The sequence below is a fragment of the Bos taurus genome, chromosome 14, assembly GCF_002263795.3.
Source record: "Bos taurus isolate L1 Dominette 01449 registration number 42190680 breed Hereford chromosome 14, ARS-UCD2.0, whole genome shotgun sequence".
Taxonomy (NCBI): domain Eukaryota; kingdom Metazoa; phylum Chordata; class Mammalia; order Artiodactyla; family Bovidae; genus Bos; species Bos taurus.
In genome coordinates, this window is record NC_037341.1 from 18,948,357 (window position 1) to 19,020,445 (window position 72,089).

Genomic DNA, 72,089 nt, shown 5'->3' on the forward strand with positions numbered 1-72,089 from the left:
TTTGACTTCAGAGATATGTTTTAACATGAGGTCCCTTAAAGAGTTGGATATAACCTAAAGCTTTGGGTCAGTTAGTCTAAGGAATGCTGTAGCATGACAATACAGACAATTAATGGAATAAAATTGGTTATGAACATACTGTTAGGGAGAATAATTGACCTTCTGGTAATAAAGATTTAAGTTTCATGCAATTACTGGTCTCTGCCACCCTAACAATTCCTGTTCTTTGTCAGGAAAAACATAAAAGTTAGTTAAAGATTGTATCATCTGTTAGGTTGAAGGCACTTTTGTAAATGAGGTCGTATTTCTCTTGCCTTTTCCTACTGGAAGAAATGTAGAATCAATAGAAAGTGATCTGGATTGCTTTGGTCTAAACTCAAATCATGCAGAACTCTAATCATTGTACAAACAAACCATTAACAGTGTCTGTACCATTGAGATGCCCTGATTTAACTTCAAGGTTATAAACTCTTTTATTTAAATAAACTCTACGGGGGATTGAACTGTAATCTCTAGGGCAGCTTTATTTTGGATCAATATGTGACTAACTGGTGTAGATTTTAAACACTTAGAGATTATTTTATTCTTCAGTCACTCCAATCAAAATTATTAGCCCATTTAAAGTTTTGTTATCCCTTGATTTGGTTGCTGTTTGTTGTTTTTGGACTAATTAACTAAAACTCCTCAGAGTCTTCTCATCATATTTGATCGTTCCTGCCTATTCACAGGCGAGTCAATGTCACTGATTAAAAGTGAGAGACAGTAAAACCTCAGGAGGCCATTCAAACAAGTCCTTTTCATGCTGCCCTTGCATGGTCAGGATACCACAGCTGTTAGCCAGACGTCAATTTCAGGCCATGCCATTAATATTAGAAATACCATTTCCTCTAAGATCAGGGATAAGATAAGGCTACCCACTCTCACAACCATTTCAGTATAGTTTTGGAAGTCCTAGTCATGGCAATCAGAGAAGAAAAAGAATCCAGATTGGAAAAGAAGAAGTAAAACTCTCACTGCTTGCAGATGATATGATACTACACATAGAAAGTCACAAATATGACACCAAAAACCTTCTAGAGCTAGTCCATGAATTTAGTAAAGTTGCAGGGTATAAAATTAATATGCAGAAATCACTTGCATTCCTATACACTAATAATGAAAAATCAGAAAGTTAAATAAAGGAAAAAATCCCATTCACCATTGCAACAAAAAGAATAACATACCTAGGGATCAGTTCAGTTCAGTTCAGTCGCCCAGTCATGTCTGACTCTTTGCGACCCCATGAATTGCAGCATGCCAGGCCTTCCTATCCATCACCAACTCCCGAAGTTCACTCAAACTCACATCTATCAAGTTGGTGATGCCATCCAGCCATCTCATCTTCTGTCGTCCCCTTTTCCTCCTGCCCCCAATCCTTCCCAGCATCAGAGTCTTTTCCAATGAGTCAACTCTTTGCATGAGGTGGCCAAAGTACTGGAGTTTCAGCTTTAGCATCAGTCCTTCCAATGAACACCCAGGACTGCTCTCCTTTAGAATGGACTGGTTGGATCTCCTTACAGTCCAAGGGACTCTCAAGAGTCTTCTCCAACACCACAGTTCAAAAGTATCAATTCTTTGGTGCTTAGCTTTATTCACAGCCCAACTCTCACATCCATATGACGACTGGAAAAACCATAGCATTGACTAGATAGACCTTTGTTGGCAAAGTAATGTCTCTGCTTTTGAATATGCTGTCTAGGTTGGTCATAACTTTCCTTCCAAGGAGTAAGCGTCTTTTAATTTTATGGCTGCAATCACCATCTGCAGTGATTTGGGAGCCCCCAAAAGTAAAGTCTGACACTGTTTCCTCATCTATTTGCCATGAAGTGATGGGATCAGATGCCATGATCTTAGTTTTCTGAATGTTGAGCTATAAGCCAACTTTTTCACTCTCCTTAAGTGACAAAACACTGGTAAACAGAAAACTATAAGAAACTGATGAAAGAAATCAAAGATGTCACAAACAGATGGAGAGATATACCATGTTCTTGGACTAGAAGAATCAATATTGTGAAAATGACTGTACTACCCAAAGTAATCTACAAACTCAATGCAATTCCTATTAAATTTCAAACTGCATTTTTCACAGAACTTGAACAAAAAAATTTGCCACTTTTATGAAAAACTAAAAGACCCTGAATAGAAAAACAATCTTGAGAAAGAAAAATGGAGCTAGAGGAATCAACCTCCCTGACTTCAGGCTATACTACAAAGTTACAGTCATCAAGACAACATGGTACAGGCATAAGAACAGAAATAAAGACCAAGATAACAAGATATAAAGCCCAGAGATAAGCCCACATATCTATGGGCACCTTATTTTTAACAAAGGATGCAAGAATATACACTGGAGAAAAGACAACCTCTTCAAAAAGTGATGCTGGGAAAACTGGATAGCTAGGTATAAAAGAATGAGATTAGAACACTCCCTAACACCATAAACACGCATCAAAAAAAAAAAAAAAAACTCAAAATGAATTAAAGATCTAAATGCAAAGCCAGAAACTATAAAGCTCTCAGAGGAAAACATAGGCAGTACCCTCATTCATATAAATCACAGCAAGATTCTCTCTGACCCACTTCCTAGATTAATGAAAATAAAAGCAAAAATAAATGAGATGTAATTAAACTTAGTTTTGCACAGCAAAGTAAACCATGAGCAAGATGAAAAGACAACCCTCAGAATGGGAGAAAATAATTGCAAATAAAGCAACTGACAAACTATATATTCAAAATATATGTTACTCATACAGCTCAATATTAGAAAAACAGACAAACCAGCCAAAAAGCAGGCAGAAGACCTAAACAGACATTTTGCCCAAGAAGACGTAAAGATGGCTTACAAACACATGAAAAGATGCTCAACGACACTCATTATTAGTGAAATGCAAATCAAAACTACAACGAGGCATTACTTCACTCCAATCAGGATGGCTATCATCAAAAAATTTACTAACAAATAATGCTGGAGAGAGTGGGGAGAAAAGCACACCCTCTTGCACTGTTGGTGGGAATGTAAATTGATACAGCCATTAGGGAAGACAATATGAAGATTCCTTTAAAAACTAGGAATAAAGACACCATATAACCCACAATCCCACTGCTAGGTATATACCCTGAGAAAACCAAAATTTAAAAATGTATGTACCCCAAAAAGACATGTACCCCAATCATTGCAGCAGTTTTTACAACAGCTAGGACGTGGAAACAACCTAGATGTCTTTCGACAGACGAAGGGATAAAGAAGTTGTGGTACATACATACAATGGAGTATTACTCGGCCATAAAAAGGAATGCATTTGAGTCAGTTCTAATGAAGCAACTAATGTATGTAGAGCTAATTATATACAGTGTAGAGCTAATTATATACAGTGAGGTAAGTCAGAAAGAGAAAAACAAGTAGCATGCATTTATATATATATATATATGGAATCTGGAAAAATAGTACTGAAGAACCTATTTGTAGGGCAGCAATGATGCTGGGAAAGATTGAGGGCAGAAGGAGAAGAGGGCATCACAGGATGAGATGGCTGGATGGCAACACCGATGCAATGGACATGAACTTGGGCAAACTCTGGGAGATGGTGAGGGACAGGGAGGCCTAGCATGCTGCAGTCCACGCGATCACAAAGAGTTGGACACGACTGGGCGACTGAACCACAAAATGGAAACACAGACATAGAGAACATACTTATGGACATGTGGAGGGGAGAGGAAGGACAGGGTGGGATGTATGGAGAGAGTAACATGGAAATATATACATTACCATGTGTAAAGTAGATAGCCTGTGGGAATTTGCTGTGTGACCCAGGGAACTCAAACCAGGGTTTCTTAACAACCTAGAAGGGTGGGATGAGGGTGGATGTGGGCAGGAGTTTCAAAAAGGAGGGGACATAGGTATACCAAAGGCTGATTCATGTAGATGTTTGGCAGAAACCAACACAATATTATAGAACAATTATCCTTCAATTAAAAGTAAACTTAATTATAAAAAATGAGTGAGCAATCTTAGGAGAGAGTGTCCTGAATTAAGAAGCACATGCCCCATAGAGTTCATTTTTAGCAACCCTCGTGTGCTATGGTATCAGAGTGAGAAGTGCCATCCGGCTGTGGGATCTTATTTCCCTGACCAGTGACTGAACCTGAGCCCTTTGAAGTGACAGCACAGAGTCCTAACCACTGGACAACCAGGGAATTCCTCAATGTTGGTTTCGTAAAGCTTGTTAATTAAGAAATGATTATGTGTTGTACTTATACTTTGGCTACCTGATGCAAAGAACTGATTCATTGGAAAAGACCCTGATGCTGGGAAAGATTGAAGGTGGGAGGAGGGGACAACAGAGGATGAGATGGCTGGATGGCATCACCAATTCAATGGATGTGAGTTTGGGTAAACTCCTGGAGTTGGTGATGGACAGGGAGGCCTGGCATACTGCAGTTCATGGGGTCACAAAGAGTCAGACATGACTGAGTGACTGAACTGAACTGAACTGAACTAAAGAACGTTGACTGGAAATGATCTGACTTAAGAGGGCATGTGCAATTATTATTCTATCTTATGTAATATTAAGTATATATGGTATACAATGGATATCTATGTGGTAAAGAATGGTATGTGTGATGAATTATATTATATATTGTGCAAATTAATAGTTTTGTGGATGTGCTTATATGCATGGGGTAAATAATGTGTGATTGTGTATCAGGTACAATAAAGCACATATGTGTACACTCAGTTCAGTTCAGTTCAGTCTCTCAATCATGTCTGACTCTGTGACCCCATGGACTGCAGCACGCCAGCCCTGTCCATCACCAACTCCCGGAGCTTGATCAAACTCATGTCCATCGAATTGGTGATGTCATCCAACCATCTCATCCTCTGTCGTCCCCTTCTCCCACTTTCAATCTTTCCCAGCATCAGGGTCTTTTCCAATGAGTCAGATCTTCACATCAGGTGGCCAAAGTATTATTAAAGAGCAGTTTTATGTTCACAGAAATATTGGCATGTTGGTTCAGAAATTTTCCATATATTCCCCCTCCCCCACATACATAGCCTCCCCCATTGTCAACATTTTCCACCAGAGACCTATATTTGTTACAATTAATGAACCTATACTGATAAGTCTTTATCACCCAGAGTATATAATTTACCCTACAGTTCACTCTTAGTTGTACATTCAATGGATTTTGACTTAGGAAAGTGCATTTATGTTTCCTCTGTCCTTTTTTTTTTTTTTTTGCCATTTTCTTATTTTTAATTAATTTTTTAAAATTAAAGGATAATTACTTTACAGAATTTTGTTATTTTCTGTCAAACCTCAACATGAATCAGCCATAGGTATACATATATCCCCTCCCTTTTGAACCTCCCTCCCATCTCCCTCCCCATCCCACCCCTCCATGTTGATACAGAGCCCCTGTTTGAGTTTCCTTAGCATACAGCAAGTTCCCATTGGCTATCTATTTTACATATGGTAGTATGTAAGTTTCCATGTTACTCTTTCCATATATTTCACCCTCTCCTCACTTCTCCCAATGTCCGCAAGTATATTCTCTATGTCTGTTTCTTCATTGCTGCCCTGTAAGTAAATTCTTCAGTACCATTTTTATAGATTCTGTATATTTATGCATTAGAATACCATATTTATCTTTCTGTTTCTGACTTACTTTTTCTTTACTTTTTCTCTTTATGACTCTGTATAATAGGTTCTAGGTTCATCCACTTCATCAGAACTGCCTCAAATGTGTTCCTTTTTATGGCTGAGTAATAATTCCATTGTGCGTATGTACAAAAACTTCTTTATCCATTCATCTGTTGATGGACATCTAGGTTGCTTCCATGTTCTAGCTATTGTGCTGAAATGAACAATGGGATACATGTGTCTTTTCCAATTTTGGTTTCCTCACGGTATATGCCTAGGAGTGGGATTTCTGGGTCATATGGTTGTTTAATTCCTAGTTTTTTAAAGAATCTCCTTACCGTCTTCCATAGTGGCTGTATTAATTCACATTCCCACCAACAGTGCAAGAGCGTTCCCTTTTTCCTACACCCTCCCCAGCATTTGTTTGTAGACTTTTTGATAATGGCCATTCTTACCAGTGTGAGCTGATATCTCACTGTAGTTTTGATTTGCATTTCTCTAATAATGAGTGATGTTGAGCATCTTTTCATGTGTTTGTTAGCCACCTGTATGTCTTATTTGGAGAAATGTCTGTTTAGACATTTTTCCCACTTTTTGATTAGGTTGTTTGTTTTTCTGGTATTGAGGTGTGTGAGCTGCCTGTATATTTTGGAAATTGATCTTTTGTCAGTTGTTTCATTGCTATTATTTTCTCCCATTTTCTCTGAGGGTTGTCTTTTCACCTTGTTTATAGTTTCCTTTGCTGTGCAAACAATTTTAAGTTTAATCAGGTCCCACTTGTTCACTTTTGTTTTTATTTCCATTACTCTAAGAGGTGGGTCATAGAGGATCTTGCTTTATGTCATTGAGTGTTCTGCCTATGTTTTCCTCTAAGAGTTTTATAGTCTTGCATTTAGGTCTTTAATCCATTTTGAGTTTATCTTTGTGTGTGGTGCTAAGTGTTCTGATTTCATTCTTTTACATGTAGCTGTCCAGTTTTCCCAGCACCATTTATTGAAAAGGTTCTCTTTGCCCCATTGTATATTTTTGCCTCCTTTGTCAAAAATGAAGTACCCATGGGAGCATGGGTTTATTTCTGGGCTTTCTATCTTACTCCATTGGTCTATATTTCTGTTTTTGTGTCAGTACCATACTGTCTTGATGACTGCAGCTTCATAGCATAATCTGAAGTCAGGAAGGTTGATTCCTCCAACTCCATTCTTCTTTATCAAGACTGCTTTGGCTATTCAGGGTCTTTTGTGTTTCCATGTAAACTGTGAAATTTTTTGTTCTAGTTTTGTGAAAAATGTCATTGGTAATTTGATAAGGATCGCATTGAATGTATAGATTGTGTTTGGTAGTATAGTCATTTCCACAATATTGATTCTTCCTACTCAGGAATATCTCTCCATCTGTTTATTTCCTCTTTTATTTCTTTCATTAGTGTCTTACAATTTTCTGTGTAAAGTTCTTTTGTCTCCTTAGGTAACTTTATTCCTAGATATTTAATTCTTTTTGTTGAAATGGTGAATGGGATTGATTCCTTACTTTTTCTGATTTTTCATTGTTAGTATATAGAAATACAAGTGATTTCTGTGTATTGGTTTTGTATACTGCAGCTTTGCTAAATTCACTGATTTAGTTTTCTGTAGTTTTCTAGTAGTTTTCTGATACTTTAGGGTTTTCTATGTAAAGTGTCATGTCATCTACAAACAGTGAGTTTTACTTCTTTTCTCATCTGGATTCCTTTTATTTCTTTTTCTTCTCTGATTGCTGTAGCTAGGACTTCCAGAACTATGTTGAAAAATAATGAGGAAAGTGGATACCCTTGTCTGTTCCTGATCTTAGAAGGAATGCTTTCAGTTTCTCACCATTGAGAATAATGTTTGCTGTAGGCTGAAGAGGACGACAGAGGATGAGATGGCTGGATGGCATCACTGACTCGATGGACGTGAGTCTGAGTGAACTCCAGGAGTTGGTGATGGACAGGGAGGCCTGGCGTGCTGTGATTCATGGGGTCGTGAAGAGTCAGACACGACTGAGCAACTGAACTGAACTGAACTATCATACATGACCTTTACTATGTTGAGGTAGGTTCCTTCTATGCCCATTTTTTGAAGAGTTTTAATCATAAATGGGTGCTGAATTTTGTCAAAGGCTTCTTCTGCATCTATTGAGATGATCATATGGTTTTTATCTTTCAATTTGTTAATATGGTATATCACATTGTTTGATTTGCATATATGGAAGAATCCTTGCGTTCCTGAAATAAACCCAACTAGATCATGGTGTATGAGCTTTTTGATGTGTTGCTGAAGTCTGCTTGCTAAAATTCTGTTGCGGATTTTTGCATCTATCAGTGATATTGGCCTGTAGTTTTCTTTTCCTGTGTTGTGTTTGTCTGATTTTGGTATCAGGGTGATGCTTGCCTCTTAGAATGAGTTTGGAAGTGTTCCTTCTTCTGCAATTTTTTGAAAGAGTTTTAGAAGGATAAGCATTGGCTCTTCTCTAAATGTTTGATAGAATTCTCTTGTGAAGCCATCTGGTCCTGGGCTTTTGTTTGGGAGGAGATTTTTTTATCACAGCTTCAATTTCAGTGTTTGTAATTGGGTTGTTCATAATTTCTATTTCTTCCTGGTTCAGTCTTGGAAGATTGAACTTTTCTAAGAATCTGTCCATTTCTTCCAGGTTATGCATTTTATTGTCGTATAGTTGTTCATAATAGTCTCTTATAATCCTTTGTATTTATGCACTGTCTGTTGTAACCTCTCCTTTTTCACTTCTAATTTTGTTTATTTGATTCTTCTGTCTTTTTTTCTTGATAAATCTGGCCAAAGGTTTGTCGATTTTGTTTATCTTCTGAAAGAACCAGCTTTTAGTTTTATTAATCTTTACTGTTGTTTCTTTCATTTCTTTTTTGTTTATTTTGCTCAGATCTATATGATTTCTTTCCTTCTACTAATTTGGGGGAGGGGGGTTGTTCTTCTTTTTCCAGTTGTTTTAGGTGTAAAGTTAGACTGTCTATTCAATGTTTTTCTCATTTCTTGAAGTAGGCTTGTATTGCTATAAATTTCCCTCTTAGGACTGCTTTCGCTGCATCCCATAGGTTTTGAGTTGTCATGTTTTCATTGTCATTTGTTTCTAGAAACTTTTTTATTTCCCTTTGATTTCTTCAGTAACCTGTTGGTTATTTAGAAATGTGTTGTTTAATCTCCAAGTGTTTGTATTTCTTACAGGTTTTTTCTCATAATTGATATCTAGTCAAATAGCATTGTGGTCAGAGAAGATGCTTGATATGATTTGAATTTTCTTAAATTTACTGAGGTTTGATTTGTGACCCTAGATGTGGTCTATCCTGGAGAATGTTCCATGTGCACTTGAGAAGAAGGTGTATTCTTCTACATTTGGATGGAATGTCCTGAAGATATTAATGACATCCGTCTCATCTAATGTATCATTTGTGTTTCCTTTTTAATTTCCTGTCCATTGGTGTGAGTGGGGTGTTAAAGCCTCCTACTATTATTGTGTTGCTGTCAATTTCTCCTTTTATGTCTGTTAGTGTTTGTCTTATGTATTGAGGTGCTCCTATATTGGGTGCATAGATATTTACAACTGTTATGTCTTCCTCTTGGATTGATCCTTTGATCATTATGTAGTGTCCTTCCTTAGGCAGATTCTTTACCAGCTGAGCCACGAGGGAAGCCATATCTCTTGTAATCTTCTTTATTTTAAGGTCTATTTTGTCTGATATGAGGATTGCTACTCCAACTTTCTTTTGCTTCCCATTTGCATGGAATATATTTTTCCATTCTCTCACTTTCAGTTTATATGTGTCTTTAGGTCTGAATTGAGTTTCTTGTAGACAGCATATATATGGGTCTTGTTATTGTATCCATTCAGCCAGTCTGTGTCTTTCAGTTGAAGCATTTAATCCATTTACATTTAAAATAAGTATTGATATATATGTTCCTATTGACATTTTTTTAATTGTTTGGGGTTGATTTTGTAGATCTTTTTCCTTTTCTTGTATTTCTTGACTGTATAAGTCCCTTCAACATTTGTTGTAAAGCTGGTTTGGTGGTACTGAATTCTCTTAACTTTTGCTTGTCTGTAAAATTTTTTATTTCTCCATCAATTTTGAATGAGATCCTTGCCGGGCACTTGGTTGTAGCTTTTCCCCTTTCAGTACTTTAAATATATCCTTCCATTCCCTTCTGGCCTGCAGAGCTTCTGCTGAAAGATCGCTGTTAAATGTATGGGGTTTCCCTTGTATGTTACTTGTTGCTTTTCCGTTACTGCTTTTAATATTCTTTCTTTGTGTTTAGTCTCTGTTAGTTTGATTACTATGTGTCCTGGCATGTTTCTCCTTGGGTTTGCCCTGTATGCGACTCTTTGCACCTCTTGGACTTGATTGACTATTACCTTTTCCATGTTGGGGAAATTTTCAACTATAATCTCTTCAAAAATTTTCTCACACCCTTTCTTTTCTTCTTCTCCTTCTGGGACCCCCATAATTCAAATGTTGGTGCATTTGATATTTTCCCAGAGGTCTCTAAGACTATTCTCAGTTCTTTTCATTTCTTTTACTTTATTCTGCTATTCGGAAGTAATTTCCACCATTTTATCTTCCAGCTCATTGATTCGTTCTTCTGCTTCAGATATTCTACTATTGATTCCTTCCAGAGTATTTTTAATTTCAGTAATTGTGTAGTTTGTCTCTGCAGGCTTATTCTTTACTTCTTCTAGGCCTTTGTTAACTGATTCTTGCATTTTCTCCATTTTGTTTTCAAGGTTTTTGGTCACCTTTACTATCATTATTCTGAATTCTTTTTCAGATAGTTTGCCTATTTCCTTCTTCTTCATTTTTTTGGACTTCTGTGTTTCTAATTTGTTCCTTCATTTGTGTAGCGTGTTTCTGCCTTTTCATTATTTTATTTTAACTAATTGTGTTTGAGGCATCTTTTTCCCAGGCTTCAAGGTTGAATTCTTTTTTCCTTTGGGTTTCTGCCCTCTTAAGGTTAGTCCAGTGGTTTCTGGTTTTGTTTGTTTGTTTGTTTTTCCTCTGATGGGCAAGGCTGCGTGAGGTGGTAATCCTGTCTGCTGATGATTTGGTTCGTATTTTTGTTTTGTTTGTTGTTTAGATGAGGCGTCCTGCACAGGGTGCTACTGGTGGCTGGGTGATGCTGGGTCTTGTATTCAGGTGCTTTCCTTTGTGTGAGTTCTCACTATTTGATCCTCCCTAGGGTTAGTTCTCTGGTAGTCTAGGTTGGAGTCAGTGCTCCCACTCCAAAGGTTCAGGGCTTTATCCTCAGTGCCATCCCAGAGAAGGCCGGGATGGAGGAGGACCAGCAGGCCAGAGCCAAGGGGCTTGAAACACAGTCTCAGGAGAGTCCCCACATGTATTCTAGAGGACACCAAACAGGGGCCTGGGCTAACGGCAGGCAGACACTGTGTCTCCTCTCCTCTGGAGAGTGGTTCATCCCTCCTCTATGTCTTTTTGTGGTTTGGTAGATTATTCAATTTTTTGGCACTAAATAGTATTCCATTATCTGGAACTGGTACATTCATTAATTTCTTCCAAATTTTAGCAATTATGAATAAAGCTGCTAAAAACATCTGTGTGCAGGTTTTTTGGGTCAGCATAGTTGTCAACTCATTTGGGTAAATGCCAAGTAGTATGATTGCTGAGCCTTATGTTAAGAATATGCTTAATTTAGTAAGACGTTGATAAACTAGCCAAAGAAACTGTACAGTTTTACATTTTCATTAGTAATGAATGAGAATTCCTGTTGCTTCACATCCTCGTCAGCATTTGGTGTATTCAGTGTCATTTTTGTGATTTTGATCATTCTAAGAGGTTGCTGTTGTTCAGTCTCTCAGTGTGTCCCACTGTTTTCAACTCCATGGACTGCAGCTTGCCAGGCTTCCCTGTCCATCACTAACTCTCAGAGTTTGCTCAAATTCATATCCATTGAGTCAATAATGCCATCCAGCCATCTCATCTTCTGTCGTCTCCTTCTCGTTCTGCCTTCCATCTTTTCCAGCATCAGGGTCTTTTCCAAAGAGTCGGGTCTTCACATCAGGTAGTCAAAGTACTGGAGCTTCACCTTCAGCATCAGATCTTCCAATGAATATTCAAGGTTGATTTCCTTTAGGATTGACTGGTTTGATCTCCTTGCAGTCCAAGGGACTTTTGTGAATCTTCTCCAGCACCACAATTTGAAAGCCTCATTTCTTCAGTGCTCAGCCTTCGTTATGGTCCAGCTCTCAAATACATACAGGATTACTAGAAAAACCATAGTTTTGACTATATGGACCTTTGTCCACAAAGTGATGTTTCTGCTTTTTAATACACTGTCTAGGTTTGTCATAACTTTTCTTCCAAAGAGCAAGCATCTTTTAATTTCATGGCTGCAGTCACATGTGTGGCAATTTTGGAGCCCAGGAAAATAAAGAGCCCAGGATTCTAATAGGTATGTAGTGATATTTGTTATTTTGATTTGCAATTCTCTTTAGGCAGAGGTCCCCAACTCCTAGGCCATTGACCAGTTCCAGTCCATGACCTGTTAGGAACAGGACTGCACAGCAGAAGGTGAGCTGCAGATGCATGAATGAAGCATCTGTATTTACTGCTGCTGCTGCTACTAAGTTGCTTCAGTCGTGTCTGACTCCGTGCGACCCCATAGACGGCAGCCCACCAGGCACCGCCGTCCCTGGGATTCTCCAGGCAAGAACACTGGAGTGGGTTGCCATTGCCTTCTCCAATGCATGAAAGTGAAAACTGTCCCCTATTGTTCACACTACTGTCTGAACTCCACCTTCTGTCGGTTGCAGCAGTGGCATTAGATTCTCATAGGAGCGTGAACCCTACTGTGAACTGTGCCATGTGAGGGCTCTAGGTTGCATCCTCCTTATGAGAATCTAATGCCTGATGAACTGAGCCTAAGTGGTGATGATAGCACTGGAGAGTAGCTGCAAATACAGATTATCATTAGCAGAGAAGTCTGACCCCACAGAAACCATAATAAATCAATTACTTTCAAATTCATATCAAAACCCTATCTGTGAGAGGCAAGTGACAACTAAGCTGCACTTGGTGGCAGGCAGATTCTGACCATTATTTTAGTCTGCATGGAACCTGCCCACTATTTTATGTACCACTTCTGTCTGTGCCTCTTTCCCACACTGCACTTGCCTTGGTCGCTGTTTTCGTAAGGTAACTCTACCCAAAAGTAGTAAAAATACATGTTGCTGGAGAGCTTCTTTGAAAAGGAGGAAAGACCAAATGATGAGACAGCAAAAGATTCTAAGACTGCCAACAAAAAGCGAGCTGCATTTAAAGAAAATACCAGAGTCCTACTTAAATTATGGGTTCATTGAACAGGTGATTCACATTCTCAAGCCCTCTTTGTATAATATAATAGGTGGCCATGAGCTGTTTAATAAAACAATGAAACCTTCAAAACTGCTTCACTACATGGAGCCCAACCATCCTGTGTTAAAAGACAAGCCTCTGGAGTTTTTCAAAAGTAAAAAAAAAAAAAAAAAACATGAACATGAAGAATAGAAACAATTACAGAAGGCCACCACTTCATCAAATGCACCTCACTGAGAGCATCATTCGTAGTGGCTAACTGCATTATTGAAGCTAAGAAGCCATTTGCTATTATAGAAGAATTGATCCTGACTGCTGGTTAGGACATTCGTCATGAAATTTTAGGAGAGGCTGCAGTTCAAAATGTGGCACATGTTCCTCTTTCAGCTAGCACCATACTAGATGAACTGATGAAGTAGCAGAGGATACTGAAGCATGATTTTTAGAGAGGATTAATGAGTCACTGTGGTACACGACCAGGTTGATGAGTCTACTGATGTTGGCAACAAGGCCACAGGGCTTGTTTCTGTGTGATTTGCCTTTTTCAAGAAGATGTGCATGAGAATGTTTTGTGCACTTTTGTTGCCAACCAACAGCACAGCTGCAGAACTATTCAAGCCTTTCAGGAAACTGAATTGGTCATTTTGTGTTGGTATATACATGGACAGAGTGGCTACCGTGACTGGATGGTTTCCAGGTTTCACTACTTAAGTCAAAGAGGTTGCTTCTGAATGTGAGTCTATGCACTGTGTCACGCATGGAGAAATGCTGCACAGTTGAAAAATGTCACCTTAACTTAATGTTTTGCATGATGTGATTAAAATTATCAACCACATTAAAGTACGTGTCCTTAAATCAAATCTGTTTGTGCAACTCTGAGAAGAGATGGACACAGAGCACACGTGTCTTCCTTTATACACAGAAGTTAGTTCAGTTCAGTCGCTCAGTCATGTCCGACTCTTTGCAACCCCATGAACCGCAGCACACCAGGCCTCCCTGTCCATCACCAACTCCAGGAGTTTACCCAAACTCATGTCCATTGAGTCAGTGACGCCATCCAACCATCTCATCCTCTGTCATCCCCTTCTCCTTCTGCCCTCAATCTTTCCCAGCATCAGGGTCTTTTCAAATAAGTCAGCTCTTCACATAAGGTGGCCAAAGTATTGGAGTTTCAGCATCAACATCAGTCCTTCCACAGAAGTTAGATAGCTTCCTAAAGGTAGATCACTGGACAGAATTTTCAAGTTATGAGAGCAGCTCCAGAGATTTCTTTGAGAAAAGCTGTCACCACTGAAAGAGTATTTCAATTACACAGGATGGGTTGCAAATTGTGCTTACTTGTGTGACATATTCAACCTGCTCAGTGAATTCAATCTGTCACTTCAGGTCTGAACATCAACCATATTCAAGTCAACAGATAAAGTGACTGCATCCAAAGTCAAACTGGAATTATAGGGGTTGAAAAGTGGGATTCTTGACATGTTTCAAACATTAACAGAGACTTTGAAGGAGACCAAGCCAGGGCCTTCTTTCTCCCACCGGGTGTATGAATCTATCTCAGCTTTCAAGAGTTTGAGCATTATTTCCCAAGCACAAAAAAAAAAAAAACTGGAGAGGAATGGATCTGTGAGCCATATGTGAATAAGTCAGGTGAATCAACTTTGTTCATGCTAGATCATCTGCTTGAGATCACAAATGGTGGTGGCCTTAAAAGTATGTTTAAGACAACTTCAAATTGCCATATATTCTGGATTAAAGTTGAGGTTGAATATCCTGAGCCTGCCACAAAAGCACTAGAAATTCTGCTTCCATTTACAATATACTATTTTTGTGGGGTAGAATGAATTTACTGCAGTGACAGCGACCAGAACGAGGTTACCGAGTATTCTGGAAATAAGCTACACGCTTCGGGTGTCATTGTCTCCCATCACCCCTAGATGGCACTGTCTAGTTGCAGGAAAACAGGCTCAGGGCTCACAATGGTTCTGCCCTTTGGTGCGTTGTGTGTTTCGTTATATATCACAATGCAATAATAATAGCAATAAAGTGCACAATAACTGAAATGTGCTTGAATCATCCCAAAACCATCCCCCACTGCCAGGCAGTGGGAGAAACTCTCTTCCACGAAACTGGTCCCTGGTGCTTAAAAGGCTGGGAATCGCTGTCTTAAGACACGATGTGGAGCATCTTTTAATATGCTTACTTGCCCTCTGTCTCTTCTTTAGTTAGGTATCTCTTGAAGTCTTTAGCCCATTTTTTAAGTCAAGTTGTTGGTTTTCTTTTTGGAGAGTTTTTTGTGTATTTTGGATAACTGTCCTTTTTTGTCTTTTGTCCAAATATTTGTCTTTTGCATATATTTTCTCCCAGACTACATTCTGGACTCCCAGACTACATTCTGCCTTTCCATTCTGTCCACATTGTTTTAATGAAGTCCAGCTTATCAATTATTTCTTTCATCGTATGTGCCTTTGGTGTCATGTCTAAAAAGTCATCACCAAACTCAAAGTTATCTGTATTGTCATACATATTCTTCTGTCTTATACTTTTGCATTCTACATTTAGATCTGTGATTCATTCTGAGTTCATTTTTGTGAAAGGTGTAAAGTTCTTTGTCTAGAATATATTCCTAATACTAGTATAGCACAAGGTAATAAAGTTTCACTGTTCATGTGTAATTTTTCAAGGAGTAATTTAAGTAGAATTTCAGCTTTGGCTACTGGTGGTGGAGCTGGAGCTTCTTCCTTGAGTCTTAGAGAGAAGTGTTATTCTTTCCTGATTTAAAGACCAGAGTAATAAATACACCATGAAGACTCTTTATTTTAGATTATTCTCAATAATAAGGCTTGTGAGTGATACAAGCAAGAGAATGAGAAAGATAAATGTAAAATCCATGCTAGTTGTCTGGTGATTATAAATAAGTGCTCAGCTTGTTGTCCTCTATTTGTGCTAGCATTGGTATATCTGATATTAGTAATCAGAACAAACATTGATTAAGGGGTTGAAATGTTATACTTTATTATGATGATGTATAAAGTGCTGAGATGATTGCTAGAATCAGAATTGAGAAAATTAGAGCAAGTATATCACCCGATTTACTATTTAGGAATAGGCTGTGCAATTGCATACGTGAATATGTAATATCATTATGGTTTGATGTGTGGACAAGTGACCAGGGGGTTGGCAGGAGTAGCCTTCTCTGGATCTCCTATAAAGTTGGGAGAAACAGTACTAATATGGATAGCATTCAAATTAAAAATAAAATCCTAAGATATTGCTTATTGTGTAGTGTGATAAAATGGAACCTTCTTCACACCAGATGAGATTCCTATTGTGTTATTACATCCTGTTTCATGAAAAAATAATAGATAAATAATTATTGGGGCTTAACTACTGAATGACAGGATGAAGGCAAAAGCAAAGAATAGAGTAGGAATTTACTGAGAATCCTTCTCAGATTCATTCGATTGGGTGTATCAATATAACGAATGACAAGAAGGGGATTTTTTAAATTAATTTCTTTTTTAATTTAAGGATAATTGTTTTACAGAATTTTGTTGTTTTCTATCAAACCTCAGCATGAATCAGCCATGGGTATATATATTTTTAATGACTGCTATTTCTCAGAAAAATATTTGACGTCATGGTTGTTGATGTTATTCAGTCACCAAGTCACGGCCAGCACCCTGCCAACCATGGACTGCAGCACCCCAGCCGTCCCTGTCCTTCATTACCAGCCAGAGTTTACTCAGACTCGTGTCCGTCGAGTCAGTGAGGCCATTCAACCATTTCATCCTCTGCCACCTCCCTCTCCTCCTGCCCTCAATCTTTCCCAGAATCAGGGTCTTTTCCAATGAATTGGCTCTTTGTATCCAGTGGCCAAAGGACTAGAGCTTCAGCTTCAGCATCAGTCCTTCCAGTGAATATTCAGCGTTGATTTCCTTTAGGATTGACTGGTTTAATCTCCTTGAAGTTCAAAGGACTCTCAAGAGTCTTTTCCAACACTATAATTCAAGACAATTCAAAAGCATCAATTCTTCGGTGTTCAGCCTTCTATGTGGTCCAACTCTTTCATCCATACATGGCTACTGGAAAAACCATAGCTTTGACAAGATGGACCTTTGTTGGCAAAGTGACTCCTCTGTGTTTTAATATGTTGTCTAGGTTTATCATAGCTTTTCTTCCAAGGAGCAAGTTCCTTTTAATTTCATTGATGCAGTCACCATCTGCAGTGGTTTTGGAGCCCAAGAAAAGAAAACCTAACACTGTCTCCACTTTTTCCCCATCTATGTGCCATGAAATGATGGCACTGGATGCCATGGTCTTCATTTATTGAATGTTGAGTTTTAAGTCAGTTTTTTCACTCTCTTCTTTCACCCTAATGAAAAGGCTCTTTACCTCATGTTAGGACATATAAATGCTGTGGTTATCGCTTTGAATAACATAATGATTCTGATGTTTCACATTTCTAGAAAAGTAGAAGATTCATTGTACAGGCCTGGTCCTCTGTGAATAAAACGACACAAAAAAATACAGATGTCCCTTTGATGTATAAATACCAAATAGTCCGTTTTAATGTCATAGTAGATGTAGGTTACAGAAAGAAAGGAATTATTGTGTCTGATATGTAGTGTATGACTTGAAATAGTCTTGTTAGAATTTGTAAGATTAAGATTCATAGTCAAAGTGTGAAAGTCACTCAGTCATGTCCGACTCTTTGCGACCCCATAGACTATACAGTCCATGGAATTCTCTGCCAGGATACTGGAGTGGGCAGCCTTTCCCTTCTCCAGGGGATCTTCCCAACCCAGGGATCGAACCCAGGTCTCCCACATTGCAGGCAGATTCTTTACCAGCTTAGCCACAAGGGATTAACAGAGAGTCAAAATTTTATCATGATGAAATATTTGACAGGACTGGTCAATAAGCAAATGATTTTGCTGTAAGTAGTGGATGGGATTTTTGGATATGGGTCATTAATATACTTATATTAGAAACACAGTGATGGTTTTTCATTGCATTGATCATGGTTATTAATCCCATATGAGACTAAACCATGATTAAATTTCATGGGACAGTTGTGATGAAATGTATTTATTTATTTTTGTATATGAAATTATTTTATTTTATTTATTTTTTAATTGAAGAATAATTGCTTTACAGAATTTTGTTGACTATTAGTACCATAGGACCCAGCAATCCCACAACTGGGCATATACCCTGAGAAAACTATAATGCCAAAAGACACATACCCCTATGTTCATTCCTCACTATTTATAATAACCAGGACATGGAAGAAACCTAGATGTCCATCAACAGATGAATGGAGAATTTTGAGTATTACTTTGCTAGTGTGTGAGATGAGTGCAATTGTGCGGTAGTCTGAACATTTTTGACATTGCCTTTCTTTGGGATTGGATTGAAAACTTACCTTTTCCAGCCCTGTGGCCACTGCTGAGTTTTCCAAATTTGCTGGCATTGCGTGTAGCACTTTCACAGCATTTTCTTTTAGGATTTGAAATAGCTCAACTGGAATTCCATCACTTATGGCTGTTAGTATTTGTTAATATATTGAAGTATTCTTATGTTGTGTGTGAAAATATTTATAGTTGTTTTATTTTCCCCTTGAAATTATCCCCTGATCTTTAGGTAGTGTTGTTCCTTGTGTTATTTGTGTGTGTGTGTATGTTTGTGCTCAGTCGTGCCTGACCATCTGTGGCTCAAAGGACTATCCCTCAAGGTTCCTCTTGAATTTTCCAGGCAAGAATACTGGAGAGGGTTACCACTTCCTACTCCAGGGGACCTTTCTGATCCAGGGAAAAAAAATTAATTAAATTTAGAAAACTAACTGATACATGTAAAAAAATAAAAATAAAAACAAGTATATTCTTAAAAAATAAAGTCAAGCACTGGTAGGTAAAATAGAATACTAATAACAAAAAGAAACTAAAGGAGAATAATAGCAAAGAATAAGAAATAAATATAGAGAACTAACAGGTATACTAGAAAAAATAAACCTATAAATGAAACAACTACCAGAAGGTAAACAGAACCACAGCAGCAAAAAAAAAAGACACAGAAAAAGCCTTGACTGGTGGAGGTGGGGGTGGGAGGGGCTTATTCAGGGCTCAGTCAAGGGTGGGGCTTAGGTGGGGACTAGACCTATACACACCGGAGAAGGCACTGGCACACTCCAGTAGTCTTGCCTGGAAAATCCCATGGACAGAGGAGCCTGGTAGGCTGCAGTCCATGGGGTAGCGAAGAGTCAGACACGACTGAGCAACCTCACTTTCACTTTTCACTTTCATGCATTGGAGAAGGAAATGGCAACCCACTCCAGTGTTCTTGCCTGGAGAATCCCAGGGATGGGGGAGCCTGGTGGGCTGCCATCTATAGAGTCGCACAGAGTCGGACACAACTGAAACGACTTAGCAGCAGCAGACCTATACACAGGATGCATGCAGCCGGTAAATGGCCCAGGGTTTGGGGTGTTGGCAGAGCCTAGGCTTGATGAAGATGGAGAGGGTCCCAGAGTGCCTCCAGCCTCCAAGTGCAGAGGATCAGGCCTGGGCCCTCAGTTGGCTGCCCAGGCTGAGTGAGGGGGGGTGAAGGGGGGATGTTGCCCTGGTTCTCTAACCCCCAAGGACCCCTCCCCATCACACTCAGCACTTCCTCTCCACCACTCCCTCTCACACCTCCAAGACCCATATGAGCAAAGGTTGCCCTGGAGCAGGGATGACCAGGCCCAGGATCTCAGCAGACACCTAGGTGTCAAGTGGGTGAGGGGAATGCCCGGCATATTCTCCTCTGATCCTCCAAACCCCTGAAGGTACCCTCTTCCCCATTCCCTTGATCCTCTCAATGTAATTGTGCCTCTCCGGGCATGGCAACCCTTCTCCCAGTCGCCTTCAGGCGGGCTGGTCTCCACCATCCTCTGCTGCTTCTCCCTGCTCACTCCCCTCCACTTTGTACCATGTCTCTGGGGGGTTCCTCCCAGCACCAGGGTGTTGAGGTTCTCCACCAGTGTCCAGCAGATGCCCTAGTTGTGGGGAGACATGGACTCTGCATCCTCCCTATCTGATATCTTGGTTCTGCCCCTTTGCAATTCTCATTATTTTTCTTTCCTAGTTTTATTTAATTCTTAATCTATTTGGTTGTTTTAAAACTCTGATGTACCTAAATGCTTGTTTTCATGTCATTTTAATGCCTTAAACTGTATTAAACATTTTTGTATTAACCAAGTATCTGATAATCCAAGGTGCTAGACACAATGCAGCTATCTTCTTGTTTCCTCTCATTCTCATTCATAGAGTCTTATTCTCCTGTGTGACTTTGTGAGTTTTGACAAATGCAACTCATTTTTTTTTTTTTTAAGGTTGTTTCACTGCTTTGAGCCCTGAGCAGAAGCTCAGATCCTCCAGAAGCACCACACCAACCACAGGATAAGAGTTTTAATCATTAAAATGGTTTGAAACCTAGCTCTAATCCTGTCAGAAGCATGGCTTCTACTCAGGAATATTCAAGGAATTTTCTTCCTTTTCTTCCTGGTACTGATATCACTGCAGGCCAGTTCCCTTGCTGGTTTCTTGGTTGCCATGTACCCTTATTCTGAGATTGTAATCCTTTTGGGCTCCAGCTGTATAGGTGTCTCCATGACACTCCTCACTAGAGGTGTGTCCTAGCTTCGCTTTGCCCCTCCCAGATCCTGAGCTGTTGTAAAACAGAGGTTTGCGGTCCCAGATTCCACAGCTCTGCTTGCTTACTTTCCAGGTTCCAGCTTTCAGTAAAGGTTTTTAGCCTCTCTGTGCTTTTCAATGGCACCCCACTCCAGTACTCTTTTGCCTGGAAAATCCCATGGATGGAGGAGCCTGGTAGGCTGCAGTCCATGGGGTCGCTAGAGTCAGACACGACTGAGCGACTTCACTTTCCCTTTTCACTTTCATGCATTGGAGAAGGACATGGCAACCCACTCCAGTGTTCTTGCCTGGAGAATCCCAGGGACGGGGGAGCCTGGTGGGCTGCCATCTATGGGGTCACACAGAGTCCGACACAAATGAAGCGACTTAGCACTAGCAGCAGCAGCAGTACTTTTCAGCAATAATGCTTCATCAGTAGCTGTGGTGTGTGTGGAAACCATTGAAAGGGACCCCTGTGTGGTGTCGCTGAACCCTGGGAAGTCTGACAGAGGCAGCATGGAACAGAGGTGGGAGGACCAAAAGGTGGGGGGACACTGGAGTGGGAGGCTACTGGGCAGCTGGGACATGTAGGGTTGTCGGAGGGTGTCACAAGCTTGTGCACTCACAGTGCACTCACCGTTGTGGGGCTCTGGCTCAGGTGAGCAGCCCACGCGCTCTGGAGGTCCTGGCTGTAATGGCTTTGAGAAACTTTGTTAATCTCTCTACATTGTTTCTTTATCTGTGAAATGTGGATGCTGTGCACGAGGACCTCGTGTACCTTGTAGAAATGTCAGGACAATCCAGAGGTGGAATAGTTAGTCATGCAATGGGAGCCCTAGGTAAATGTGCATCCCCGTCAACTCTCACCTTGCACCGAGCTCACAGAGGCGGCAAGTGCTCTCTACTCCACAGACCTAACCACAGAGGGAGCTGCATGAGCTGATCTGTGCCCCTGCAATCCCTCCCCGGCAGTCAGGGGGTGCGGGTGGGGTTGAGAGAGCAGCCTGGAGCTAGAGCCTCCCTGAGCATTGGGATCTGGGGGAGGCAGGACACAGAGCCATGAGTGTCCCAGCCTGACATAATGTCACCCAGGCCAGAACCACTGGGTGACACACAGAACCCTGCCTCATGGACGCTCTGACTACACTGGGTCCCCACGTCCTACCTCCCTTTTCTTTCTCAGCAGCTCTGCCTCTTGTCCTTAGCAGTGTGGTCTTGGCTAAATAACTTAGCGCCTTCATGGCCCCACCTGGGGTTCACTGTGACAATGGACCCAACCTGGAAGAGAGATCTGGATTACACTGGTTCCACTTCACACTGTGGGGCCCAGGTGAGATGAGCAGAGAAGTAGGGTGGTCCTGGGGCTATCACCCTCAGGTTGGACAGCTGTTGTGTTAACCTGCAAAGTGGGATCCCAGAGAAGTTCTTCTCACCCAGGAGGCCCTTTCTGGAGCATGAGAATCATTCCATCCTTCAGAGCCAGCCAAAGGCTGTGTTCCCAGAGAGTCACTAGCTCAAAGGCCATGCCCTCCCTGAGGATCTATTACAGCATTCGCAGGAGGAAGAGCAGCAGTACCTGAGCTCTGATGGCAAGTTATTCTAAGAAAGCACATCCCCCTCCTCTGAAGAAATTGCAATTGCCAGAGGGCTGACCCCAACTCCCTGTCCCCTCTGCCAGGGCCTGCACCTCTCACTGGGGTGTCTCCCTCATACTCCCACTGACCCCAGGCCTGGAGACAGCAGAGCCCTGCCTGATGTGTACTCTGCATGTTATACAACTGGGCTGAACGTTAGGGTGCTCTCTGCTGTGAGCCCAGCAGAAAGCCCCTCCCAGACACTGGCTGTCAGTGTTGTCTCTCGAAGATCCCCGTGTTATAATGCAAATTCCCTGGGAGAGGAAAACCTGTTACATGACAACCCCTCAGTAAAAGTGTGACCGGGAGCTCAAGCCTTCTGATAGCCAGTGGTAGGCAACAATTCCAGGGAAACAGAAAGAGAATAATCTCCACGATGCGTGAACTGCTAGATGTTAAAGAATCTGCCTTATTGTTGGGCCAACTCAAAATGCACTGGCCATCGTGGGATGGCCTAGCACTACCTGTTCCTACCTAGAGACCCCAGGGCCTTAAAATGCTCTGTCGCTTCCACTTTCTGCATTCATTACGGGTCAGAACAGCCTGACCTGTCAGCCTGTGGGGGCCACTCACCACCCGATGTGTGCTGACACAGGGCAGATGTGCAGAACAGGTTAGTGATCTACATGTCACTTTGGAAATAAAGTCTTCACATATGTGTCATTTCAAGGGCCGTGGGATGCTGGGACTGTCCCTGTCCTGGGACTGGCCAGAAGGTAACCTCCAGGAAACTGGAGCCAAGCTGAAACTGTGGAAGGCTCAATGCAAACAGATTCAAACTGACAATAAATGGAGCTCTCAATCCTGCCCCCAAGGGAGAGGCAAGCTAAGAGTGACTGCAGGCCTCACTGTGGAGCATCCGCTTGTGCACAATCTCACAGGAAGCCACCTCAAGCTGCCAAACTGGCTTCAGATGAGAAATGCACCCAGCGAGATTAAGTATCTTGCCAAGTGTCACATTTGGAGGAGACTTAGGATTTTTCCCTAGACATGCAGAGTCCCCATTGCTGTGTCCCCCTGAGTTGCCAGAGGGTGAGGGCAGCAGGCTGTGGATGAGGTACCGAGATACTCCCAGCAGAGCTCCCACCACACAACTATTCCTACAGACAGTAGGACAGCCAGTTTGGAGGAGATGATCTAAACACAGGCTGTTAGTTTTTTGACAGCAGTATGATGCCCCTCAGTCTCTGAGCATGTCACCTGACCAGGCTGCAGAAGTGAAGCAGTGGAGGGGCTCTCCACCCACAGGCTGTCATTGTCACGTGCCTGGCTGCGTGCCTCTGTGTCACGGAGACACCAGGGAGCTAATTTTGCAACTTCTGGGTACCAAGCACCCTTATACACCTCACTTCATCTTCAGGAACCCTACTAAGGATAAATAAATTGAAGCGCACATGAGGTCAAAGTATTTTCTCATTCCAGCCAGCAAGTAAATGGCAGAGTACCAGATGTGTCTTCCTTCAAATAATGTGTTGTTTCCATTCTCATTCCTGCCTTCTTAGCAGGTAGTGGTGCTGGGCCCTTCATTATCTGCAGCATCCTCATCAGCATCTCAGCATCCTCATTGTTATCACCATGTCATTATCATTCTTACTGTCGCAGTCACTCTCATCCTTATGTAAACAACATCATTACTATCATTATCCTCACCATCACCATAGTCATCTGCCATCATCACTATCACCATCATCTTCCTTCTCTTCTTTACCATCTTCACCATCACCATGGTCACCGTCACACCATCAGCAACTGGTTTCTCACTGCTCTTAAGATAAAGACTAAGATCTTTAACCTAATACCTGAGACCAGGTACAGCCCATTCCCTGTCCCTCCCTCCCTCTTCAGCCTCTAAACTCCAGCTCACTTGCCTCCTGTTGACTCCTTAAATGACACAAGAACCTTGCCACCTGGGAATATTATTGCCCACTTTGCAGATCAGCCAATGTCAGTTTGAAAGACTCTTTAGGCAAATATCTCTTGGCACCTAGAATGGAACACAGCTCTCTGTTTTATACTCATATATTGCTCCTTATTTCTTTTATATGACTTACCACAATTTGTCTCAGTTTTCTTGCATGACTCATGTCTAACTTTGCTATCAGAATCAGCTCCATGGAAGTAAGAGTTCAGTTTGTCCTGCTCTCCAGCACACTCCTAGAGCCAGTCATGCAGAGGGCTCATGTAAATGTGAAGCTGGGGGTTAAACGGCTTGACCTTAAGGCCAGTGGACTTAGACAAAAGAAAAAAAATGGGAGAGCAAGTTTCCACTTGATAGGTGAAGGTAAAAGGGGAGGTATTAGGGAGTCTGGGACAGTGCAGATGGCATAAATGTTGAGGGGCCACAGCCAGCAATAGTGAAAAGAGTAGGTACAAGGAAACCTGCGTACCCAAGAGCACGCACACCATGATTTTAGGTACTAGGTCTGAACATACAAGCTTGCTAAGACAATGACAAACAGTTTAATCCTGCCACCTCACGGCAAGGCTCAGAGCAACATATTGCTGGAGGAAAGAGAAGGGAAAACCCCAACTGGCCATGAAAACGCAAAATGGGAGAAGAGAGAAGATCAAGAGGCAGAATAAAGGACTCTGGGCTCATCTCCTATCAAAAACACATCAAAACTACAACTACATATAGAGTGACTCTTGCTGAAATTGGTCTAGGGACTAGAAGAGCAGCTCTTCTACAACCAAAGAAAAGACAGATCCACACGGAGTCTAGTAGGAAGAGGGGAAAAGTGACCTAGTCGGGACACAATGGGGGACACAGAAGATGCAGGGATATCAGGGGCTTGGGAATCCTCCTTGGAGAGTGAGGTATTCAAGTCACTTCAGCCCTGGCATCCAACACTTAGAAGATAACTCCCCTTCAGATCAGATCAGATCAGTCACTCAGTCGTGTCCGACTCTTTGCGACCCCATGAATCGCAGCACACCAGGCCTCCCTGTCCATCACCAACTCCCGGAGTTCACCCAGACTCACGTCCATCAAGTCAGTGATGCCATCCAGCCATCTCATCCTCTGTCGTCCCCTTCTCCTCTTGCCCCCAATCCCTCCCAGCATCAGAGTCTTTTCCAATGAGTCAACTCTTCGCATCAGGTGGCCAAAGATTTTAAAACCACTGGGGCTAACCTGAGGGCTGTTCGAAACTAAGAGTCCACTTCTCAAGAGTGCACACACAGACTTGCTCTTTCCTCATCACAGTGCTAAGGCAACATATTGAAAATTGCCTGATGGTCTGCAGGGCCACCCCAGTGAAGCTCCCATCTAGTGCCAGGGTTCTCCTTCATCTCCCCTTGTTCTGGCTGCTCTCCACTAAAGCAGAGGCTACTGTTTCTAGTGAGAATGCATATACTTGTGAGGAACATATCTAGTTCTAACCCTTGCCCTGCCTCTGAACAGGGCAGAGGCAGCCAGTGACATCTTGGGATTTGTGAAGTCGGAGAGGGGAATCCCTGCATAACATTCCAGAGGGGGTGAAGCTAGCTCCAGGGCAGAGAACACCAACACCTGAGCTCCCAGCCCTGTGAAAATCTGATAGGGGGTGAGGCCCCCTCAGTGTTGTGGCACCAATCCTTCTGGCCCGGAACAAGTCACTAAGCAAGACACGAGCACTGGGGGATATGGTGAAAAGTGCAGGCCAAGCTCTCAGGCCCTGGCCACGTCCCAAACCAAGACGTAACTACAGTTATAACTGGGAGAAATTAAGATTCCCCAGAGCTTCTGCTCCAGCTCCTCAACCATTGACTCTTCCCCCTGAGAGGGCAGTGACAGCTCCCGTTCATACCTAGCTCTGGTTCTAGCCACTTGTGCTCCAGGCCTACCTCCCACCCAAGGTGGGAAGATGTTCACTTCAGATCTAGTTGTCCCACCAAAGACATTGGGCACACACAGACTGCGTAGGGACACTCCCACATAAGAACACATCTTCAAGACCAGAAATGTAACTGTTTCACCTAATTTCATACAGACATAGAAAGTTAAAATGAAAAGACAAAGGAATATGTTAAAAAAAAAAAAGAAAAAATCTGGAAAAACATGCTAATAAAAAAGATATAAATATTAATAATTTATCTGAGTAAGAGCTCAAAGAAATAGTAATAAGAATGCCAACTAAATTGGGTAAAAGATTAGATGAACATGGTTAGAATTTTAACAGAGAACTATAAAGTATAAAGGAGAATAATTCAGAGATGAAGAACTGAAACAAAAAACACACTAGAGGGAATCAAAAGCCAATTAGGTAATACAGAAGACGCATAAACGAACTGGAAGATACAATAGTGAAAATCACACATTTGAAACAAGAAAAAGAAAACAAATTTGAAGAAATGAGGCTAGTTTAAGGGACCTCTGGGACAATATTAGATCAGATCAGATCAGTTGCTCAGTCATGTCTGACTCTTTGCAACCCCATGAATCGCAGCACGCCAGGCCTCCCTGTCCATCATCAACTCCCGGAGTTCACTCAGACTCATGTCCATCGAGTCACTGATGCCATCCAGCCATCTCATCCTCTGTCGTCCCCTTCTCCTTCTGCCCCCAGTCCCTCCCAGCATCGGAGTCTTTTCCAATGAGTCAACTCTTTGCATGAGGTGGCCAAAGTACTGGAGTTTCAGCTTTAGCATCATTCCTTCCAAAGAAATCCCAGGGCTGATCTTCAGAATGGACTGGTTGGATCTCCTTGCAGTCCAAGGGACTCTCAAGAGTCTTCTCCAACACCACAGTTCAAGAGCATCAATTCTTTAGCGCTCAGCCTTCTTCACAGTCCAACTCTCACATCCATACATGACCACAAGAAAAACCATAGCCTTGACTAGACGAACCTTTGTTGGCAAAGCAACGTCTCTGCTTTTGAATATGCTATCTAGGTTGGTCATAACTTTCCTTCCAAGGAGTAAGCATCTTTTAATTTCATGGCTGCAGTCACAATCTGCAGTGATTTTGGAGCCCAGAAAAATAAAGTCTGACACTTTTTCCACTGTTTCCCCATCTATTTCCCATGAAGTGATGGGACCGGATGCTATGATCTTTGTTTTCTGAATGTTGAGCTTTAAGCCAACTTTTTCACTCTCCACTTTCACTTTCATCAAGAGGCTTTTTAGTTCCTCTTCACTTTCTGCCATAAGGGTGGTGTCATCTGCATTTCTGAGGTTACTGATATTTCTCCCGGCAATCTTGATTCCAGCTTGTATTTCTTCCAGTCCAGCGTTTCTCATGATGTACTCTGCATATAAGTTAAATAAACAGGGTGACAATATACAGCCTTGACGTACTCCTTTTCCTATTTGGAACCAGTCTGTTGTTCCATGTCCAGTTCTAACTGTTGCTTCCTGACCTGCATACAAATTTCTCAAGAGGCAGACCAGGTGGTCTGGTATTCCCATCTCTTTCAGAATTTTCCACAGTTTATTGTGATCCACACAGTCAAAGACTTTAGCATAGTCAATAAAGCAGAAATAGATGTTTTAACATTAAGTGTTCTGATATTTGCATTATAGGGGTGTCAGAAGGAGGAAAGACAGAAATAAATAGAAACTGTATTTGATGAAGTTACGGCTCAAAACTTGCTGACACTGAAGAAGGAAACAGACATATAGGTACAGGAAGCAGAGAGGATCCCAAACAAGATGAACTCAAAGACATACACATGATGACATATAATTAAAATAGCAAAAGTTAAAATTAAAAAGGTCATTTTAAAGGCAATAAGAGATAAAGAATCATAAATAAAGGAACCCAATAAGGTTATTGGTTGATTTTCTGCAAAAACTGTGCAGACTAGGCAAGACAGGAGTTATCCGATGTATTTAGAGTGCTGAAAGGAAAGAAAATACAATGTAGGATCTTCTACCCAGCAAAATTATCTTTCATATTTGACTGATAAAGAGCTTCTCAGACAAGCAAAATCTAAGAGTTCATCAATATTAAGCCCACCTTATAAGAAGTGTTAAAGGGTCTTCTTTATGTAAGAAAAAGACTACAACAAGAAAGAAAATGTAGGTGGAGGAACTTTCCACCAGTAAAGGCAAATACATAGTAAAGGCTGTGGACTAACCACTTGAATAAGTTTAACAAAGATTAAAAGATACAAATTGTAAAAGCCAGTTGTAAGTGCAATAAACAGTTATAGGATAGAATGATAGTGTAAAATATGGCATTGGAAACACAAAACTTGAAGAGGGGAGTAGAAAATGTAAAGCTTTTAGAATATGCTTGAACTTTAATGACTATCAGTTTAAAATAAATAGGATTAGTTATAATCAGCATATATGAACTACATGGTAACCACAAATCAAAACCTTCAATATATATACAAAAATCAGAAAGGATCACAAATGTTAACACTAAAGAAATCATCAAACTACAAGTGAAGAAACTAAAAGAGGAAAAGAACAGAGGATAACTACAAAAAGCCAACCAGAAAACAAGAAAGTGGCATTAAATACATACTATCGATAATCATTTTTAAATGCCAATGAACTAAATGCTCCAAGCAAAAGACATAGGGCAGGTGATTGGAACTGAAAAAGAGAAAAACAAGATTCATCTATATGCTGCCTACAAGAGACTAACTTCAGAGGTAAAACACACAGACTGAAACCGAGGAGATGAAAAGTGCAAATGCAAATAAAAGGGACAGTGGAATAGCAATATGTCATTCAAAGAAGAATTTAAAACAAAGTTTATAATAAAACACAAAGACCTAGAAAATAGACTTATGGACACGGGGAGAGGGAAGAAGAGGGTGGAGATGTATGGAAATAGTAACATGGAAACTTACATTACCATATGTAAAATAGATAGCAAATGGGAATTTGCTGTATGGCTTAGGAAACTCAAACAGGGGCTCTGTATCAATCTAAAGGGGTGGGATGGGGCGGGAGATAGGAGGGAGGTTCAAAAGGAAGGGGATATATGTATACCTATGGCTGATTCATGCTGAGATTTGACAGTAAACAACAAAATTCTATAAAGCAATTTATCCTTCAATAAAAAAATTAAAAAGAAAAAAAAACACAAAGAAAGACATTATATTATGGTAAAGAAATCAATAGAAGAAGATATAATATTTCTAAACTCATTCACCCAATACAGAAGCACCTAAATAAACAGACACAATGGGAGAAACTGATAATAAAATAACAATAGAAGACTTTAATATCCCTTTTACATCAATGGACAGATATCCAGATAAAAAATCAATAATGAAACATTTGCCATAAATGACACAGTCAATCAGTTGGACTTAAAAACTATCTCCAGGACATTCCATTAAAAAATAACATAATGCACACTTTCACGTGTACATGGAATGTTCCCCAGTCACAGACCACAATAAGATTCAACAAATATAAAAGCATAAAAATTATTTCAGGTATCATTTCCAACCACAACAATATGAAACTAGGAATCAACTACAGGAAGAAAAATTGGAAAACAACCAAACATATGGACACTAAAAAATATACTGCTAAAATCTCAATAGGTCAACAAAAAGATAAAAGAGGAAATCAAAAAATACCTTAAACCAAATGAAAACACTGTTTTCCAAAATCAATGGGACTCAACAAAAGCAGTTCTAAGAAGGAAGTTTATAGCAACACAGGCACACTTTAAGAAATAAGAAAAATATCAAATAAGCTAATCTATCATCTAAAGAAATTAGAAAAAGAAGAAAAAAGCCCAAAGTCAGCAGAAAGAAAGAAATAATAAAGATCAGAGAGGAAGTAAATAAAATAGACCAAAAACATTAATGAAAAAAAAGAATTGCATTTTTTGAAAAGATGGACAAAATTGATAAATCTTTAGCAGACTCATTAAGGAAAAAGATATATAAATACACAAAATGAGGGGAAAAAAGAGGAGAAATTATAACCAATATCACAGAAATATAAAAAATAAAATCATAAGAGAATAGTAGAATAACAAATTGCCAACAAACTAGACAATGTAGAAAAAATGGATAAATTCCCAGAAGCATACAATCTTCCAAGACTGAATCAGAAAGAACAGATAATCTGAATGGATGAGTAGTGAAACTGAATCAATAATAAAAAAACTCACAACAAACAAAAGACCAAGACTGCATGGTTTCACAAGGGAATTCTACCAAACACATAAAGAAGAGTTAACACCTATCCTTCTCAAACTATTTTAGAAAAAGAAGAGGAGAAAATACTCTCAAGATCATTCTACAAAGTTACCATTACCCTGGTACCCAAAACATACAAAACACTGAGCCACCAGGGAAGCTCAAAAAATACTGGAGTAGGTAGCCTATACCTTCTCCAGCAGATCTTCCCAACCCAGGAATTGAACCAGAGTCTTCCGCATTGTAGGTGAATTCTTTACCAGCTGAGCTACCAGGGAAGCCTGTTACAAAACACTAAAAGAAAGGAAATTAAAGTCCAATATTCCTGATGAATATTGATGTAAAAATTCTCAACAAAATGTTAGCAAACAAAATCAAGCAGTATAAAAAAGAATCATATATCATGATCAAGTGAGACTTATTCAGGAATATAAGGATGATTCAATATCCACATTGATCAATGTGATATAGCACATTAACAAAAGGAATGACCAAAAGTTACATGATAAAGATAGAACATAACTCAACATAATAAAGGCCATTTATGACAAACTCAGAGCAAGCATCATACTCAAAAGGTAAAAACTGAAACCTTTCCCTCTAAAATTAGGAACAGAACAAGAATGCCCACTGTCACCATTTCTATTTTACCTAGTATTGGAAGTCCTAGCCACAGGACTCAGACAAAAGAAATTTAAAAGGCATTCAAGTTGGAAGGGAAGAAATAAAACTGTCACTGTTTGCAGATGACATGACACTATGTATAGAAAACCTTAAAGTCTCTACTGAAGACCTATTATAACTAATGAATGAATTCAGTAAAGCTACAGGATATTAGATAAATATACAGAAATTGGTTGTTTTGTACACGTACTAATGAACTATCAGAAAGAGAAAGCAAAGAAACAATCCCATTTTACACTCACATCAAAAAGAATAAAATATCTAGCAATAAATTTAACCAAGGAGGTAAGAGACCTATAGTTTGAAAGCTATAAGACACTGATAAAGAAAATTGAAGGTGATACAATAAATAGGTAGATATTTTGCATTCATGATTGGAAGAATTAATATTGCTAATGCAAGCACACTACCCAAAGCAACCTACAGATTTAGTGCAATACTTGTCCAATTGCCCAAAGCATTTTTCACAGAACTGTAACAAACGATCCTAATTTATGGGTGAATTTTATTCTGAATAGTCAAAGCAATCTTAAGAAAAAGCAAACAAACAAAGCTGGAGCTATCACTCCCCTTGTCTTCAGAGTATAATTCAAAGCTGCTGTAATCAAAACAGTATGGCACTGGCACAAAATCAGATGCATAAATCAATGGAATAGAATAAGCAGCCCAAATATAAACCCACTCAGCTATGGTCAATTAATCTACAACAAAGGAGTCAAGCATATACCATGGAGAAAAGACAGTTTTTTCAATAAGTGGTGTTGTGAAAACTAGACAGCTACATGTAAACGAATGAAATTTAAACATTTTCTTACACCACATATACAAATAAAATGGCTTAAAGACCTAAGTGTAAAATAACATCATTAAATTCCTAGAAGAAAACATACAGTCTTAGTAATATATTTTTGGATCTGTTTCCTCAGGCTTCCAAAGGGAAACAAAAGCCTCAATAAACAAGTGGGACCTAATTAAACCGAAAAGTTTTTGCACAACTAAAAATACCCTCAAAAAGAACCAAAAGGCAGCCTATAGCATGGGAGAAGATATTTGCAAATGATATATCTGATAAGAGATTAATAATATGCAAAATATATAAACAGCACATACAACTCAAAACCAAATCATCAAAACCAAGCAATTCAATTAAGAAATAGGCAGAAGGCCTGCAGAGACAGGTTCCCAAAGAAGACATGCAAACAGCCACAGGAACGTGAAGAGATGCTCATCACTAATTATCAGATCAGATCAGTCGCTCAGTCGTGTCCGACTCTTTGCGACCCCATGAATCGCAGCACTCCAGGCCTCCCTGTCCATCACCAACTCCCGGAGTTCACCCAGACTCACGTCCATCGAGTCAGCGATGCCATCCAGCCATCTCATCCTCTGTCGTCCCCTTCTCCTCCTGCCCCCAATCCCTCCCAGCATCAGAGTCTTTTCCAATGAGTCAACTCTTCGCATGAGGTGGCCAAAGTACTGGAGTTTCAGCTTTAGCATCATTCCTTCAAAAAAATCCCAGGGCTGATCTCCTTCAGAATGGACTGGTTGGATCTCCTTGCAGTCCAAGGGACTCTCAAGAGTATTCTCCAGCACCACAGTTCAAAAGCATCAGGGAAATGCAAATCAACACCACCTTGAGATATCCCTTCACACCTGTCAGCATGGCTACCATGAACAAAATCTACAAATAGCAAATATTGGCAAGGATGTAACAAGTAACAAATATTGGTGAGGATGTAGAGAAAAGGGAATCTTAGTTCATGGTTGCTAAGAAGGTTCCTAAAAAAAAAAAAAGTAAAATTGCCATATGGTTTAAGCAATTCCACTCAAGGGTAGATATCTAAAGAAAACTAAAATACTAATTTGAAAAATACATGCACTCCAATGTTCATAACAGCAGTACTTACACTAGCCAAAATATGGAAGCAACCTAAGTGTAACTTGACAAATGAATGGATAAAGAAGATGTGGTATATATACATACAATGGAATATTATAAGTCATATGAAAAAACGTGATTGACCTGGAGGATATTATGTGCTTTTGAAGTAACTCAGACAAAGATGAATATTGTTTGTTTTCAGTTATATGTGGAATCTAAAAAAGGAAACAAACTAGTGAAAATAACAAAACAGAAACAGCATCATAGATACAGGAAACAAATTAGTGGTTACCAGTGAGGAGAGGATTGAAAGGAAAGGCAAGGTAGGGATAAGGGCTTAAAAGGTACAGAGTATTCGATATAAAATAAATAAATGCAAAGATGTGTTATAAAACACATGAAATATAACCAATATTTTATAGTAATTTTAAATGGATGGGAATACCAGACCTCCTTACCTGTCTCCTGAGAAACCTGTATGCAGGTCAAGAAGCAACAGTTAGAACTGGACATGGAACAATTGACTAGTTCAACATTGGAAAATGAGTATGGTGATGCTGTATATTGTCACCATGCTTATATAACTTATATGCAAAGTACATCATATGAAATATCTGCCTGAATGAATCACAATCTGGAATCAAGACTGCCAGGAGAAATACAACCACCTCAGATATGCAGATGGCAGAAAGTGAAGAATAACTAAAAAGCTTCTTAATGAGGGTGAAAGAGGTGAGTGAAAAAGCTAGCTTTAAATTTAGCATTCAAAACAGTAAGATCATGGCATCTGATCTCATCACTTCATGACAAATAGAAGGGGAAAAAGTGGAAGGAGTGACGGATTTTATTTTCTTGGACTCCAAATTTACTGTGGATGGTGACTTCAGCTATGAAATTATTTATAAAGGATGCTTGCTCCTTGGAAGAAAATCTATGACAAACCTAGACAGCATATTAAAAACAGAGACATCACTTTCCTGACAAAGGTCCACATAGTCAAAACAATGGTTTTTCCAGTAGTCATGTACAGATGTGAGAACTGGACCATAAAGAAGGCTGAGGCCTGAAGAATAGATGCTTTCAAATTGTGGTGCTGGAGAAAACTCTTCAGAATCCCTAGGACTGTAAGGAGATCAAACCAGTCAATCCTAAAGAAAATCAACCCTGAATATGCATTGGAAGGACTGATGCTGAAGCTGAAGCTCCAATACTTGGCCACCTGATGAGAAGAGCTGACTCATTGGAAAATACCCTGATGCTGGGAAAGACTGAAGGCAAAAGGAGAAGGCGGTAGCAGAGGACAAGATGGTTAGATAGCATCACCAACTCAATGGACACGAATCTGAGCAAACTCCAGGAGATAGTGAAAGACAGGGAAACCTGGTGCTCTATGTAGTCCATGGGGTCACAAAGAGTCAGACACAACTTAGGTACCAAAGAACAACAACAACAATCATAACTATATCAAATCACTATGCTGTGCACCTAATATAACATTGTTAATCAAATATACTTCTAGTTTTAGGAAAAGCCAGAGGGGAAGTCTGCACCTGTCCTAGCATTTTGCAGGCCTGTAGAGAGAGGCGGTATGGGGCAGTGGTTACTGTCATGGATCCTAGAGCCTGCTAGCTTGGCCCAGTCCTGTTACTCAACCTGCCTGCAGGTCACCGCCCCTCTCAGGCTGTTTCTTCCTTATCTGTGAAAGGTGTCTGGACAGTCTACCCCCCCAGGTGGCTATGAAGCCGCCTTTCCAGGTGTCCACAGCCTTCACAGCACCTTACCACTGCTCACAGCACCCTTCTCCTCTCCACATTTAACCAGTTCAAAGTGGTGGCAACCCTGTCATAGGCACAGGCTGAAGACTATCTTCTGTACTTCCTTGAAAACAGATTGGGGTTGGACAGGCAGTGTAATGTTAGGGTTCTGACTGGTCAGGATCAGGACACCAGCAGAGCTGGGCTTGAGTCCTAACCCTGCAAGCCCTGTATAATGCTGGTTTATCCTTGGATTCAGTTTCCTCACATGCAAACTAGGAATGCTTATAGTTGTGAAGATGACATGTGGAGTGCATGGAAGGCATCTGTTCTGGTGCCTTTCATGCCTTTCTTTCCTCTGAACAAAATCAGGTACAGCCTAGATGGTTAGCAGCAAATCTCCTGCACCCCATCTTCACCAAAGTCCCTTCCATCTCCCAATGTTCGCTGAAAACTGTTTTTCTGCAGCCACTTAATGGGAGACTGCCTTTGTCCTCAGACCCACCTGTCTGGAGTGTCCTGTCCCACCCCTTGTCCTTCTCCGCATCTGCAATACCTCTGCTCTCCCACACCCGATGCTACCTTTGATCTCAGTCACCATGCTTTACCACCTTTCTCTTTCTACTCTGTTCACTTGTTCCAACTCCTCTTCAAAACTTCTCATCTTTTCCTCTATGTCTCTGGATATATTTGGGACAGTCATATTACCTTTTCCCAGCTTTTTATTGCAGTGATAAATATATAATATCTCAACAAAAGGCCAAGTTAGGAAAGCAATAGTCTCAACAATCTGTTTTGTGACTTTGTCTAATGGAGTTAAGCCTAGTGAGACCCACAGCAAGGACCACAAATTCCCTGAGAAGTTTATGACAGTAGAAACACTACCATTTTTACTGAAAGGGACAAAGAAAGTACAAAATGAAAGTTGGACCCCCAGATATCTACTACAGGAAGCAACCATATAGAACTATCCCAGTGCAAACACGTGTTATTTTCTGTAAAAAAAAAAAAAAAAAGGCCATGATAAGCCTCCACAGTTGTTGGGGTCCTTTAATGGACTGGGACCTGGCAGTCCGGAGGTGACAATAAGAAAGTGAAAGAGAGAGAGAAGCTGATACTCCCTGGTTTACACAGAAAAACAATATAGTTCTTGACACAGGACTTGCGTCTCTCACAAAGGCACCGGGCACCCTCTCGAGGGGGGTGAAGGCACAGGGCACCTTCTCGAGAGAGTCTTAGATTATATGGAGATCTTAACCTGGTTCAGTCATATAAACTGTCCAGATGGTCTCACCAACACCTTACTCCCTCAGGGCTGCATCCTTGGAGCAGACCCACAGTGGGCAGAATCTACATTTCAAGAACAGGGGAGCGGTGAGGAGCTTCCATTTGCCCAGGTTCAGCTCCAGGGTCAACTTGTGATTATATCCTTTTGATGACATCCTCCAACAGATGAGACTTCAAATTTCAAGTTTAACAGAATGAGACTCTTGGGAACCTTGAGGCGCAGTGAATGATTAGGCATTTGAGAAGAACATTAGTCATTAGAGGTCAGTGGTTGGACCCCCTAAAGATTCATACTCTTGTATAATTCTCTCTTGCTAGGTGGGGAAAGACCTGTGATTATCCATCCCATGATTATGTCATGTTGTATAATACCAAGTGAGATTAAGAAAGGGATATTACCTTTGGTGGCCCTGACCTGATCACATGGGGAGTGGGAGATGGAGGAACAGATGAGTGCAAAATCCACTGGATCTTGAAAGCAAGTTGGCCACATTTGATGACACTTATAGAAGCACCTGACCTTTGAGCATTGGTATATATTCCTTGTATATATTCCCAGTGTATATTCCTCTGAGCTTTAGTATCTATTCCTTGTGTATATTCATAGTACATATTCCTTTGAGCATTAGTATATATTCCTTGGCATATTGCCATAGCTGTCATGATGACTCCCCAGCTAAATGGGGTCACTGGAGAGGGATCCTATGTGCCCTCTGCTGCTGCTGCTGCTGCTAAGTCGCTTCAGTCATGTCCGACTCTGCACGACCCCATAGACGGCAGCCCCGTCCCTGGGATTCTCCAGGCAAGAACACTGAAGTGGGTTGCCATTTCCTTCTCCAATGCATGCAAGTGAGAAGTGAAAATGAAGTCGCTCAGTCGTGTGCAACTCTTAGCGACCCCATGGACTGCAGCCCACCAGGCTCCTCCATCCATGGGATTTTCCAGGCAAGAGTACTGGAGTGGGGTGCCATTGCCTTCTCCATGTGCCCTCTGCTGCCCCCCATCAAGCTAGGGACTCCCAGCGATGACTACCGTCCAGGGACCAGGGGCTACGACCTCCAGACACCCATGGCAGGCTGCTTCTCCAACCGCGTGCCTGCTGTCCCGTCCAGGTCACGGGCGTGGCCCGCACAAGGAGACGGTTTCCCAGCATGCCCTGGGGCCCACGCGAGCCGAGGTCAGCTCAGTCAGATCGCAGATGCAGGACCGGCCGGATGGATATCACGGCAGCCGAGGGCTTAGGGCCAGGCTGGAAGGTAGCCTGCATGCTAGCTGTTGTCCTGCTCTGCCTGCACTCACTCCTGCCGCACACCAAGGTGGCTGGGACCACAGATGGACCACCAGTGTCTGCCGTGTCATGTGAGTAAGCAGGAGGGTGAAGGGGGTCAAGGTCGCTTGCCCTCATGTGTCCCCTCCCTCTGCTCCCCGCTGTTCCCATCTCATCCCTGACAGTAGACAGTTAGGACCTGTACCTGCCCACTGGTTTCTGGAGTCCCTGAGTCTCTGTGGGGCATGAGAGGTGGAGGAAGTGATAGCCCACTTCCCTGCTCGGTCTCCCTGCTAGATTTCAATTGTCCTCTGTCCGAGGACCAGCGGCCTGCACTTCCTGTCCTTGTTGGCCCCCATACTCTCTTCATTTGGAGAATGAGGAAGTACCGCTTGAGAGAGAGAACTGTCAAGCAGAGCATGTTCTGTTTGGCCCTAGTCTCTCTAGAATATGAGGATGGGTGAGAAGAGATGCCACCACTTCGTCTCAGTGGCATCACCCTGGAAGGCTTCAGTTTCTGGGACTTCAAAAGCAGTGTGGTGAACTAGGTCTGGGAAAGTGTCTGGACCACTGCCCGACCTGGACCTCTGCCCTGGCTAGTGTGCTGATAAACATCTCTGCACCTGCCTCCCTTCTTGCCCTCTCCGGATCTACAGGCTGCTTCCAGAGCAGCACCATCGCCAGTGAAGTTAGGTGGCTTTTTGTCATGTGAGCCAAATCCTTTCACCCTGGCTCTTGGATTTTCCAGCTTGAAGCGGGAGGATGGGCTGTGGTGGCCTGGGTCCTATGGATACTGACCTTTGGAGGCACCAAAGTTGGTGTCCATAACACAGAGGCCTCATGGCTGGGACTGTCTCTACAGCATGTGGGAAGACTGCCGTAACTGGGAAGATCATTGGTGGCAAGAATACAGTTGACAAACGCTGGCCTTGGCAAGCAGGTCTTCTCTACCAGGGTATGTTTATCTGTGGAGCTTCCCTCATCAGTGACTACTGGGTGATCTCAGCTGCCCACTGCTTCCAAATGTACGTCTTCCCCACAGCCTGCTGCTGGGTGGGATGGGGAGGGAGCACAGATGGGCAGGACAGAAGGGGATGAAGGCTGTCCTAGTCTTTCTTTCTTAGGCTTTGATCATGTTTTGCTGCCACCCAGGGTTTCTGTGTGTGCAGTTGCCCCTGCCTTTGACTCCGAAGTCCCCTCTCCCTGGAAGGCCATCCTTGATCCTCACCAGACTCCAGTTTCCTGACTGTCTGAATCCCAGGACAGGGGCTGTTTGCCTCATTCTCCCTCTGGGGACACCCCTTCATACTCTGGTGATACTTGCCAAGATGCTGTCATTATCTCAGCTGCATGTAATGCATGTTAAATAGCTAAATGAAAATTTAACTCTGTGATGATCAGTAAATACTAGGAAGTAGACTTTACTTCCATTTTAAGTGCCTCCAATCTATTCTTTATCTTCCCTGAACTTAGGAGTTAGATATTGTTCCCACTCAACAAGGACTCTGATTTCTACATCTTGCCCGGGTCTAGAGAGTCCACAAGATCTTGGCTTTACCTTCTTTTTGTGAAAATAGCAGTGGATGTGTAGTGTCTCTGGTCACATGCAAGGCACAAGCTTCAGGCTCTGTATTAGAACCATAGTCCCAAGGCTTGCCAGAGCTGCGGGCATCCATCAAGTCCTGGTGTGGCCAAACATTTTGCCTTCTTCCAACCAGGCGATCCACAGGCCATCTTCAGCACAATTGCTAGAGGCTTCCCTGGGTCCTGACCACTTCCACAGACTGGCAAGTTTCTTTCTGGAGGCATCTTGGAATCCAGCTCTTCTTGTCACTTTTGTTGAAGCATGTGTCTAAGAGGAGCTGTGATCCCCACCATCCCCACAGGAAGAGTGATGCATAAAGCAGATGGCCTCTGTCCAGAGAAATGGGACAGGGCAGTCAAGAGAGTGAGCTGCTCCTCAGGTGCATCCTGGGCTTGATGGGTACCTGGAGCAGGTGGAAAGTGTCACCCTCCAAGTCAGGAGTCTAGAGCTGCTGGCATCAGCTGGCTTTGAGATTCTACTTTGTTTCTGTTTATTCATTCAGCACCCCTAGGTGCCAGGCCCCATGTGAGGTCCAGTGAGGCGGAACTGGAGATGCAAAGCCCATCTTGAAGTTTCTGATCCTACCAGGAAAGTGAGACACAAGCCCAACTCCTGTGATACAGGATGGGAGGCCAGAATGTGCAAGAAAGTAGATCTTGAACCACTGTTAAGGGAAGTCTGTGGTTGCTGTCAGATGAGGGGCTTGAAATTGGAGGGGCCTTGTAGGAGGAGTTTGGTTAGGGAGACAGTCTAAACAGGACATATGGGTATAAAGTTGCTCATGTTCCAACAGCAAGGAGAAGTTCAGTTCCATGAACTCCTTTATTTGTTCAAAGACTTGTTGAGTGCCTGTCAACAGAGGAGGACCAGCCTGTAGAGAAAACAGTGTGTGAGGACTGGGCAGGAGAGGGATGCATCATTCTGGGCTGAGAAATCTGAGAATCACTTCTGGCCCTGGGAACTTCCAAGTGTTCTGGTCAGAGCTGGGAATGAGCCAAGTATCTGCTGATCCAAACTGTAGGGGGTGTGGTTTGTTGTTGTTCAGGCACTAAGTCATGTCCAACTCTTTGGGACCCATGTACTGCAGCATGCCAGTCTTCCCTATCCTTCACTATCTCCCAGAGCTTGCTCAGACTCATGTCCATTGAGTTGGTGATGCCATCCAAATATCTCATCCTCTGTTATTCCCTTCTGCTGCTACCCTCAATCTTTCCCAGCATCAGGGTCTTTTCCAATGAGTCAGCTCTTTGTACCTGGTAGCCAAATTATTCGAGCTTCAGCTTTAACATCAGTCCTTCCCGTGAATATTCAGGGTTGATTTCCTTTTGGACTGACTGGTTTAACCTTCTTGTGTCCAAGGGACTGCTCATCTAAACTGAAGGGTTACAGTTTGATGTGTATCCAAAGTTTCTTTCCAGCACAAAGACTCTCTGCTCCTTTGATTCTATTACATGCTGGATAAGCCATCAGAAACTTTCAGAGGACAAATATCCTGAGGCTGTGGACAGCAATCAAACCTACCTCAATATTAGGAAAGGAGGAGGAAGAATCCTTTGGAATAGTGGTGGTGTGTCACCAGGAGGAGGGGATGGGAGGTAGGCAGCCAGGGTAAGGATGATGGGCCAGCACTCAGAGGATATGGGTAGTAACTAAGCCTCCCACAACAGGTCCCATAAGCCATCTGACTACAAAATCTTGCTGGGGTACTATCAACTAGAAAAACCTACTTCCTACAGTCAGTTGGCAGCAGTGTACCGACTCTTCATCCACGCTGACTATAACAAACACTACTACCAGGAGAGTGACATAACTCTCTTGCAGCTGTATCGGCCTGCAAAGTTTTCTGACTCCATCCGCACCGTCTGCCTCCCGGAAGTTAATATCCAGTTGCTCGATCTTATCCTCTGCTGGATAACCGGCTGGGGGATGGTCAATGACCAAGGTGAGTGGGGGCAGGGCAGGCATAAACAGCCAGGGTTGAGGAGGGGGAGAGGGGACTGCAGTAACCACTGCGGGGCCCTTCCAGCCCTTCTCATGCTTCAAGTTTCCTTCAGCCCATGGTTCAAAACAGCCTGAGTATCTCTAATTTCGAAACCAGGATCTTGAGCTCTTTGACTCAGCTACTCAGGATTCCAACTTGACTCCCTGGTCCTGTTTGGGCAAGCCCCTTCAGGACACCTCTTGACCTTCCACTGTAGGTAGAGGTGCTTGGGCAGCAGTAAGGAAATGAAGGTGGGCCTGCTTTCTGGCCAGGGAGGTTAAGTTGGAGCATTTAAGGCTTAAGAACATTTACATCAATGAATCTCATGTCCCTCATCCTTTAACTCAAGTGAAGCTTACCCATTCTGCCAGCTTGCTGGGCATGCTTATTTTTAGACTGAGAGAATTTTGCGCTAGAGTGAATGCCTTTGATTCAGAAAAATAATAACATTGAGTGAAAAAATGCGGAATGTAAATTTGACATGATTTGTAGGGTCATGGTTTGGCAGACCATATTTCAGTGGAGTCATTTGGCCAGGACTTTGTTTGCTGTGCAGGCCAGTGCCAGCATCCCTGCCCCTGGCCACAAACGTCAGTCACAATGCCTCATCATGAGAACAGCCAACTCTCCATTTCCAAAGACATCTCCTGGGATGGGCTGTCACTTGGTAAGGACCACTGGCAAAGCAAGAAAGATTCTCCAAGACAGAAAAGACAGTAGGTGTTGGGACATGAAGGGAAGTCACAGGCTGGAGCAGCCACCAGGACAGGGAGCAGCTGACACTGAAGAGATTCCCAGCTGTCAACTGTCCTTCCCTCTCCGTACCCTCTGCTGGGTACAGTTGCTGGGCCTGTGCCAGCCCTGTGACATGTGAGGCACATGGGGCAAGCACTGCATAGGAGCACACTGTGCTGCCACAGGAGGGTGCCTCCGGTCTGTGGACAAGATGTAGAAGTAGCGCCCGCATGGACAGTGTCCCTAGACATGCGCTCCTCTAAGAGGCAGACCCATGCCTCGTTTGTCAAGCCGCCCAAGCACCACGAGGCACTGCCATGCCTTGGCCAAGCCGGGACCCAGCTTCCACCCTTTATGCCTCCGCTTCTGTTTCCACAGGGCAGCCAGATTACTTGTATTTTAAAGATAAGCAGACCCTTCTGTGGTTTCCTAGTGTGCTTAGAATGAAGTCCAAGCTCCACATCCTGGTGAGGAGGCCTGCTTGCTCCAGACTCGTCGGCTATGATATTGCCTTATCTTTTTCACCCCCTAGTGTACCCACTGCAGCCACAATGACTTCCCTCCTCATCCTCCCCACCATGGGCTCCTCACATTTGCTGTTTCATCTGCAAGGTATCCTTCCCCCTCATCTTCACTGAAGGCTTCCCCAATCCTGGCAACTAGAACTGGCAGCATCTCTATTAGCAGGAAGGTTAGGGAGCGAGCTAGTGTCTCTCTCAGGGTCCACCCCACATCTGAACCCCTCTCCCTTCACCTGCAGAGCTCCTACCTACTCCCAGAACACTGCAGGAAGCACAGGTCGGCTTTTTGGATAATTCATTTTGTGAATCGATTTTGAAACCGCCAGAAACGATCAACCAAACAATTGCTATACAGGACGGCATGTTGTGCGCTGCAGACTTCCTCGCAGGAAAGTCTGTCTGCCGAGTAAGTGACACGGGCTGCTTCTCCTCTCCTGCGGCTTCTGTCCCCTCTCCTGTCTTCTCTGAGCCCTTTCCCAGTCCGTGACTTCCTCTTCCCAGGCCCACCCCAGCCTGATGCATCAGAGCTGAAGCACAGAAGCCCTCAAAGGGTGCTGGTCCATTCCTTCCATTTCCTTTATAACTTTTAGAAGCTTTGTTGAAGGCTAGAATACATAGAAAAGGGCATACTTTACAAGTGTATCATTGGATGTGTCTTTTAGAAATTGACACATTCAAGTAACCAGCATCCAAATGGGCTTCCTCATACCCCTTCCTTTTACCCCAGAGTAGCCTTGGCGTAAATGGACATAAATGTTTGTCAGGACATAAATGGAATCTCGCAGGGCACGCTTTCAGCCCCCTTCAGTCACCATTCTGTGTGTGAGTCCTGTTTGTCCTGTGTGGAGTTTCTGTTATGTGTCATACTGCTGTGCAGCGTTACCTGCTTAGTGTTGTGTGAATATACCATCGTTTTCTTTTTCCATTCTCGTGTTGATGGCATTTGGGTAGTTTCTGCTTGAGACCCTTGCAGATGGCATCCTTGTGCATGTGTTTGAATGTTCAAGGGTTCATATTTTAGTTGGGCATAATGCTAGGGATAGAATTACCGCACCATAAAACGTGCACATGTTCATCTCTCCTAGATACTGGAGACCAGCCTTCCACCCTGCTTGGACACACTTGCACTCCCACCAACAATGGCTGCTCCAGTTGGCCGCCAGGACTTCACACTGTCCACGTTTTGGGTTTAACCATTGCGAGTATTTTTAGTTTGTGTTTCTCTGATGAATAATGAAGGCAAGGTCTTTTTCATATGTGTATTGCCTTTCTGTAGTATCTATCCAAGTATTTTGCCCTCATTTCAAACTGAATCGTGGGCTGTGAGTCCAGCAGTGCTTGTGTGCTCTGTCAATGCCTTCTCCCACTCCGTGCAGTGCTTCTAGTTTATGATGGGGGAACTGAGGTTCAGCAAGGGAAGAGGCCAGAGGATGGCCAACGTCAGCCTTAGAAGAACCATGTCCTTCTCTGAGGCTGTGCCCCCACCAGCTTCCTCGCACATTCTCCTCTCCTCCCACACCTTCTTTGTAGTGCTTTCTCTGTCTCCGAAACACACTGCCATCTTCAAACATGCCACATGACCCTTCTCTCCTCTTCCCACTGCCCTAATTCTCTGCCTGCCTTCCCAGCAGAGCTCGTCGCAGGATGTCTGCACTTGCCCTCTCTTGCTTGCTCACTTCTCTTTCTCACCTCAGCTCACTTCATCAAACATCAGCACCTGCCATTCCCCCACACTGCTTTTATCAAGATAACCAAAGGCCTCAGCCTCGCTGGGGCTTCTCGTCGCTATCAGACTTCCTCCCACACCCACTCAGCAGTGCAGCCTGCAGCATTTTTCATCAGATTCTAAGGGTGGCCCCTCCGGTGTCTCCTGCTCCCTTTCTCCTCCTCCCGACACCAGCCCACCAAGGAACCACCCCTTAGCACTCATCCTCATCCTGCTTTTCTTGCCTTGCTCCATTCTTTCCGTAGATAGAGAGGAAGAGTCTCAGTATGGCAGATTCTGAGTCTCAACCATTTCTTGCATATCTTCGTTACCCTTGCTGCCACTGTCGTGTCCTCATCGTGTCCCTGCGGTTTCGTGGCCTCCCATTGACTGTTCTACCCAGCCCCAGAACCAACCTACCATCCATTTAGAATCCAGTTTAGGCCACATCACCTCCCTGCTGGGTGTCCTCCAGTGTTCCCTTCACCTCCAGCTCCTGGCTGATGAGCTGGGGGCAGAGCTCGCCACTCTAGGCCACCTCTGACTACATCTCACAGAGTCAGGCCTTGCCCATCTCTGCAGTTGTAGCTTAGAGGAGCTCTCTGCAGACCCTCCTCTGGGCACTTCCGTGTCACCTCCGAGCCTGCAGCCGTGGAGAATGTGCTGTCCGCGTCGCGTCATGCATCGTCACCCTGTCTCCCACCTGCGGAACGTGCTCTTCATGTTCTGGATGAACACACGTGCTGAATACAGAAGGGCGGAGGCGTGCTGTGTTTCCTTGGTCCCACTTTTTGCCCTGTGAGATGGAAACATTGTGCCCCATAGTGGCAGGTGACTTCCTGTCTTGGCGTCCCACACTCAAAGTTCCTCACATTCTCCTGGAAGTCCCTTGGGAATCCCTTCAATTCCAGCCATCCTGCCAACCTCGCCATAGGCCTCACCTCTTTTCCTCTGAGCACATCTAGCAGTTTGGCATTTTCTAAAGAAGTTTAACCAAGAAACTGAGGAAAAACTAGAAACCATAGTAAATCAAATCTAAAAGCTCGGGTGGAATGGTTCGGATCACCACTTCCTGTACAATATCACGAACCTGTCCATAGTTATTCTGGCACTCTGTCTACCAGATCCAATCCCTTGAGTCTATTCTTCACCTCGATTGTATAATCATAAGGTATTTAAGTCATACCTGAATGGCCTAGTAGTTTTCCCTAGTTTCTTCAATTTAAGCCTCAATTTTGCAATAAGGAGCTAATGATGTGGGCCAGCATCAGCTCCAGGTTTTGCTTTTGCTGACTGTACAGAGCTTTTCCATCTGTGGCTGCAGAGAATGTAATCTATATGGTTTAAGTATTGACCATCTGGTGATGTCTATGTGTAAATTCGCCTCCTGTGAAAAAGAAATGCAAGAAGGCAAAATGATTGTCTGAGGAGGCCTCAAAATTAGCTGAAGAAAGGGGAAAAAAAGGCAAAGCAGAAAGGGAAAGATATACCCAATTGAATATAGAGTTCCAAAGAATATCTAGGAGAGAAAAGAAAGCCTTCTTAAGTGAATAATGCAAAGAAATAGAGGAAAGCAATAGAATGAGAAAGACTAGAGATCTCTTCAACAAAATTGGAAATACCAAGGGAACATATCCTGCAAAGATGCGCACAATAAAGGACAGAAATGGAGAGGACCTAACAAAAGCAGAAGAGATTAAGAAGAGGTGAAAAAATACACAGAAGAACTGTACAAAAAAGGTCTTAATGATCTGGATAACCATGATGGTGTGATCACTCACCTAGAGGCAGACATCCTGGAGTGAGAAGTCAAGTGGGCCTTAGGAAGCATCACTATGAACACAGTTAGATGTAGATGTGATGGAATTCCAGCTGAGATATTTCAAACTCTAAAAAATGATGCTGTTTGCTGGCACTCTATATGCCAGCTAATTTGGAAAACTCAGCAGTGGCCACAGGACTGGAAAAGGTCAGTTTTCATTCCAATCCCAAAGAAAGGCAATGCCAAAGAATGTTCAAATGTGCTCATTTCATAGGCTAGCAAACAATGCTCAAAATCCTTCAAGCTAGGCTTCAACAGTACATGAACCAAGAACTTCAAGATGATGCTGTTTAAGTGTTGCACTCAATATGCCAGCAAATATGGAAAACTCAGCAGTGACCACAGGACTGGAAAAGGTCAGTTTTCATTCCAATCCCAAAGAAAGGCAATGCCAAACTACGACACAATTGCACTCATCTCACACACTAGCAAAGTAATGTTGAAAATTCTCCAAGCCAGGCTTCAACAGTACATGAACCATGAACTTCCAGATGTTCAAGCTGGATTTAGAAAAGGCAGAGGAACCAGAGATAAAATTGCCAACATCTGTTGGATCATAGAAAAAGCAAGGGAATTCCAGAAAAACATATACTTTACTGACTACAATAAAGCCTTTGATGGTGTGGATCACAACAAACTGGAAAATTCTTAAAGAGATGGGACTACCAGATCACCTTACCTGTCTCCTGAGAAACCTATATGCAGGTCAAGAAGCAATAGTTAGAACAGAACATGGAACAACGGACTGGTTCAAAATTAGGAAAGCAATACATCAAGGCTGTAAATTGTCACCCTGCTTGTTTAACTTGTATGCAGAATACATCATGTGAAATGCCAGGCTGGATGAATCACAAGCTGGAATCAAGATTGCCACTATTAACAACCTCAGATAAGCAGGTGATACCACTGTAAAGGCAAAAAATGAAGCTGAACTAAAGACCCGCTTGATGAGGGTGAAAGAGGACAGTGAACAAGCTGGCTTTGGTTTCTCCATTGGTCATGTACAGATGTGAGATTTGGACCATAAAAAAGGCTGAGAGACAAAGAATTAATGCTTTTGAAAGTAGTGCTGGAAAAGACACTTGAGAGTCCCTTGGAGAGCAAGTCAATTCTTAAGGAAATCATCCCTGAATATTCATTGGAAGGACTAATGCTAAAGTTGAAGGTCCAATAATTTGGCCACATGATGCAAAGAGCTGACTCATCGGAAAAGACCCTGACAGTGAGAAAGATTGAGGGCAGGAGGAGAAGGGTATGATTGAGCTTGAGATGGTTGGAAGGTGTCACCGACTCAAAAGACATGAGTCTGAGTAAACTCCAGGAGATAGTGACGGACAGGGAAGCCTGGCAGGCTGCAGTCTGTGGGGCTCACAAAGAGTGGGACATGACTTAGTGACTGAACAACAAACATGATGGTTGGGATGCAGTGCTAGGCTGAGCAGGTAGTTGGCAGCTTCCAGGCCTGCCACAGCCAGTCTTCAGGACATTAGAGGGTACCTTCTCTCACATGGAGTTGGGAAGGAAGAGGACTCACATCCTGAGCCTGGGGTGCCCCTGTTTCTTCTTGTAGATATGAAATGAGCTCTAAGGCCTCATCCTTGAGATTTTGATCTAGACGGTTTACAGTGGGAACCCTGTGTCTGGACCTTTCAAACTGCCCATGTAATTCTGATAACAACTCACTCATATTCCCATCTAGCCATGAGGCCTTCTAAACTCCACTGTGTTCTCCTCACACTTTCTGAACAATGCCTGTCCATCTCCGTGTTGGTCTGCATGACTCATGCCCTGTCTTTCCTCAGGGCGATTCTGGGGGACCCCTCGTCTGCAAATTAAATGACACCTGGTATCTGATGGGGCTGGCCAGCTTTAGCACACCCTGTGAGAAGCCCATAGGCCCCGGCATCTTCACCAAAGTCTCCTACTTCAACCAATGGATCACTGAGAAGCAGAAAAGCTCGCCCAATCCTGACCCTTCAACTGCTCCTCCTGAGGAGAAACCTCCTGCTCTGTTCAGCTTTAATTCTCTGGGCAATGTCCACAAGCCCAGGAACTTCCTAGTCCTTGTGGCTTCACAAACCTTCCTCCTGCTGCTGATTTTCCTCTGGACAATGGGGCTCTGACAGACACCTGGGGCCCCCAGGCTCTCTTCTGAGAAGCCCATCTGCGTTTTTGCCAACTGGCTGTACTTAAATGTGTTCAACTCTGAGTCCTCCCTAAATCTGACTCTGCTCCAAGCCTGATAAAATAAAAATAATGGAAGAAGCTTCTGCTCTTGTTTCTGAGTCATCAGAACCACCTCATACCCCCACCCCAAATGTGCTTTGAGCTCCTCCGTGGGCAGAGATGGGAAAAGACAGGGGCACTGAGTGACTGGCAGGACATCTGGAGCTGAATACCCCTTGGTGAGTCTACCAAAAGAGCTGGCAGGGCTCAGGGACAAAGCGTTACTCCCCAGGGCCTGCAGATCATGGAGAGTCAGCATAGCAGTCACTCTAGAGGTGGATGATCTTCATCTGGAGCTGAATCCTCCTCAAGGAGTCTTCTAGAAGAGCTGGCACAGCTCAGGGGCAAAACGTTACGCCCCAGGGCCTGCAGATCACTGAGAGTCAGCATAGCAGTCACTCTAGAGGTGTAAGATCTTCCCTGAGCTGATAGGCCACTGAGGCTGTGTTTGAAAGGCTTGATTTGAAGTAAAGAGCAAGAGACCTTGGCCACCAGGCTCATGTCAGCAGTCAGAGCTCTCTTCCATGGCTCAGCTCCAGCCTGTTTTCCCTGTTCCCACAGCCCTGTCCTCTGATGGTCTCCAGAGGCCCAACCTCCAACCCCCTGTAGACTTGCAGTTCCCTGCAGTGGTTGAGGTTGGGCTGACCCAGGACTTGGTGGCCCACCCCCAAGCCCATGAGCCATGTCCTGAGCTGTGCCTGGCAAGCACATCTGGGTCACAGAATTTTAGTCAGTTAGCAGAGCTCTCAGAGGAACAACCACAGCCCCCGGCCTGGACCCTTGTTGATCAGGGAAGAGCCCTATTCATTGCAAGTCCACTGTGTCCAAAGTGCCATCAGGTGGTCTGTGAAAATTCTTTCCAAACCCGTTGTCACCCAAATAGCCCTGCCCCCTTGCCAACATGTGACAGCAGGTGAAGTCACACACACATGGTCACCAGAATCTTGCTTCCACTAACACAGATTTTGTTCCCAGTTCAGAAGTGTCTGGAAGTGAGAAAGACCTCCCTGACAGTGGGCTAAGTTATAGATAGCAGAGCAGGGCTGCTGGGACCGAGATGCAAGTGAGGTCAGGTGAGATCTGCCGTCTCAACCACCCACAGTCCCACCCACGGTCCTGGGAAACGTCCCTTTCTTTCAATGCACAGAGGCCTCATGCTGGCTGTGCTGGATTTCTCAAACATGGAAACTTCTGTCCAACAGCATGTTTGTGTTTGGAGCATGGAGAGATGTGACTGCTTCTCTCTGAAGCTCCCTGGGTCTCCAATTCAGGGGATTAAAAAACATTATCTGGACACTCTGGAGACCTGAAAAGTCAAAACCCCAATCCCAGCCCACCTCCCTATTACCTGGAATCAGGTTCAATGCTCAGTATTGTCAACTACCAGTTGGCACTTGCCAAGAGCCTTTGTCAACAACTAAACAACAACAACAACAGCATTTGCCATCTGCCCCTGAGGAGATTGAAGCCTGTGCTGCTGCTGCTGCTGAACACCTACTGAGGGGAATTCAGGATGGAGAGTGAGGCACTCTGTGCTCCAGGGAAACTAGTGGAACAGGTCTTCAGATAGTTAGATATTTTCAGGAACTGATTTTATGATCCTTAATCCTTGCATCTCTTCATATCTAGAAAAACACCAAATCCCTTCATGGTGACATCAGCTCCTCTTGACTAGCAGAAAACCTTTTGCAAAGTAAGTGCTTGATTGCATTGAATGCCCCCTTCACCAAAATCTTATATGTTTACCTTTCTCCATTGCCTCTTTGGAGCAGTCTCTCAGAGCTATCTGAGGTACTGTCTCCCAGGCTACATCATTTAACTTGCAACTCACATATTGTGCATCTTTTTAGTCAACAGTATTATTTATCTAGGTTTGGTCACTTTGAGAGGGTAACAGGCAGGAAGGCTAGGGGTCTCCAAATGGAGGAAATAGGCTGCAAGTGTCAGATTTCTCTCTCTCTCTCTCTCTCTCTCTCTCTCAAGGCAGGAGGAAACAAACTACAAGTCAGACTTTTTTCCCTTCTCATACAAAATTAAAAGGATGTTTCTTTTAAAATTCTTTGCTGCCATGAAGACACCTGGTTCCACTTACATTTAACTTTTCTCAAACCTTGAGCTAACCAATGCTTTTTTCTTATGGAAATGTTTTTCTTAAGCTGTGTTAATCAACTATGTATTTACCTTAGACTCTGTCTTTCTTCAAGTTGGTTCTGCCTGAGACTCAGAACTGCCTTGACAAACCAGTGTGCTTTACTCATGCAAATGTTCTCTTAAGTTATGTTAATGAGACTGTGTATTTGCTTAGAAACCTGCCTTTCTTCGTCAGCATTCATGTCAATCATTTTATGGCCGGGATGGCTCACCTTGTGCCAGTGTTCTCTCAAAATGCATGTTGTGGGTGAGGGGCCTGGTCTCACTCTCTGAGTTTTGAGACATTTCTTTTCTCTAATTAGCAGCCTGCTATACGGAAAAGGTGCTGGCACCCCACTCCAGTACTCTTGCCTGGAAAATCCCATGGACAGAGGAGCCTGGTGGGCTGCAGTCCATGGGGTCGCTAGAGTCAGACACGACTGAGCGACTTCACTTTCCCTTTTCACTTTCATGCATTGGAGAAGGACATGGCAACCCACTCCAGTGTTCTTGCCTGGAGAATCCCAGGGACGGGGGAGCCTGATGGGCTGCTGTCTATGGGGTCGCACAGAGTCGGACACAACTGAAGCGACTTAGCAGCAGCAGCGGCAGCAGTAGATATATAACTTCCTACCAAAGACTAGCAGGGGAACACTCTTTCTGCCCCTTTCTGATGTCTATGTCAGAAGCTTTCTCTGTCTCTTTTATACTTCAAAAAAACTTTATCACACAAAAGCTCTGCGTGATCAAGCCTCATCACTGGCCCCAGATTGAAATCCTCTCCTCTGGAGGCCAAGAATCCTGGCATCTTTCATGGCTCAGCAACAACCTTTCAACTTTTTATAGTTAAGGACACAAGGCTTAGCCTGGGTAAGTAATGTGTCTGTGGCACCTGAGTGGTCAATAGTGGAACAGGAATTCCAGCCCTGACATCTGGAGAGTGCTTGGAAACCTCTGTTCTCCTCTCACTGAAGGCCTCTCACAGACTCTTCAGGCCCTGACTCTCTCAGGACTGACTGTCCCAAATGTGGCTCAGAATTCCCTCTGGTCAGTGACAAAGAAAGATCCCAAATAAAACTGAGAGCAGAGTGGAAGGCAGATCTGTAAGGATAATTGACTCTGGGTCTGGGGGACAGGCTGGGAAAGGCCCTTGAGGTGGGTTTCACCAGCCGTGCCAGCAGGAGCTTCCCACAGGCTTCTGGCTCTCACCCCAGAATCAACCCTGGATGAACTGGGGAGGTGACAAGAAAATGTAGATTTCGGAAACCAAAATCAAGAGAAAAACCAGAGAAATTGGAGTGATCTGTAGCTGGTGGGGATAAAGGAAGGAGGTGAGAGGATTGACTTGAAGAGTGCCTCTCTCCACATGCTCTGCTCCTACACCCCACACACATCCTCACAATAAATGCTGCATAACCTTCCTCTGGTGCCACTGTGCTTCAGGGTGGCCATGTCAATAGGAGTGTAGGTCCCACCATCCACCTTTGAGCTTTTGCCCTCCATCCCCTTACTTCTACCCCAAAGACAGAGGCATTGCTACTAGGGAGACTTGATCCTTCCATAGCGATTTCTTCTAAGGCTCTCAGTTGAAGCCCTGACTATAGGAGCTGACTAGTAGAGCCAGTACTGAGGAAAGCGTAAGAGTGACCCTTTGGTGCCTGGGGCCCTCTGCTCTAGGGACACCCTCCCTTCTCCTTAAACTCATTAGGACCTCAGTCCTTCTCCAGTGCACTGTTCCAGAGTGACAGAGTAGCTGTTAACCATGGGGAATAGCTCACGTGTTCACACAGCTACACACTGAGTGTGACTCCCACATGAGAAACACAACAGACTGCATGTTATAGGTTACAAAAAGTCCACTACATACGAACCTTCAAGTCACGAACTTTCAATGATGTGAATGTGTGTTTACGTGTCCAATCACGTAAGTTAGTTCATGTGTCTGGTGTGTGCATTCTCTACAAGTGGTTGTGCTTTTGTGTACTTTACCAGAGAAAGGATGAAGAGAGACAAAAAGAAGAGGTAACTGAAGAACTGAAGAGATTCATGATGCAGGAAATGGCAAGGGGATTTTATTTATTTGAGGAGGCACCATTAGTGTGAGAGGTGCAGGACCCGAATGTAGAATGCTACATGAAGGTTGCAGCAGCTGTTTAGAATGCAACCCAGGACTACCATGTCATCTATGACAAGAAAAAAAAGAGCTTCTACCTAGGTATCACTGGATCATTTTTTTCAAGAGGGTAGATAGAATTGAATCCAGCAAGGAACCAGAACCTGTGCCATCAATGTCAGGCATGAGTGAGATTGCACTCATGTGCAATTGTCTCCTGTTACTGACAATCCTTCACCTCTACCATCGGCCAACCTGTCCCCCCTCCAGTCAGTAACACTTATTGCCTGTTCACTAGATGCCAACCTGTCTGCCAGCTGTTGTACTGTATACCACTGTACTTTTCAAGGTACTGTACTATAAGATTAAAAAATGTTTTCTTTTTTTCGTGATTTTTAATGTACTATTTTTGTGAAAAGTATTATTATAAACCTGGCTTCCTTGGTGGCTCAGACAGCAAAGAATCCACCTGCAATGCAGGAGACCTTGGTTCTATCCCTGGTCTGGGAAGATCTCCTGGAGGAGGAAATGGCAGCCCACTCCAATATTCTTGCCTGGAGAATCCCCATGGACAGAGGAGCCTGGCAAGCTGCAGTTCATGGGGTCACAAGGAGTTGGACACAACTGAGCAACTAAGCACATTATAAACCTGTTGTAGTTATGATGTAGCCGATTGTGTCAGTTGGGTACCTAGGCTTTGTTGTACTTACAAACAAATTGGACTTATGAACATGCTCTCAGAATGTAACTCATTCATACATAGGGGCCTTACTGTATTTGAAATAGACTTGTTGGAAAAGACAGATTAAAAATGTTTAATAGGCATAATGAATATCTTTATGGATATAAGAAAATACTATTAACAATAAGACCCAAGACAAAGGAACCACAGAAAAGAACAAAGTCAAAATAATTATAGGAATAACTTTTATTGTTGTTCAGCTGCTAAGTCATGTCCAAATCTTTGTGACCCCATGGACTTCTGAACACCAGGCTTCCCTGTCCTTCACTGTCACCCAGAATTTGCTCAAATTCATGTCCATTGAGTCGGTGATGCCATCCAACCACCTCATTCTCTGTTGCCCCCTTATCCTCCTGCCCTCAATCTTTCCCAGCACCAAGGTCTTTTCAGTAAGTCAACTCTTCCTATCAGGTGACCAAAGTATTGGAGCTTCAGCTTCAGCATCAGTCCTTCCAATAAATATTCAGGGTTAATTTCCTTTAGGATTTACTGGTTTGATCTCCTTGCTGCCCAAGGGACTCTCAAGAGTCTTCTCCAGCAGCACAATTCAAAAGCATCAATTCTTTAACTCTCAACCTTCTTTATGGTCTAACTCTCACATCTGTACGTGACTACTGGAAAAACCATAGCTTTGACTAGAGAGACCTTTTTCTGGCAAAATGATGTCTCTGCTTTAATACACTCTCTAGGTTTGTCGTTGCTTTTCTCCCCAGGAACAAGCTAAAAAGCAAGGAATAACATAGTAGTTGAATTAAAGAGCACACTAGATTGAGTGAATAGAAGGATAAACACAGATGAGAGAAAAATGTGATCATTACCTTGAATGGACATTTCAAAGTATGGGCTTTGGAGCTGGCACACACTGAGGGAGGGTGAACTGCAGAGTGTGTATTTACAAAAGAACTAATTACCATAGTATTATGGTTGCGGTACAAGGAAAAGAGAAGGCCCAGTTCAGGACCCCGCCCTAGGCAGCAGCAATAGAGACTTTGCCACCTCAAGGTCTTGTGGGTCTTGATGGGAAGGTCACAGAGAAGCTGCCTTGAAAGAACGGGAGACCTGCAGTTGAGGGACATAGCAAGCCTAAGAAACCTCACAAGGGGGGTTTTCATAGAGTAAATGCCCTGACCATTTTATTTCCTTCCTCAAATCTTCAGCTAAGGCCCCCAATTAGCTGACCCCAAGTGCAGCCAGAGGAAATAGGAGCCTGTTGACACCTTCCCAGCCCACCCCACAGACAAGAAAGAGGGTATAAGAGTTCAACTTGAGGGACACCCCATCCCAGGATCAGCGGGAGGGGTGAGAGGGCCCCTGGAGAAGCAACTGCCACAGATGGTCTACAGTATTTGGATTGACTCTTCTGCCAAAAAATAAAAAGGAAGAAATTAAAAGTTTGAATCAATTTATTTAAAATAAAATCTTCATAAAGAGGTAGAAAGAAAGCTGGGATCTTCCAGACCAAATTCTGGAAGAAAGCCTACAATCAGAGTATAATTAGAATATGGGAGATCCAAAGTTGTTTTTGCTGCAAGAGTGTTCTAATATGCAGGTCAAAACTGGGCCTCAGCAAACATCCGCAACAGGAAGTCAGGGCTCTCCAGAGAACAGCTGCATGTTTCTATATCTATGTATCTATCTATATACATAGAGAGATTAGTTTTAAGGAGTTGGTTCATTATAGAGACTGAAAATCCAAAATCTGCAGGATGTGCCAGCAGTCTGGAGACTCAGAAAGAACTGATACAGCAGCTCAAGTCCATATGAATCATATTTTAAATGTCCTATATTTCATTATGGTTTGACATGTTGGGAGCCCTTCATGGTCAGGGAGAAATAATAATCAACTGTGAACATACCTTTTATTTGCAAACAACCAATCCCAAGTCCATACCCACAACAGCTAACTTTATCCAATTCTCACACTCCAACCCAATATATCCCCTGCCCTAAACCACTGCAGAAAACTGGAAACCACCAATGTAGCCTAGAGCCCACTAACTTTATTCACATTTGCCATTGCTAAGCTATTTTCCTGCCAGCCTTGCTTTTTCCATGGAAAACACAATAAAGACTCTGGGCCATGCTTTCCTCTCACCCTTGCTTCTGTCTCCTGACCAGACTGGTCCTTCATCATGTGGCCCTTTGTGGGGGTAGAGGACCCCTCCTTTTGGGAAGTGTAAGTAAAGAAAGTCTTCTCTCAGTGGTAATTGGCCTCTGTGCCATCACTTGGTTTTGCTGAAACATGCCATCACCATGCTTCGGTGAAAGTTTTATCTTTTGTATTAGGTTCGAAGGATTCATTCATAAAAGAAACCACTTGTTATTCACAAGTAAACAATTTAATGAAGAATTATCTTACTTTCAATATACAAAAAGAAATAGAAACAGTAACATAAAAGGAAAAGCAAAAATTGTCCTTTTTTATTTTTAAATTTTTTAAAATTTTCTTTTATGTTTATAGATGACACTTTTAAATATTTTGACAATTTTTTTCAAGGTCACAGAACAATAACAATTTTCCTCATTCCTTATTAAAATTGCTTTGATTGCCATTTTTTATGGTCCCTCCCTAACACCCAGGCAAGGCAAGGACTACCTATAGTTAAGAATAGTACCTACTTCAGGAAAAATTAATTCTGATATCACTGAGTAGTCGAATTATTTTGGAAATAATCTACATAACTAAATGCTGAAATACATCATTTCTTCTCCATATTTATTCTTTTTTAAAAACTTTTAATACTGTAAACCATTCATTGCTTAGACTGTTTTTGGTGAAAATTTGCTCTTGGTGGCAAAAATCTTGTTCTTTATATGTATCCTTATGGATATACATAATATGTAAACAGATATACATTATATCAGTAATATTTAATTTAACTTAATAGAGTGCTGACTAGGATTAAAAAGACTAAAAACAACTCCTTAGTGGAGTACTAATTAAAAAAGGTAGAGAAACACTGGTTGAAACAGACTATAAATTATTTGGAAACTGATGTGATCTTGCCACTGGGATTTGTATGGATGTCCTTTGGATGGGGGCTTTCCTTGTAGATCACTGGTAAAGAATCCACTTGCCAATGTAGGAAAATTGAGGTCAATTCTGGGTCAGGAAGTTCCCCTAAAGGAGAAAATGGCAATAAACTCCATATTTTGGCCTAGGAAAGCCCATGGACAGGGGAGCCTGGTGGGCTACAGTCCATGGGGTCGCAAAAGAGTTGGATACTAGTCTGTGATTAAACAACAACAACAAAGGAAGAGTAACAGTATGTACATCAACTAATTGCACTGACGGACATCCAGACTTAAACAGTGCTGGGAAGTCCTGTGTAATAGCAATCTGGTGTCTCAATTGGGAAAAGGTCCAGGGCAGCATGTTTGCTCATGGCTAAGTCTTCAAAATTGCAGTTTGGGGCTCCCACTTATAATCCCAGGCCACAAACTGATACATCATCTGTTTGCCAGTAAACTGCAGCACTAGATTATGTTAATCTTTTTTTACAATGCTGTTTGTTTTGTTTTGCAAATCTTAGAACGTTGGTAAACCCTTAGCCATGGTTGGCCAGACCACCTCCAAGGCCTCAACAACTCCAAGTTCTGCCCCCTGTCTTATCTGTGGTGCTGCTGGTCCTGCACTCACAGCAGGCATGGAGTCAGGGCAGTATCCAGAGAGGTCAGAAGCAAGGTCAGAGGCCTCCTCTGCTTTCTTGCCTCTGAAGCTTGAGCACGATTACTTCCATTTACTTTCTTTAACACCCCTTAAGCTAAAATCCCACAGGTACATTTTAATAGAAAATCCAAAAAGGCTGTCATGCTGCCCACCTAGGAAGGAACAACATTGCAGCTCAAGTCTGATGGCAGTCTGCTTGCAAAATACCTTCTTACTCCAGGACAGTTTCTCTTTTCTTCTATTCAGACCTTCAACTGATTGGATGAGGCCCACCTACATTATGGAAGGCAATCTCCTTTCCTCAAACTCCATTGATTTAAACATTAATCTCAACAAAACACCTTCATAGAAACATCCAGAATAATGTTTAAACACTGTCACTTTAGGCAAGTTGACCTGTGTTAACTAAAAAAAGGTAGTCACAGCCTAAAAGTGGTGACTCAGATGGTAAAGAATCCACTTGCAATACAGAAAACCTGGGTTTGATCCCAGGATTGGGAAGATCCCCTGGAGGAGGGCATGGCAACTCACTTCAGTATTCTTGCTTGGAGAATCCTCACGGACAGAGGAGCCTGGTGAGCTACAGCCCATGAGGTTGCAAAGATTCAGACATGACTGAGTGATTAAGTGCACACACACACACACACACACACACACGTGTTTTATTTAGTGGGAATTGTTAGGACTTCAAGTCCAGGAGACAGATTCTGAAATTGCTCCCAGGAGGTGGGTTGAGGAGTTTGGTTAGATACGAGTTTGCAACAAGGGGTGTGTAGTCTGAACATCAAAAGATTATTCTTAATTAAGGAAAACCAGATTTCTCAAGTCAAGGAATTTAGCACTCTTCTATGTATGGAAAGATACAACCATTTGGGCTCACTGAAATCATTCCTTTCATATGCATCTCAGCTACCTGGGGCCAGCATCCTGCTTCTTGATTTTTCACAACCTTAATTCCTTGCTCACTGTAAGGTGTGGCAGCAGCCAACAGCTGCTGTGTTGCAGGCTTATTCTCCCTTTCAAGTGCCCTCTGGGCTCAGAAATTCACATTTGGAGGTCCCAAATTGCTAATGACTGTGACATTCTTGTTTACTGATATGGTAGGAAATACTCCATTTCACAGTACCTCCCTATGGTTGAAAATTCAACCAATATTTGGGAGACATTTCGTGACAATTTTTGCCCCATGGTGCTGGAAAGCTCATCTCAGATCAGGTGGAAGTTCTCATCAGTATGTCACTCCAGGCATTAATTCTGGCTTAGGCCCATCGATAGATAGTAAAATGTTCCCTGGATCCTCTATCTTCTAAGCTATTAAGATTCAGGAGATATTTCCCTGTTGCTTCTTCCCATGCCAAGAATTACACTATTACAATTTTTGGTGGGATGCAGAACTATATTTTTCATAAATTGCTTGAAGTCACCTACTCACCATTACATTTGTTGGAGGCCTGGCTATATACTATAAGAGACAACAGTATTATAAAATAGAAGACCCTGATGCTGGAAAAGATTGAAGGCAGGAGGAGAAGGGGACGACAGAGGATGAGATGGTTGGATGGCATCACCAACTCAGGAGTAAGCTCCCTGATGATGGACAGGGAAGTCTGGCATGGTGCAGTCCATGCCAGATTGGATTGCAAAGAGTCAGACATGACTGAGAGACTGAACTGAACTGACTGAATGTAGCTAGTAACCTTGACAAGGCATAGTGTAGCAGCTGCTGCTGCTAAGTCACTTCAGTCATGTCCGACTCTGTGCGACCCCATAGACGGCAGCCCACCAGGCTCCCCCATCCCTGGGATTCTCCAGGCAAGAACACTGGAGTGGGTTGCCATTTCCTTCTCCAACGCATTAAAGTGAAAAGTGAAAGTGAAGTCACTCAGTCGTGTCCGACTCTTCACGACCCCATGGACTGCAGCCTACCAGGCTCCTCTGTCCATGAGATTTTCTAGGCAAGAGTACTGGAGTGGGGTGCCATTGCCTTCTCCCATAGTGTAGCAGAGATACAAGTATAAACTGTTTGGAAGCAAAGAACAGGTTAAAACAATGATTAGTATAACTAAGTTGTAATCTAGTTGCAATAAACTATCAAGTCCACAGGGTAGGCAGCTGGAGAAGCAAAATCCTGGCAGGGTCAGGTAGGAGAAAAAGACAAATGTCCCATCTCCATTTACAAAGACATATACTTCATTAACCAGTTGTAGGTCCCAGCGAAAGAGAAAAAAAGGTTAAGTGGGAAACAGATTCAAGCTAGTATATTTTTCAAAGTCAAGGTTATAAATCATATTTATCAGTTCATTCGGTCCCATGTAGTTGATTTCTGTTGATCCACATAAAATAATCAGATTTTCTCATTACAGTTTGGATTTAGTTACTTAGTTCAGTAGCATTACCTAAAGGCTGTCAGAAACACTTCTTGTTTAAAAGTTCATTTTTTGTATACATTTTTTTCATTTTGTGTATATTTTCATTTGCATACATCTTCATTTGTATACTTTTTAACAGCACTTATGACATTGCAATGTGTTTGAGGTAGTCTAAGACTGTAAGCTTCTTTGGGCTGGGATCCTAATCTCAGCAATGTTTTTTCCTAAACCTAGCACAGGGAAGATTGTGTTTTATAAATAAATGAATCTATTATAATTTTTTATTAAATAAATAAAACTAAAATGAACAACTCTAAAATCAAATGACTAACATAAATTTTTAAAATTATTTTAAATCCATGATTAAAATAAATAAGAAACTAAAAACTCATAATTATACAAATGGAATATGTATTAAAAATAAGTTAAAATAACTCAGACATTAAATCATTTAAAAATATGTGTGTAGTTGAAAACAACTTTAAAGCTGACTCTGAAAACCAGTTAAAAGGAATAGCTCAAGCTTTCGGGAAGACTTGGCCATTGTCCCCTCATAAACTATACAAGCTGCTCCCTTTATCAAAGAGCAAAACTGGGGCAGAGAAGGGCAGCTGCGGCGACAGAAATAAGAGAACAGACAGACACCCATGGAGGAGAAGTGGAAGAACAGAGCTGAGAACACTCCAGAAGCAAGATACCATATATTTGTTAGCATTTCATAACAACAGGAGAGAAAAGCTATTTAAATTATGCTGCTTTCTACAAATTCAAGAAAACAAACTTCATATAAAGTTTAGTGACATAAACTATTGATGTTGAATCCCAGGCAACAGTTGCATGGGGCAAAAGGACATACTTTCAGAATAACACCACTGCAGAAAATTAAAGTGCATCTTCTTGACGTACTTCAGGTATTATAATGTGCTTTTTTTCAAAAGTGAAATGAGAAAGAGAACTTCCTTCATGACAGTCATTTCTGTGTCTGTGTGTCTTACCAAGCCTAATTTTAATACAGCAAAGAAGTTATTCGTGTCGACAAAAAACTGAAGTGCCAAAGTTCAGAGAGTTTGGTTAATTAACATAATGAGGATTAGAAATAGTTTCATATTAGGTCCCTGCCAGATTTAATGACAGTACATCCACTCCAGCACTCTTGCCTGGAAAATCCCATGGACGGAGGAGACTGATAGGCTACAGTCCACAGGGTCGAAAAGAGTCAGACACGACTGAGCGACTTCACTTCACTTTCACTTACTGGGAGAAGAGTCAGTGAATTAAGATTGGTGCAAAGCAATTTTCACATATCAAGGGAAGTCATTCTGGCTAATACATGAGTTAAACTGAATGTTTTACTAAAACAGCCTGTTTGCGGCCTGTCAAACATACATTGTACATCTGCTTAATTATTAAAGAAAAGCAGACATTGATTAGAAATGAAGATTGTCCATGTTAAAAATAAAGATTAAATGCTTCCCTTGTGCCAATGATGGCACTTATTTGAAGATAAAGACTCCCTTCCCAGGTGCCAAGTCTACACTGACTTGCTGTGTACATGTTGATCTTTTTTTTTTTTTTTTTTTTGAACCTTGAAGGAATCTATCTCTGACTTATTTGTTGTTCTTAGTTCTGAAAAGATATAAAACTGTGTGGGAAACTGTGCTTCTCTGGAGCAGTACCTCAGAGTTATTTGAGAGGCTGTCTTCTGGGCTATAGTCTTCAGTTTGGCTCAGATAAAACGTTTTTCTATTCCTGTTATAGATTGTTTAGTGATTATTTCCTTTGATAGGAAATCAAGGACAAGCCAACTTCAACCAGACCTTGATCCTCAATCAACAAGCTAAAGGACATGCCCAGAGGTGCCATGATAATTCCTAGGCACTGGCTTTAGATGTTGACTTGTGGTACCATTTGTCAAATTATGGTTGAAGCACAACTCTAGGTTGGATATATGTTGTAGATTTTGGTAAAAATCTACAAAAGTTTGCTGCTCCATTGGAATTTACAACATAGAACATTATAAATGTTTATCACTATTTGAAAATTCTGTGCTGTACATGAAACCATTTACCTCAGATGGGACTTGATCCCATGTGCTGGGACTTGAACCTGGCGAAACCCACAGTACCTGGTTTCAGGACCTAATAAAGCTCAGATTCTTGATGTCTCATCACAGAAAGAATTTAGGAAAAGACAAAGTGATAGGTAAGTAGTGAGTTTATTTAGAAAGAGACAAAGTGATAGGTAAGTAGTGAGTTTATTCAGAAACACATCCCACAGACAGAGTGTGGGCCATTGCAGGGAGTGAGTGTGGTGGCCACAAAGTGTGGTGTGGTTAGTTTTTATGAACTGGGTAATTTCATAGGCTAATGACTGGGAGGATTATTCCAACTATTTTGGGGGAAGGGGTAAATATTTGTCTTTAGACAGTGCCTAGGAATTATCATGGCACCTCTGGGCATGTCATTTAGCTTGCTGATTGAGGATCAAGGTCTGGTTGAAGTTAACTTGTCTACCATCTTGGATCCATTTGATTCTAATCAGTTTATTTTATGTCCTTGAGCTATGTCATTCTTTCAAAAATTGTGCCCTGCCCACTTCCCTCTTGTTTTATACTCTATGTGTAATAAACCACTTTACTTGTAATAAACTGATGTATATGTAATTTTTTCTGGAGAGCTAGTTATTAAACATTTACTTGCTCATCATTCTACAAACTCCATCGGAAGTGTGCAGACATTTCCAAGCACAGCACCTTCACTCAGCTTGGCAGTGTTCAACTGCTGAGCATTCAGCCATCTCTGTGACTACAGATTTCCACTGTACCTAGTTGGGGTCCTGCAGTAATCCAGTTGCTGGTCAGGAGGTCAGCAGTCAGCCAACAGTTCTAAGTAGAAGAAACACAGCCCCTCATTTTCCTTTCCCAAGAGCAGACAGTCCAGGTGAAATGGAAAAGACTGTGCTTATGAAGCTTACTTTTAGCTATTCAAAGCTAAACTTAATAGATCTGTCACAGGACCTATGACTTGGTGTGATATAAAGCTACATGCGCCAGAGTGGGTTTTTGAAGATGGCAGAAATTGGAAATACATTCAGAAGCTGGTTTTCAATGCTCTCAGCCAAGATTAGAGTCAGTTGTTTTCATGCTAGAAAGGGGTAACTGTGATGCGGCCGAGAAGTACAAGAGAGCACCTCCCCACCAGGCTCTTGCTTTGGCTCTGGAGTAAAGTGTAACACAGGGATGGGTTGAAAGGTCTGAACCGTCAGGGAATTGAAATCATGTGACTAGTATAAATTCCTGTGGCTTTTCCTGTTCCTTCTTTCAGTGTCTCTGTTGTGTCCTTAGTGAGAATACACACGACACTGTGGCAGATCCTAGTTTTCTGGAATATGTAAAGGGTAGACTGAGTGAGAACAAAAGCTGGAAAGGAAAGAGTGGGCTTCTACAAACAATCCAGAATTGGAGAGCGCTTGTTATCGCTTTCTGCAAAGGGAGGACTCCTCACCCTCTGTCAGAGTGAGAAAAACCAGGGTGTGAAAAAGCTCTTTCCTGTGGTGAGGGCAGCTCTGAGATAATGGCCCAGGAAGACTGTCTCTATCTACGCTCAACAGCAGGAGATGGGTAAGATCCATGACACATTTGTGTGAATGAAGCTTCCAACCAGGAGTCCAGGATCGTCATTTGTCTCCTGGGAAGTGTATACTTTTTAATGATCTTTCTGAACATCTGGGGAACCATTTACAGGGAAAATATCTTTTACACTCAAATTTTCCATGCACTATAGAAAAAGTTGGCAGCTTACTTTTCACAATTTCTGTTCTTTTCAGAGCTAGGTAAATCAAGGTTTCTCAGTTGGTTAGTTAAGTGGATCTATAAATGGATGGATAGATAGAGAAAATGGTTAAGGTGGTTTTCTTGCTTAAAATCAGGAATTATTCTCTTAAGAGAATCCATAATCCTGATTCCTAATTTTCTATTTAAAATGTAGATGAGCATTTATATCCTGGATATTCTTACTAAAAATGAACATGTCTCGCTTTTCCTTTTTATCACAATTGTAACCTCTCAAGTGTAGAACAGTCCTCTTGTTCAATTTCCTTAAGTGGAGCTATTGACAATGAGACAATATATATTTTTGTCTGTTTTTTGTTTTGTTTTGTTTTTAGCAAACTTCATATTGGTATAAAAGTGTAGAAGATATGCATTTTGTAAATATTTTACACATAATATAAACACATTCATCAGGTTCTTAGGATAAATTGCAAAGTTCATCATTTGTTTATTTGTAGAAAATTCAGCTACAACAGATAGTACTGTTCAGAACGTACTTGGAACTATGTAAAGACAATATTGCTATCAGAAGACATTTTTACCCAGAAATATTTATGTCTCAAAACTTTAATAATTATTTTTTCCCAAACTACAGTCTCAGTCAATAGTGGCTGAACTCAACTTTTTTCTTTAACTCTCATTTGAACATTACATCAAATTCATATTTCCATAGCCAGTGGTGGAAAATTTTGAAAATGCCCAGAAACTAATTTGTAACATACGTTTTTAAAATAACTGCATTTCATAGGCTTATCAACTAAGGAGTATTTAAAAAACTGAAAAATTCAGTGGGAATATCACCTGTCTGTGAGCTTTCTATTTGAACATTCTCAGGTGTGCAGTTTCACGCGCATGGGGCCTTTCTCAGCCAGCCTGGCTCCTTCGTGTTCTGAAGAATCCTGGGAGACTTCCACAGTCACTGACTTTGGCATTGTTTCACTTCTCTCTCCTGCTCAAGCCTGAAGGGTGGGACCACCAACCCCAACTTATAGTGGGCCTAAGAAGATATTTGCCATGTGTATGTGTGTGTGTGTGTGCACATGCACACATGCACGCTTGCCTGCTTGCTTTGTAGAGCTCTAAAGTACTAAAGTATTCACTGTTGTTCAGTCACTAAGTCATGTCTGACTGTTTGCGACCCCATGGTATGCAGCACGCCAGGCTTCCCCTGTTCTCCACTATCTCCCAGAATTTACTCAAACTCATGTCCATTGAGCCGGTAATGCCATCCAGCCATCTCATCCTCTGTCGTCCCCTTCGCCTCCTGCCCTCAATCTTTCCCAGCATCAGGACCTTTTCCAATGAGTCAGCCTTTGGCATCCAGTGGCCAAAGTATTGGAGCTTCAGCATTAGTCCTTCCAATGAATATTCAGGGTTGATTTCCTTTAGGTTTGACTGGTTTGATCTACTTGATGCTCAAGGGACTCTCAAGAGTCTTCTCCAACACCACAGTTCAAAAGCATTGGAGCTCAGCCTTTTTTACAGACCAATTCTCACATCTGTAGGTGACTACTGGAAAAACTATAGCTTTGACTATTCAGACCTTTGTCAGCAAAGTGATGTCCCTGTTTTTAATACGCTGTCTAGGTTTGTCTTGGCTTTTCTTTCAAGGAGCAAGTGTCTTTTAATTTCATGCTGTAGTCACTGCCCACAGTGATTTTAGAGCCCAAGAAAATAAAATCTGTCACTGTTTCCCCATGTATTTGCCAGAAGTGATGGACCCAGGTGCCATGATCTTAGTTTTTTGAATGTTGAGTTTTAAACCAGCTTTTTTCACTCTCCTCTGTCACCTTCATCAAGTGCTCTTTATCCCTTCACTTTCTGACATTAGGGTGGTGTCATCTACATATCTGAGGTTATTGATATTTTTCCCAGCAATCTTGATTCCAGCTTGTGATTCATCCAGCCCAGCATTTCTCATGATGTACTCTGCATAGAAGTTAAATAAGCAGGGTGACAATATACAGCCTTGACGTACTCCTTTTCAATTTTGAATCAGCCCATTGTTTCATGTCTGGTTTAACTGTTGCTTCTTGACCTGCATACAGGTTTCTATGGAGGCAGGTAAGGTGGTCTGGTATTCCCATCTCTTTAAGAATTTTCCACAGTATTCATAGTGAAAGTGAAAGTGTTAGTTGCTTAGTTGTGTCTGGCTCTGCGACCCCATGGACTGTAGCCTGTCTGGCTCCTGTGTCCATGGAATTCTCCAAGCAAGAATACTGGAGTGGGTAACCTTTCCCTTCTCCAGAAAATCTTCCTGACCCATGGATCTCTCTTGAATTGCAGGGAGATTCTTTACTGTCTGAGCCACCAGGGAAGCCCAAAAATAAAAGCCCATTTAACTCAACAAAGATCCCATTTCAGTGTTCACACTGAGAACTCTCTGTTTAGCTGTATGTGTAGTACACTGGGATGACTCTCTCTGGGCAGGGAGTTTCAGTGTTGATTGAAAGCCACTTTTCTGTCCACAAAAGCACTTCAGTATATATAGCTTTGTATCACATGCACAATAAGCTCTGTGATGGCCTTTGCATTGCATTCAGCTTTGAATATTTTAAAGGAAGTTCTACAAGGTTTATAAAATATCAATATTTTGATCGATTAATTTAATTCAGGCTGTATTGTCTATCCCAGAGTCTTTTTCTCTGTCATATTTTACTCTTATTGATTTGTTTGACTGAATAATTTGCAATATTTTTCCTGTTTTCCTTCTTGTGTTTTTAGTTATGGTATCTGTCCAAATAGGGCTGTGTTCAATCAATAGAGAGCAAGTGTATTTGACAGATTCAACTGAGAAGCACCTAATTCCCAAGTTCTGTGTGACAGGCAGGAAGGCAGACTCGTTGGTCCACTTCAAGAGCTCCTTTTTATGGAGATACTGGTGATAACTCCAAAAAGTGCTCACTGTCCTGAAAGCATGTCACAACTGAGTCATTAGTAGAGGAAGCTGGAGAAAAGGAGGTAGGGTGCCAGCTGCCTTTTCCAATCGTGGCTCCCTCCCCTCATGCGCTCCTTTCTCTGTCTGTGGAACATTTTTTGGCGTCTGCTCCTTGCCGCATTCACAGCATGGTGGTGCTGGGAACACACATGTGGCACTGGCCCTGCCCCCCAGGGCTTAGAGCTTCTGAAGAGATTGAGTGAACACATAAATAATGCCAAGTGTTGCAGAATCTATGTGTGGGGCTCAAGGAGTGTGTGAAAGGGAGCTGTTACCTGAAGGGCCACACGTTTGGTGTACTCTGAATCATCAGAGATTCCGCCTGAACAGGCCCCAGCCTCTAGTGTTTACTCTCGCACATCTAGTCATATACAGTAAGTCCCCTACATGCAAACTTTTGTCAGGTTTCAAGGACATGAATATGTGTTCACGTGTCCAGTCATGTTAGTTTGAGGATCTGGCACACGTTGTCAAGCACACGCATCCTCTACAAGTGGTTGTGTTTTTGTGTTCTCACTGTATAAGCACTGTATAGAATGAGAGTGAAAGTTGCTCGGTGGTGTCTGACTCTTTGTGACCCCACGGACTATACAGTCCATGGAATTCTCCAGGACAGAATACTGGAGTGAGTAGCCTTTCCCTTCTCCAGGGGATCTTCCCAACCCAGGGATCAAATCCAGATCTCCCTCATTGCAGGCAGATTCTCTACCAGCTGAGCCACAAAGGAAGCCCAGGAATACTGGAGTGGGTAGCCTTTCCCTTCTCCGGTGGATCTTCCTGACCCAGGAATCAAACTGGGGTCTCCTGCATTGATAGAGTACAGTAATATAGTATTTATATTTTAAACCCAAGATGTCCAGAAGCAAGCATAAAAGCAGTGGTGATGTAGCAGTGACTATATTGTAAGATTAAAAATATTTTCTTTACTTCTTGTCTTTATGTATTATTTGTGTGAATAGTATTGCAAGACTATTGCAGTAGAGTACTACATAGCTGATTGTATTTGCTTGGTACCTAGGCTAACTTTGCTGTGCTTACAAGCAAATTGGATTTATGACTGTGCTTTTAGAATGGAACTCATTTGTATGTGGGAGACTTACTGTACCTTGAAATAACTAGGAAAACAAGAAAGGCTCTTTCATGAAAAAGTTTATTAAGCATTACAAATATTCATTTAATCTTCTGGTTTATAAGAAAGGAAACCAGTCTATTACATACAACATAGACAATGCAAGAGGACATATAATCCCTGGCTTCCCCATGCAGCACCATCTGGTTCAGCCACGCTGGGAGGCCAGGAACAGTTCTGGTTCTGCTGGGTGAACTGTGGTCTGATCAGCAGGCTCCCCCTCCACTGAGGATGGATTTCAGGAGGAACCAGGACAAGAGGAGGAGAACATGCCACGTGAGCTGGGGTCTCAGTCCATTAGAGTGTGAGGTGAGAAAGTCTTTCAAGTCTGGGGAAAAAAATCCCGAGAGAGTTATGAGACATGCTGTGCAGGCCTGCTTGTAGAGAGTGAACTAGAATGTCTGCACCTGCTCAAGGAAAGGCCCTCTCCTGCCCGGGCCTCCCTACTGGGCCTTACCCTGTGGACTGGGCCACCTGGCGGGCAGCACAGAGCACGGATGGACACCAGCTGTGGAGAACACAGCACAGCTCAAGGGAGATGCGCTTCCCTTTAGCTTGTGCATTCCTTTCGCTGCAGCTGGAGACAGGGATTTTTAGGTAACTTGGAGAGCTGAAGGAGAATCTGTTTGCTGCTTTTAAGGCTCACAAAGAAATAGTCCTTCAGCCCTTATCATTTGGCGCATGAGCTAACCAAGGTGGTGGTTCAGAGTACTATACTGTCATTTAACAATTAAAGTGGATCTGATTTAAAATAAAGTAAAACTGCTTGCACCCATCTGCTATCATCTGTTCCCCCAGATAGTCCTAACACTATTTCTTTGACTAGGGACCACTTATTAAAGAGGAGGAAAGCACCCTTTCCTACAGCGATGGTGGATGTTCTCACAAAGGACATGACAACGAGGTACAGCTGCAGATGTGCCCCAACTGGAGTGCTCACCACCCCACTGAGGCAATGTGGCTCCTCCACTGCAGGCCTCACTCTGAGCCCCAAACTCAGTAGGTCTGGCTTTTTCTATAGCTAGGACCCCACCCCAGAGGTGTTTAGTGGGAATCTCTGGGGTAGTGAGACCAGATAAGGATGTTTGCTAAACTCCCCAGTGATGAAGGGTTACCACGTGAAACTGACAAGCCCCACAGGTATGGCTAGAGGCAGGGGCACCAGCTCCACTAAGTAGTCTCCCAAGCAAATCTGGAATTGGATGTGGGATCGGCTGGTCAGGGAAGCATACAAAGGCCCAACTTACAGGGACTTTTTCCCCAGGGCTGTTTGGCAGAGGCCAACCTGTTCTTCCCCCTGACAAACCTGCCAAGCCCTGTCCTCTAGGATCCTGCCAGAAAGTGCCTTCTGAACGTCAAAACCTGTGGTCAGCTTGAACCATCAAAAGCTAATAAGTAGACATCAAGACAAGCCACTGCAGCAGAGACCTGCCCTGTCTTTCTGCAGGTGACTATGGTGAACATGGCTAGGAGGCCACACTCAGCACAAGACTGAGGGCAGGCTCACTGCAGACCTGGGCACCATTCCCCACATCACCGCACATAGGATAGGGTTGTTCCAGGGTACTAGAACCCCACAAAACAGAAGCCTTGGCATGCAGGCTCAGAGGTAGCTCCAGAAAAGCTGATGATACAGCAGGTGCTCTCAGTGTGAGAAGCAGCTACTGGTCAGCCCATAGGGAGCTTCACTGTTGATTTTTCCCCTGGTGAAAGGGAACAGGCTGACCACAGGATTCAGGCCCTGTTGGTGGTCTTTTCTTGCATGTGTACTCAAAAGCCATTGTAAGAGTCAGTTTTATGAGTTTGGTTAAACCAAGTCAGTCCCCCAAGCAGGGGTCTCCAAACTGGGGCTGTGAGCACCAGGCAATGTCCCTCCTTAGGGGCCCAAGGTCACCCACCGAGCTAAGAGAGAAAATATTAGAACTTCCACTATATATTGATAGGAAAAATTAAAGCCAGCTTTATTACATTTACTATTTATTGGAACCTAAAAAATCAATGGTTCTGTGGCCTATCATCATTTTTGCTGAGATAAGTCACTCAGTCATGTCCAAGTCTCTTTTTGTGAACCTATGGACTGTATGTAGGTCACCAGATTCCTTTGTCCATGGGACTCTCCAGGCAAGAGTACTGGGGTAGGGTGCCCTCCTCCAGAGGATCTTCCCAACCCAGGGATCAAACCCACATCGCCTGCATCTCCTGCATTGGCAGGCAGGTTCTTTACCACTAGTGCTACCTGGAAGCCCTTCATTATTTTATGTCCTACCAAAAAAGAAACTCTGCTACCAGTGATGATATACTATAACATAGGATTTTAATTATATACTTACCAGAAGTTCTCTTTTCAGACTTACACATCGCAGAGATTTTTATCATTACTTTAGTCTTAAGCACGCGTGAAAAGGAAGATAGAACTGAAATCAAATTTGTGAATGCTCAGTGTGTGGCACTATATCACCACCACGAAGTGGTGATTTAAAATAGTTTGGAGACCACCTTGGGTGAGGATAAAATCGTACTTCAGTATGAGGTTCAGAGCTGGCATTCCCCAAATTTTCCAGTTTACAGATAACCCTGAATGCCCTTGGAAAGCCACACGGCTTTCTCTCCTGTCATGACACCCAGAGAAGCTACCCCACTGAAATGACACCTATCATGGGAGAATGTCCCAGAGGGATTTGACAAAGGATCTGCTCTCTCCCAGTCAGCATGCCCTCGGCTGACAGCCAGCTGGAGCCAGGACCTAGGAAGGCCATCCTTCCAACAGGCCCACAACCTGGCTCCGGCCTGCAGACGTTCACTTGCTTGTTGTTTGGTTGGTTGTCTGCTTTGCGACAGAACTGTACTTTTTAAATTGGGTTTGAAGAATGAGGTGAGGCCTGACCTGACCCCAATCTGACATTTGCATGACCTGTTTCTCTCTGAAGAAGTTCTAAATTGCTTCTTCACCGTGTCATTACCTAGACTCTAAATTTTAGAACATATTGGTTCTTGATGCTAAAGAAATATTTAATTCTTTGGGTTATATGTAGGAAGAATCGCCCTCTCAGTAAAACGAGATCATGGGTTGATTTAAGGACTGCTAGCTCCAAGGCTGTCATTCTTCTTGATTTTTTTTTTTTTAACTCTAGCAATGCTCACCAATTAACATGTATAGCGGATATTTTTCACAACCTAAAAAAACACATTTTGGTAAATTTGCATATAAGTCCAGATTATGAAGCAATTTTTTCTAATCTCATTGTACTGATGTGAACACTGTCGATGGTGACAATAATGCAACAATATTTTATTTTATGTATAATATAAAACAGGTATAGGGCCTTTTCATCTTTACAAATCTGTGGGGTAAATTATTTCTGCTGTGGAGACTGAAGCACAGTGTATAAAGATGGTAAACATTACAACAAGTATTTCAGGGGATTTGAACAAGTATTTTGGGGATTTCCCACGCTTTTTCTATTATGCCAAATTTCCTCTTTAAACACAAAATTAACAAATGTAAATGAAGAAAATGGTAGAATGATATTTACCTGTTTAAAATATACTGTATTTATTAATAGAATACTGAAAATAGATGGCTTTAATGTAATGTAATAGTAGGCAATGGCCTTTATGGTGTTTCTTCTTTGGCACTATATTTGGAACTAAAACGTCAACAGTCATCCATTTAATATTTATTTAGAATTATTATACACAGAGCATTATTTTAGGTCATGGAAGAGAAAAATTACAAGACAGCTCACATCAACAAATAAGACTGCTTTGCATAAATTTTATTCTTCAATATCTGTGTGAAAGTTCAGGGCAGATTATCCTCATTTTACATGAGGAAACTGGAGAATAAACAGTGTTCCTCTGAAACAGAATGAAAAATATGTCCTTGAAAAGATATTATATTGGGATTAAGAAAGCCTGTTGTACGTGGACCCGTAGAGTGTCAAGCAAAGAGGGCACTTGGAGATTCTCTGGCCTTTGTGTGCCTAGAGGAGCCAAAGGACCCTGATTCTGTAGTATACTTTTATCTTTTGGATTGGCTAAAAAGTGTTTGGATTTTTCCATAAGCTATTATAAAAAACCCAAAGGAACTTTTTGGCCAGCCCAATATTTGTGATTCCCCTATCCATATGTGTCCTTTCATATTAGAATTATATTGGAAACACAGTTTTACATTCTATCTTCTATATACTCTTCAAAGTCATCATAAAATTCCATTAAAGGAATTAAAACATTTACTTACCTATTATTCTGCTATTGGATTTACAGTGTGGTCAAATTTTCGATATTCTAAATAATACCGTCCAAAATATTCTTAAAGAGGCCCACAATAAACCCATTAATAAATGATCAATTAATCTATGACAAAGGAGACAAGGTTACATAATAGAGAAAAGACAGTCTCTTCAACGAGCAGTGCTGGGAAAATTGGACAACTACATGTAAAAGAATGAAATTAGAAAACTCCCTAACATCATACCATACACAAAAATAAACTCAAAATGGATTAAAGACTTCCACAGAAGAATGGATACAATAAAACTCCCAGAGGAAACACATGCAGGACACTGTTTTACATAAATCGAAGCAGTGTTTTTTGAATTTGTCTCCTAAAGCAAAGCAAGTAAAAGTGCAAATAAACAAGTGGGATCCAATCAAATATAAAAGCTTTTGCACAGCAAAGGAAACCATCGACAGAACAAAAAGGCAACCTACTGAATGGGAGAAAATATTTGCAAATGATATGACATATAAGGGATTAATATCCAATATATATAAACAGCTCACACAACTCAGCATTTAAAAAAAAAAAACTCACAACAAACCAGATTTAAGAAATGGACAGAAAACTGAACAGATTTTTTTCCAAAGAGTAAATGTAGATGGCCGACAGGCACATGAAAAGATGCTCAACATGGCTTATCATCAGGGAGATGCAAATCCAAACCACAATGAGATGTTGCCTCTTACCTATCAGAAGGGCATCATCAAAAAGAATACAGATAACAAATGCTGTTGGGAATGTGGATAAAAGGGAACTCTTCTACACTGTTGATGGGAATGTAAATTGGTATAGCCACTGTCAAAAACAGTATAGAGGTTTTTTTCAAAAAACTAAAATTAGAATTACCATATGACCAGCAATTCCACTTCTGGGAATACATCCAAAACACCCCAAAACACTAATTCAAAAAGATACATACACGCCAAGGTTCATAACAGCATTATTCAAAATTGTCAAAGTATGGAAGCAACCTAAGTGTCTATCAACAGATGAATAGATA

The 72,089-nt window shown here is 42.3% G+C and overlaps 1 protein-coding gene across 1 annotated transcript; it reads left to right on the plus strand.

Moving 5' to 3' along the window:
• Window positions 1-37,181: 37,181 nt before the first annotated feature.
• Window positions 37,182-47,926, plus strand: LOC529047 (serine protease 40-like). The gene is made up of 5 exons (XM_002692643.4): window positions 37,182-37,404; window positions 38,175-38,337; window positions 40,565-40,839; window positions 42,374-42,540; window positions 47,464-47,926. The coding sequence occupies exons 1-5, from the start codon at window positions 37,197-37,199 to the stop codon at window positions 47,782-47,784; spliced, it is 1,134 nt and encodes a 377-aa protein (XP_002692689.3). The 5' UTR covers window positions 37,182-37,196; the 3' UTR covers window positions 47,785-47,926.
• The last annotated feature ends 24,163 nt before the right edge of the window (window positions 47,927-72,089 follow it).

Bases quoted from the DNA above. Each gene is read 5' to 3' on its own strand.
- LOC529047 (XM_002692643.4), top strand. From the start codon at position 37,197: ATGCCCTGGGGCCCACGCGAGCCGAGGTCAGCTCAGTCAGATCGCAGA. The intron at 38,338-40,564 runs GTACGTCTTCCC...CTCCCACAACAG, and splicing joins GCTGCCCACTGCTTCCAAAT to GTCCCATAAGCCATCTGACT. The intron at 42,541-47,463 runs GTAAGTGACACG...GTCTTTCCTCAG, and splicing joins CAGGAAAGTCTGTCTGCCGA to GGCGATTCTGGGGGACCCCT.